The sequence below is a fragment of the Oratosquilla oratoria genome, chromosome 27 (genome assembly GCF_046742065.1).
Source record: "Oratosquilla oratoria isolate Oo_2021 chromosome 27, ASM4674206v1, whole genome shotgun sequence".
NCBI lineage: Eukaryota > Metazoa > Arthropoda > Malacostraca > Stomatopoda > Squillidae > Oratosquilla > Oratosquilla oratoria.
The window spans coordinates 1,163,435-1,224,477 of record NC_134803.1 but is presented as its reverse complement, the minus strand read 5'-3'; the positions used below and the strand labels follow the sequence as shown (position 1 = coordinate 1,224,477).

The 61,043-nt window shown below is 38.7% G+C and overlaps 1 protein-coding gene across 1 annotated transcript; it reads left to right on the top strand.

Moving 5' to 3' along the window:
* The first annotated feature begins 3,459 nt into the window (after window positions 1-3,459).
* Window positions 3,460-31,041, top strand: LOC143039846 (adenosine 3'-phospho 5'-phosphosulfate transporter 1-like). The gene is made up of 4 exons (XM_076210102.1): window positions 3,460-3,607; window positions 9,832-10,082; window positions 20,151-20,240; window positions 28,467-31,041. The coding sequence occupies exons 1-4, from the start codon at window positions 3,490-3,492 to the stop codon at window positions 28,632-28,634; spliced, it is 627 nt and encodes a 208-aa protein (XP_076066217.1). The 5' UTR covers window positions 3,460-3,489; the 3' UTR covers window positions 28,635-31,041.
* Window positions 31,042-61,043: the final 30,002 nt, after the last annotated feature.

Here is a 61,043-nt window from a genome sequence, read left to right as displayed (position 1 = left end):
TATGAAGGAGTGATTGTGCCAACTGCACTGTATGGAGCAGAAACATGGATCATTAGAGAGGAAGAGTTTAAATGTGTTTGAAATGAAATGCCTGAGAAGTATGATAGGGCTTTCTAGGCTGGATACAATGAGAATTGAGGAGGTGAAGAGGAGAGTAGGGGTGGAAAGGGAGTTGGGAGATAGGGTTGATGAGAGGGTATTAGGATGGTTTGGGGACATGGCAAGAATGAGTGAAGAAAGATTAGTAAAAGAGGTGTGGAAGGCAGAGATGGAGGGAGTGAACATGAGGGGGCAACCAAGGATGAAATGGATGGATAGGGTAAAAGGGGCATTGGGAAAGAGGGGAATGTCTGTTGAGGAAGGATGGGAGAAGATAGAAGATAGGGTTCAGTGGAGAATAGTTCTGTATGGATGATGCTATGATGTATGGAAGTGGTCAGGAGATGGGGGGGTGAGGGAGTATGTGTGAATGCTATTTTGATGCAGCCCAAAGGTATTTCTCCCTCTCTTCTCTATTTTCTTCATGAGAGGACAGAAGGGGGGGGATGATTAAATGAAATGACTCTGCTGTGTCTTGCTACATTGTTTATGACTCAGGGCAGTGAGCAAGTTGCAGGGATGACCCATTATCCAGGAGGATCCAAAAAAGAGGGAAGTAGGGGTGGTGAATGGGAGTGGAGTCTGTGGGGATAAAATGGGTTGGAGTGGATTTATGCCTTTGACTTTGGCTACCTCCCATGTAAGGGGAAAAATTCCATGGTATATGTATATATGTACTTTCTTATTGATTTTCACTGTCAGGTCTTTTATGTGTGGGAATATCAAAAGTGAGGCCTAGATTTTCATGGTTCTTTTCTAATGGAAAGATTTGGCCATGTAATTTCACTGTTGGATGTTTTCACATGATTGTCAAGAATGAGTTCAATTTCTGGGGGAGTGAGGCTTCCATTCTATTATTTCTAAGCCATTGTTCAAGTTTGTGTAAGGAGGCTTTGGTGTTCTAAACTATATTGAGAGGGATGGAGAAAGAGAGAGAGGAGGAGAGGAAGTGGGAAAGATTGGGGAGAGAGAGAGAGGGAGAAAGAGAGGGGTAGGGAGAGGGTGAGAGGGAGTTGGAGAGAGAGAGAGAGAGATGGGGGATTGGAGAGAGAGAGAGAGAGAGACAGGGTGGGAGAAAGAGAAAGTGTATTTGCCTAGTTGTATTTTATGGGACGAGAGCTATACTCATAGTGACCCGTTTTTGTATCTCCGCAAACAGTTTGTTCGTAAAATCTTGTATAGTTTTGACACTCACTGTTTCCCAATTTAGTTTGTTCCTGACATCAATCACTTTAAGTGGGAAACTATTCTTTTTCAAATCTCTTCTGTATTGGTCCTTCTTTAGCTTCTTCTCATATCCTCTTGTTTCTCTTCTGTCCCATTTTAATAAGTCATCTCTATCAAGAAGTTCCATCCCTTTCATAATTCTGTAGTCAGTAAATCACCTCTTTCTCTTCTCTATTCCAGTGTTGATAGATGTAATTTATCCAATCTTTGTTCGTATGTCAAATTTGAGAGTGTAGGTACTACTTTTGTCGCTGCTCTTTGAATTCTAATTTCCTTTTTTTTTTTTTATATATATATATATATATATATATAAATAGGTGCCCATAGTGTCACAGCATACTCTAATTTTGGTCTTATCTGTGTAATTACTATTTTCTTAATGATTTCTTAATCCATGTAGTCGAAGGCCACTTTCATTGATCTTAATAAGTTAAAAGTCTCTCCAATTAGATTATTGACATTTTATCAGGTGTTAAGTCATTTGAGATAATCACTCACAGGTCCCTTTCTGAGTCAAATTTTGTGACTTGATGCCAATTTTATATTGACCCAATATTCTATTTTTGCTTTTTCAAAATTCCATTATACTGCATTTCTTAATGTTAAAGTTAATTCACACTTCTAACTCCATTCCCTTATTTTGTCTAGGTCTTCTTGTAATGATATGCAGTCTTCTGTGCTTACTCTCTTAAGTAATTTGGCATCATCAGCAAGAAAGTTCACGTAACACTTCACTCCCTCATCCATATCATTTATATATATGGCAAACATTAAAGGAGCCAATACAGAGCCCTGTGGGATGCCACTTATCATATCTTCCCAGTTCAAGTTTTTGTCTCTGAGTACCACTCATTTTTCTCCCACTTACAAAATCTTTCATCCATTCCAGTAGCTTACCTTGTATTCCTCCTATTATTTCAATTTTTCTTATTAGCTTTTTATGTGGAACTTTGTCAAAAGCCTTCTGCAAGTCCAAGAAGGCGCAATCTGCCTATCTATCTCTTTCTTGTATTATCTCTATTAATCTTGAGTAAAATCATATTAAGTTTGTTGTACACGATCTTCCACTTCTAAAGCCAAATTGTTTAGGGTTTAGTATTTCATTTTCTTCCAAGTGTTTGATCCATTTGTTCCTGATAACCTTTTTGCATACTTTTACTGCTGTGCATGTAAGGGATACTAGTCTGAAGTTTGTAGGATCTTCTTTGTTTGCTCCTTTATATATTGATACGATGTTTGCATTTTCCAATCTTGTGGTACCTTTCCTTCTTTGAGTGAGACATCTATTACCTTGTATAATTTGTCTGTTAGTTCATCTATACACTCTTTCAGTATCCAATTTGCAATTCCATCCAGTCCATGTGATTTCCTAACATCTAGTTGTTGTTGTTGTTTTTTTGTCTCTTATTTCTTTCTGTGTTACCTTTATTTCTTTAATTTTGAGTGATCTTTCTCATTGGCCATTTTAACCAAATTTGTGTGCTCGCATTTGTAAAAACAGACCTGAAATGTCTGATCATAACTTCAGCCATTTCTATGTCATCCATATATTCTTTATCTCCTTCACGCAGTTTTACAATTTCATGTTTGCCTTTTAATTTATCATTTACATATCTGTAAAAGAGTTAAGGTTGATCCTTACATTTGTCTATAATATCTTTTTCATAGTTTCTTTTTTCTTTCCTGCGTATATTCACATATTCATTCCTAAGTTTTATATATGTTTGGATGTTATTTTGTCTTTTTCCATTTTTTCCAGGCTTTGTCTCTTTTGTCTTTAGCCTCACTGCACCTTGTTATACCAACACTTTATATAAATCTCTTTTTGCTTCTTTGGTACACATTTATCAATTCCTTCCTTGTACTTTTCTTTAAATATGTTCCATTTATCTTCCATCTTTGTTTCTCTTTGGAGAATTTATCCCAGTTTGTTTTGGAATTTTTTTCTAAGTTTTACAAAATCTGTTTTGTTGTACATTAACCCTCCTCTATGTTTTTCATTCCTTCTCATGCCATTTTGTTCTTTTAGTTCAAACTCTATTAGTATGTGGTCATTCTTCCCAATTGGTGAGAAAGAGAGGGGAGAAATAGAGAGAGAGAGATAATTTGACTATTTGTTTACTCCTGCAGGTATTAGCAAAGGCATCTAAAATCATTCCAACAATGATTATGGGTAAGGTGGTCAGTGGGAAGAAATATGAATACTTTGAGTACTTGACTGCCATACTCATATCTGCAGGCATGACCATGTTTCTCCTTGGTTCTACAGAAGACAAAGGAAGTAAGTATAAGTTTCTTATTGTATGTTTTGTGTTTTACATATAATTTTGTATGAAATACATGTCTGTCAGGGACCAATGAGGGTCTGAAAGAGAGATGGCAGAGAGAATCATCTCCCTGTTACCTGTTTTCAAAACTTGTCAACCTCCTCACCTCCATATGGAGGCTGACACTGTATCTGGGCTAGACCCAAGATGACTCTCTATCAACCTCATTTATTTTTCTTCCACCTTTTTACATAAGGAGAGCTAACAGTGGGCAATCGCTCCCCTCTTCCTACCACTTTCAGCTGGTGACATAGAAGCTGTCCTACATTCATATATGAAATCTATGGGAGGACTCTAGGACTGTTACCAGTAGCCATAGGGGTGCAATTTTGTATTCTATGAAACTTAAGGGAGTTGTTAGTATTATTACTATCAGATTTCTGTGATTGTGTATTTAGATGTAAATATATTTTTTTGCATTCATCTGTTCTAAGACCAACAGTTGGCATTTGCAAGTGGTGGTCCTGCAAGATGTGTATCAAAGAATATCATATCCCTGTTGCCTGTCTTCAAAATGTCAATGTCCACCACTCTATCTGGAGGTGCAGCCTCAAGAGGCTGCCACTTTGTCTACAGACTGAACTCAGGATAACTTCATTGACTTAGAATGCATTTCTTCCACCTTTTCACATAAAGACAGAATTGACAATTGATGAATGTTCCCTCCCACTACTATAAGCCATTGATGTAGAAACAATCCTACACTAATTTGTCACAGACAATGTTTATTTCCAAAGAGGTTGGGAGATTTGTGGAAGGATCTGGGGACTGTTGCTAGCAACTGAGGGGCCATAGGTTTCCAGTCTGTGAAACAGGAGTTAACAATTATTATTGCCTGTTTTATGCATAAGGGTGAACTTTTCTTAATGTTTATTTCTCTGGAATGGCTGCTGGCCAAGCAGATTAGAATGTTGCTACTTGTAATATAAGTCATGGGCGAAGGCAATTCGAATCCTGCCCAGTGAGTGATAACGACATTTTACATTAAATTCCCCGATTCAAAAAGTCCCCTTTAAAGAGGCATTATCCTAGCCCTCTCTGAGAGGGGGGAGTTAGTGATATTAAGCTCAACTGAATCAAATTCTTTCTTCATGCAAAATGTATGGCAATCACTGGTATTCAAGTATAAATTAGGGATGTGAAATTTTACATTATTAGAGCTTGCATGAGGGTAGGTAATAGAGATAGTAGTTAAGAGGTGAAGGTGGGGCTGTGGTTGGGATGTGTAATGTCACTATGGTTGTTCAAAGTGTATATGGATGGGATGGTGTGGGAAGGAAGTATAAAGGTGCTGGTTAGGAGAAGTGGGAGTAAGTCAGTCGTTGTTTATGGATGACACTGCACCTTTAGTCAGTGAATAGACTGAAGCAATTACCGTATTTTCCGGCGTATAGTGCGCGACTTTTTTCTGTTGGAAGGGCCTAAAAATGGGGGATGCACGTTATCCGGTGGTGCGCATTATCTACGGCCTACGATAAAAATTCTGCGGCTGTGTGTGTGATTGTTTTCACAACAATGTGACGATGTTGGCCGTCACAAAGTCGGGACGGCACACTTCTCCGTGACGTTCCGTGAGAACAAGAAGAACAGCCATGGTGACATGAAAGAATACGCCAGCATGGGCTACTGTATATAAATATTTGGTATAGGTAGGTATCTATCGAATCTTATTTTTCATGTTTAAATAGGCCTAAACACCATGTAACATGATCAATATTCATGATATTTGCCCATGTTCACAGCATCCTAGTTTGAATTTTTATGTTGGCTTTGTTGCTTCACTTTAGGTATGGTACAAATTCCATTGCGGACGTTCATAAACTCGTGTCAAACACCTGACTACAACACCCTCTTTCGGGAGTTATATTAACTAAACGTCACCTTGATGAGAGACTCCTATTTCACCACTGTCATTGCAGGTTCAAAGCTAAAACGAAACAGTCTGTAGTTTGTTTCAGTATTAAATAAAAAATGGTAAAGACGAATTATTTCCTCAAGATATAAAATGAACATTTTCTGTAAAAATCCTGAAATTTTTCTGTATATTTTACTTTCAATAAACTTTTTTTAGATCATATTTCCTACAAACTATTTAATCTACAAAGTAATAAGGGACATGAGTCATATACCGGTACATGTAGTTCCGACTTTTTCTTAGTTGTGTCCTGATTGATGCCTAAACTGGCACTTAATTTAGTGACAAATCAACAGATTTCCCAACGGTGGCTCTAGCCAATGAAAAATACTTCTCCATGTAACCTCGTTCACATGATATAAATACAGAGGTAAAACTGCTTTATAGACAAATGCGATCGGGCATGCGTGTTATACGTCGGTGCGCGCTATCTGTGTACTGAGATAACGAAGTGCATGGGTGCGCATTATAACCCGATGCGCATTTTAAGCCGGAAAATACGGTAGTGGCAGACTTTAGAACAGTATATTAGAAGAGGAAACTGAAAGTATATGTGGGCACAAGTAATATGAAGAGATGTACAAGGGGTAAGGGTGGCATTGAGTTGGAGGTGAGTTTAAAGTGGAGGTAAAGGTGAATTATAGTGTATGGAAAGCAACTAAATGTCTGAGGGAAATAAGTGTCATGAGAAATCGATATTTGGGGATGAACACAAAAAGAAAACTGTATGAAGGAGTGATTGTACCCTTGGTATAAAGCAGAGACTTGGGATTTGAAGGAAGCAGAAAATAAAACCCCAAACATGAGGTGCTTAACAAGTATGATGGGGCTTATGAGGATGGATAGAGAATGAAAAATGTGGAGATGGTACAGGGAGCAGAGATGGAAAGTGAGCTGGAAGGTAGGGTTGATCAAGTAATACTGAGATGGTATGGACTAGTAGAGAGAATGTGTAGAGAAAGGTTAGCAAAAAGTTAGGAAAGCAGAAGTGAATGGGGGAAACTTAAGAACAATACCAGGATGAATAATGTAAAGAGGATGATTGATGCAAGAGGAATGTCTGTTGAGCAAGGAACATTCCCGTAGCTGAATAAAATCGTCTGGCGAATAGCCAGAATAAAATCTATAAGATGATTTTGCGGCGCCAAAGTGCTCCGCGTATCGAGGTAGATTCAACACCGTCAACAAGGGTTTCAGTCAGACCTTCAGGAAAGAATGAGGGAGGGGGGGGTCAATCCCGTAGCTGAATAAAATCGTCTGGCGAATAGCCAGAATAAAATCTATAAGATGATTTTGCGTCGCCAAAGTGCTCCGCGTATCGAGGTAGATTCAACACCGTCAACCAGGGTTTCAGTTGGACCTTCGGGAAAGAATGAGGGAGGGGGGGGCATTCCCGTAGCTGAATAAAATCGTCTGGCAAATAGCCAGAATAAAATCTATAAGATGATTTTGTGGCGCCAAAGTGCTCCGCGTATCGAGGTAGATTCAACACCGTCAACAACGGTTTCAGTTGGACCTTCGGGAAAGAATGAGGGAGGGGGGGGCATTCCTGTAGCTGAAAAAAATTGTCTGGCGAATAGCCAGAATAAAATCTATAAGATGATTTTGTGGTGCCAAAGTGCTCTGCATATCGAGGTAGATTCAACACCGTCAACAAGGGTTTCAGTCGGACCTTCGGGAAAGAATGAGGGAGGGGGGGGGGCATTCCCGTAGCTGAATAAAATCGTCTGGCGAATAACCAGAATAAGATCTATAAGATGATTTTGCGGCGCCAAAGTGCTCCGCGCGCCGAGGTAGATTCAACCCTGAAAAAATGTTATGAAACCTTTGACTTGATTTTGGACTTTCCATATTACAAGACTTCTTAGGTATGACCCCCAATGGTGATTCCACCCTGCCTACATCCAGTCTTTTCTTCGTTGGTTCACTATATTTCTGTCTCCATCATTCTCCATTTTGTGTATTGATCACTAATGTGAAATTACTCTATCTTATCATTTCGGTCACTTGATAAACACAGTTTCCTATCCCAAATATAAATACAAAGCTAGGTGTTTCCTTCGAACTTATTGAAAAGGTGCTGCACATCAGAGCTCATTTCTAGCCATCCATTCCAGCCTGTGGTTCATATGCTTGCACTTTGTATGTCTTGCAGGGGGATGAGAGGGGGTGGTCATCATATAATGAAGTAGTGGGAGTAAACCAGCTCCAGATGGCTGGCCCTGCAGTGAAAGTGTTGTGTCATACTGCATTGCCACTAACCTCAGCAATATAGTGGGGATAAGAATGACCTGTCATCCATGAGGTGTTAAGATGAGAAGGACAACTGATGTGTTTTTGGGTGGGTGTGGGATGGGTGTAGGATGTGTTTATGCTTTCATTTTGTTATCCACCCTATACCTGGAAAAATGTAATGTATGCATCAGATGTAGTGTAGTACATTTACATACAGGGATAAGTGTAAAATGGATGTTTGCTTATTACCAATCACCCATCACATCACACAACCACAGCTCACCAAACACAACATCAAAACAACTCCAATGTTACTCTACAATGGTGATAGGCAGATGATTGGGGATGGTCAGCAAAACTGGAAGGAAATGGGAAGTGAGACAGTTGTTGTTAGTGGAGAGTTTTGCATATTTAGGGTCACATAAAAAGGAATTGAAAAGTTGGGGTGGAAGTAAACTTTAGAGTAAGGGAAACAAGTAAATATCTTGGGAGAATAAAAAGTGTTATGAAAAATAGGTATCTGGAGATAGCTGTGAAGAGAAGATTATATGAAGGGAGATTGTCCCTACAACAGTATGGGGAAGAATTGGAATTTAAAGGAGGGAGAAAGGAGAAATTTAAAAGTGTTTGAGATTAAGTGTTTCAGAAGTATGGTCGGTGGTATGAGGATGGATAGAGTAAGAAATGAGGAGGTGAGGAGGAGAGCAAGGATGGAAAGGGAAGTGGCATATAGGGTTGATGAAATAATAGTGGAATGCTTTGGGCTAGGAAAGAATAAATGAGGAAAAAATAGCAAAAAGAGTGTGGAAGGTAGAGGTGGATGGAGTGAACTTGAGTGGAAGACCAAAAATGAGATGGATAGATAGGGTGAAAGGAGCTGTGAGTAAAAGGAATGTCTTGAAAAGGAAAGGGAGAAGGCAAGAGATAGGTGAGTGGAAAGTGGATGTGGATGGAATATAAATTGATGTGGCCCAAAAGGACTTCTCATCATCTAGTTTTGCATGAGGGGATAAGAATATAAGAATGAAGGAGACTGCAGGAGACCATAAAGCCTACACAAGGCAGTCCATATCTATCACCACCTGTCATCCCCATCCATAAAGTTGTCTAATAATTTCTTAAAACAACTGATAGTTTCAGCGCTTACTACATGGTTACTAAGTTTATTCCATTCATCAGCCACCCTATTAGTAAACCAATTGTTGCCTTTTGAGGGAGGCTCATCATGTAAATGAAGTGGTTGGGGCTGCCATGGGTGCACTGTGTCTTGCTGCATTGCTTCTGATATGGGCAATGGGTATGGGACATTGATGAATCTTCATCCACTAGGAACCAAGATATAAAGGAAATGTGTGATGGAAGGGTGGGAAGAAACCCTTTATAGATAGATAAAATATCCACAAAAACCTACCTTCAGTATCTTACAATATGCCCTTACTGAAACTTGTACACATTCATACTATTAAAAAAAAAAATCTCAGCAACAGACTGTCAATTTCCATACATCAGTAATCCCCAGAAATCAATGCATTACAAAAATTGCTCCCAAGACAAGCAAGAATTGCACTGGCACACATACATTCAGGTCACTACCCTGCATTAAAACCATACCAACACAAAATTGGCTAAGGTAACAGACACCAGTTGTCCCAGAAGACACAGAGGATATATTACACTGTCCCAAACTTAATCTCTCCAAATTGCAACACAAAATCTCTCTACTAAATAACTTATGGGATGAATTGGTGGCCACGACTAGTTTTATAATGCCACAATCCTCTTTCAAGAGAAAACTAGTGCTATAGATTGACTGTCATATGAACAAATTGAAGAGACAAAGTCAACAATTGATGTCAAGTAGAATTGTGCAGAATAATTAGGGGTGAATATCATAGAAGGCTATGTGTATATATTTGTTTTAGCTTTGTATGCAAGGAAGAACTAATTCTTTATCACAGTTTCATGAATTTGTTTGCCTGTATTTTTTTTCTTCTTTTTTTCAAAGTAGAAAATTTATCTTTTTCACAGGTGCAGGTGCCACAACCTTTTCAGGAGTTATCATCTTGGTTGGATACATGACCTTTGATGCCTTCACATCCAACTGGCAGGGCGAGCTTTTCCAAGTGTACAAAATGTCCTCCATCCAGATGATGTGTGGTGTTAACCTGTTCTCATGCTTGCTGACATCTGTGTCCCTCCTGCAGCAGGGGGCCTTTGGTGCCTCATTCAACTTCATGCTGACTCATCCCAACTTCATGATAGACTGTGTCATCCTTTCGGTGAGTATAAATTATTACTAATGCCTTGTGCCAGTTGTGCCAGCTATTATGTATAAGAGCGAGACCTCCTTGATGAATGTGAGAGAGAAGTTGTGTGGAGGCAGTGGGAATGAAGTGCTTGAGGGTTATGAATGAAATTACAAAGTGTAATAGAGTAGGAAACAATAGGATTTGTGAAAAGATTAGCAGAAGATGTAGAACAAGTCAGCCTGAAGTGGTTTGGTTATTTAAAGAAATACATGGAAATTGATGTACTTAGATGATCCATAAATTGGTGATACTTGGGGTGAGAGCAAGAGGCAGACCAAAGGAAAGATGAATAGAGTGAATGAAGTCATAAATACTTGTTGTTAGGAAATTCAATAAGTAAAAACCTTTATGGGTGAGAGTTGAAGAAGAATATGGGAGGGGTGCACCAGGGATGAACTTGCAATATTGATAAGAAAGTCATAAAGTACAATCTTTGTGTGTGTAAAGTGGAAACAAGTGAAAGGAATACATGTAATGGGAATGAAGTGGATGAGGATATTTCCTTCCTCATGTTGAGTCATCTCATGTTGTAGATAATGGCTGTTTTGGATGGGGAAAATGTGATAAAGAAAGGGAGAGAACAAGGGAAGCTAATGTTAAGGAGGAGGGGTTGTTAGCATCTGAAGGATGATTGCTTTATTTATCATTTTGTTATGACAAATGCCAAGTGATTCAGTTTGAAAGCAGTCACTGAATTGAGGACCATCTCAGTTTATCAAGACACTTCATGTACATAACAAACAGGAGAGTCAAATCATCTGGCAAGATATATTATTCTACTGTGTTTTATAGCTAAAATGTTGGTAAAAGTCATGCATATGTACATACATACATACATGTACCAAGGCTTTTTCCCCCTTACAAGGGAGGGAGCCAAAAAGGAAAAGGCATAAAATCATTCCCACCCATTCCATCCCTGAATACACTCCACACCCCTCCACCCTCCCTCTTATCTTAGCACCTCCTGGATGACGGGTCATCCCTGCACCCTGTCCACTGCCCTGGGTCAGAAGCAGTGTCGCAAGACACAGCACATCCACAGCAAGGCCGCTTCATTAAATCGGCGACCCCCCCTCTCTGTCCCTCCCATGCATAAAAGGAGAAGACGGGGAGAAATCCCTTCAGGCTGCGTCAAATTTTGCTCACACATACTACCTCATCCCCCACCCATTCCACCTCATGCATCACAACATCATCCATATACAACCATTCTCCATTCACCCCTGTCTTCTTTCCTCTCCTGTCCTTCCTCAACAGACATTCCCCTCTTCCCCAAAGCCCCCTTCACCCCATCCATCCACCTCATCCTAGGACGTCCCTTCATGTTCACTCCCTCCACATCTGCCTTCTATACCTCTTTTACTAGTCTTCCTTCACTCATTCTTTCCATGTGTCCAAACCATCCTAATACTCTTTCATCAACCCTATCTCCCAACTCCCTTTCCACCCCCGTTCTCCTCCTCACCTCCTCATTTCTCACTCTATCTAGCCTAGTAACCCCTATCATACTTGTCAGACACCTCATCTCAAACACATTCAAACTCCTTCTCTCTTCCTCTCTTATGTTCCATGTTTCTGCCCCATACAGTGCTGTTGGCACAATCACTCCTTCATACAGTCTCCTTTTAGCATCCATTTCCAAATGTCTATTCCTCATTACACTCTTCAATCCACCAAGGCATTTACTCGCTTCTCTCAATCTACATTCTACTTCCACCTTCACTCCACCTTTTCCTGCCACATTTGCACCCAAGTATCTAAAACTATCCACCTCCTCCAGTCGCTCACTCTTAATGCTCACTTCCAGTCTACTGCCACTTTCACCCCTTGTACATCTCATCACCTTACTTTTACCCACATTTATTTTTAGCTTTCTTCTATCACATACTCTCCCAAGCTCTGTCACCAACTTCCTCAGTCCCTCCTCCGATCCTGCCACAAGCGCAGTGTCGTCAGCCAACAACAACTGGCTCACCCCCCACTTTTCTCCATTTTCTTTAACCATCTACAGTCCCTGACCCACTACCCTTGCATTTACCTCTCGCACTACCCCATCCATCTATAAGTTGAACAGCCAGGGCGACATAATGCATCCTTGACGAAGTTCCACCTTTACCTCGAACCACTCACTCTCTCCATTTCTTATCCTGACACAAGCTCTACTACTCTCATAAAAACTCTTGACAGCTCCTAGAAGCTTTCCTCCTATCCCATATGTCTGCATAACCTCCCACAGTGCCTTTCTGTCTACCCTATTGTAAGCCTTTTCCAGATCCATAAAAGCCCAAAAAACATCCTTCCCCTTTCCTATAGCTTTCTCACATATTTGTCTTACCACAAAGATCTGATCTACACAACCTCTACCCGTCCTAAATCCACACTGTTCCTCACCAATTACTCCTTCTGTTCCTCTCCTAATCCTCTCTAATCAAGATCCTCCCATAAGCCTTCCCAACTACACTTAACAAGCTAATCCCTCTGAAAAATACTACATTCACACTTGTCCCCTTTTCCCTTGAAAAGTGGAACTATACAGGCACTCCTCCAGTCCTCCGGCACTCTACCCTCTCTCCAGCAAACATTAGATAACCTCACCAGCCAATCCACCATCACTGTACCTCCTTTTTTTTAGACATTCTGCATGGCATCCATCCAGACCAGGTGCCTTACCTGCTTTCATCATCTTAACAACTGCCTTCACTTCATCCTTCCTTATTTCTCCTCCATTTTCCTCACTCATCACGGTCATTTTCTTAGCATTTCCCACTGCAACTATCTTTCCCTCCCTATCCTCCTTCACATTTAGCAACTCCCTAAAATATTCTGCCCATCTTCCCCTTACTGCCTTCTCTTCCATTATCATCTCTCCATCTGCACCTTTTACCTTTTCTTCTCTACTTAATTCACCTCCTCTTCCTCTCTTAATTTCTTTCCAAAACATCTTTTTATTACTTTCAAAATTTTCTGTCATACTCTTACCCCACTTCACATCTGCTCTCCTCTTTGCCTCGTTTACCTTTTGCTTTACTTCTCTTTTCTTTTCTTTGTACCTCTAATATGACTCCCTTGTCCTATTTTGTAACCAATCTGTGAAAGCTCGCTTCTTCTCTTCTACATATGTACTAACCTAAATCTATGTACCTACTTGTAATTCATAGGAAAATAAGTGTATGGTTTCCTGTATCTTTTTTTCTCCAAATATGAATATTCATAGGAAGAGAAGAGAGAGGAAGTTTGAATGTATTTTATTTATCTAGTTGTATTTTATGGGACAAGAACTATGCTCGTGGTGACCCATTTTCGTATCTCTATGCATCCAGTTTATTCTTAAAATCATGTATAGTTTTGGCACTCACTGTTTCTCCATTTAGTTTGTTCCAGACATCAATCATTCTATGTGGGAAGCTATTCTTTTTTAAATCTTGTCTGTAACTGTCCTTAGCTTCTTTTTGTGTCCCCTTGTTTCTCTTTTGTCCCATTTTAACCACTTCCATACGGTGCCGCACACGTAGGCGTAATGAGGAGCAAGTGGGTACGTGATGATGCCGATGTTGGCCTTTTGATTATATTTATTGTAGTCATACCTACGTAACCTTCATTCTCTCTAAACTGGCTTCATCATATTTTCTATGGTTATCAAAATTCACGGGTGAAAGAGAACAAACGATTGAGCACTGACTTTATTTTTTATAATGCGATTATTATGGCGCAACATTGCACATCGGGCAGCTAATGCTGCCAGACGTGCGATGTGCCCTGGAGTGAAGAGGTTAATAAGTCATCTCTATCAAGAATTTCCATCCCTTCCATAATTCTGTAAATGGTCAACAAATCACCTCTTTCTCTTCTCTGTTCCAGTGTTGATAGATGTAATTTCTCCAATCTTTGTTTGTATGTCAAATTTGATGGTGTAGGTGCCATCTTATCGCTGCTCTTTGAATTCTTTCTTATTTTCTTATGTTTTTTTTTTTTTTTTTTTTTTTTTTTTTTTTTTTCTAGGTGCCTATTGTCACACCATACTCTGATTTATGTCTTATCAGTGCAACCACTATTTTCTTTTGTACACGAAAAATTACTGAAATGGATGGAAGGCTTGCATGGGGAAATATGAGGGTGGTACTTAGAAATCAAAATTTGATCTGGGAAAAAATAATAAGTGGAGTCCCAGAGGGCTCAGTACTGGCCTCCAATAATGTTTGCTACTTATGTAAATGAAATGGATGAAGGTGTAGAATGTTACATGAACTTCTTTGCAGATGACGCAAAACTACTAAATAAAATAAGTACAGAAAAATACTGTGAATCACTACAGAGAGACCTGAACAAAGTCTGGGAGTAGAGTCAAAAGTTGGAAAAGAACTTCAACATTAAGAAATGTAGTGTAATGGAATTTGGAAAAAGTAAAAAAAAGAATATCAGGACAATATGAAATCAGCACAAAGGAAGTAAAGAAAGTTACAAAAAGGATCTAGGAGTACTACATTGCACAGGTAGTGCAATGTAGTACAGTTCGAAGCTTTAAGAATCATTTAGATAAATACCTAAGTAAGATGCTGTAATGATTATAATTTATGTTATATTATTTGTTTTTGTTTTGTTATAATTTGTCTGTCTGATTTTCATTTATTATTAGTTATATGTCAATTTATCATCATTTACTATTTACCTGTTTGTTTGTTATTCAACTATACCAATGCATTTATTTATGTATTTTAATTGTTATTTACATTGTTATAGTTTTAATTTATTATTAATATGATTTTTTTTTTTTTTTTTTTTTTTTTTTTTTTTTTTTTTTTTTTTTTTTTTTTTTTTTTTTTTTTTTTTTTTTTTTTTTTTTTTTTTTTTGCATCCGACCTAGATATGGATCAAAAGGTCTCCTGTCGGCATGCTTTGCCTTTGTAATCCTTTGTAATCACCAAAGACATGTTATCAGACAAGCATATCAACAAAATAGTTAGAGAAACCTACAATTTACTTAGATCAATAAAGGTGGCTTTTAATTACTTGGATGAGGAAATGGTAAAAAAATACTAGTCACACTGATATGACCAAGATTGGAGTATGCTGCGACACTATGGACACCCAGCACAAAAATGAATATAAGGAAAACAGAAAGAATCCTAGGAGTATCAACAAATATGGTATACAAGTGAAAACTGTCTAAACTGGATCTACCAACCCTGGAACAAAAAGAAATTAAGTTTGTGGATCATGATCTTCCCTGCCTAAAACCAAATTGTTTTGGATTTGGTATATTGTTTTCCTCCAGATGTTTAGTCCATCTACTTTTGATAACTTTTTCACAAATTTTAGCTATTGTACTTGTAAGGGAGACCAGTCTATAGTTTGTTGGGTCTTCCTTGTCTCCCCCCCTTATAATTTGGCACAACATTGGCATTTTTCCAATCTTGCAATGCCTCTCCATCTTTGAGTGAGCAATCTCCTATCTTATATATTTTGTCCATTAATTCATCTATACATTCTTTTAGTATCCAGTTTGCAGTTCCGTCCAAGCCATGTGCTTTTCTGACATCAAGGTTCATTATTTAGTCCTTTCTCTGTCACAATTATTTCTTTCGTGAGGGGGGGATCTTTCTCCCCTTCCTTCATCCCAATTGTGTATATTTTCTTTTGTGAATACAGATTTGAAATGTTTGTTCATAATTTCAGCCATTTCTATATCTTCTATATATTCCATATTTCCTTGATGTAGTTTTACCATTTCCTGTTTATTTTTTAGATTACCATTTACATATCTGTAGAATAATTTAGGTTGATCCTTATATTTGTCTATTATGTCTTTTTCATAGTTTCTTTTTTCTTCCCTGCATATCTTTACATATTAACCACTTCCATATGGTGCCGCACACGTAGGCGTCATGAGGAGCAAGTGGGTACGCGATGATGCCGACATCGGCCTTTTGATTATATTTATTGCAGTTGCTACGTAATTTTCATTCTCTCTAAACTGGCTTCATCATATTTTCTATGGTTATCAAAATTCATGGGTGAAAGAGAACGAACGATTGAGCACTGACTTTATTTATTATAATGCGATTATTATGACGCAACATCGCACATCGGGCAGCTAATGTTGCCAGACATGCAATGTGCCCCGGAGTGAAGAGGTTAATTACTTTGATATGTATTTGCCACTTACCTGTTTTTTTCTTAATTTTTCTGTCTTTTCCAAGCTTTGTCTCTTCTATCTTTTGCCTCACTAAATTTTTTGTTGTACCAGCACTTAATGTACACCTTTTCCTGATTTTGTTTTGGTACATATTTATCCACTCCTTCATTATAGATTTCTTTTAAAATCATCCATTTCTCTTCCACCTATTCACTAAAGAAGTTTTCCCAACTTGCTTTTTGAAGGAACTTACTGAGTTTCCCAAAATCTGTTTTATTATACATCAGTCTTCCTTTTTTTATGCTTCTCATTTCTACCCAGATATATCTCCTCTTTTAGTACAAGTTGTATCTGGTCACTCTTCCCAATTGGTGTCTTTTATTCTATTTTATCCACAATTTCAGGCTCTGACTGGAAGATGGTTGTGTATAGATAATGCTGTGATGCATGGAAAGGAGTGGGTAGGGGATGGGGGTGGTAATGTGTGATTGATATTTTGACACAGCCTGGAGGGATTTCTCCCCATCTTCTCTTTTTCTGTATGAGAGGAGGGATCACTGATTAAATGAACCAGCCTTGCTGTGGATGTGCTGTGTCTTGCTGCATTACTTCTGATACTGGGCAGTGGGAGAGATGCAGGGATGACTCATCATCCAGGAGCCAAAAAAAGAGGGAGAGGTGGGTGAATGGGAGTGGATTAGGTTGAAATGAAATGGATGAGAATGGAATTATGAATTTTTACTTTGGATACCCACCTTATAAGGGGAAAAATGCCATTGGTATATGTATGTATATATATATATATATACAGTACTGATAAAAAGTATGTAGTGCCTACACCTTATAGCTGCATATTTATGACGAAAATAGGAAGGCATTTTCTGAGAAGATATGTAGATAAAATGTATCTAGCAACCCCCTATTGTCATGCTGAGCCAACAGGGTGGAATATGAGGGAGAACCCAGCCAGTTACCTACACACTGTCATAGGAAGAGCATTTATAGGTAATCCCTCTCTTTGGGACCATGCCTTGTTTCTCTCTCTCTCTCTCTCTCTCTTTTTTTTTTTCCCTCTCTCTCTCCAATTTCCCTAGTGGCTTTATTGTTACTATGGCCCTTACAAAGGAATTTATTAAATATATAATTGCCCAAATCATTGGACTGAAGAAGGTAGGCCATGGAACTAAAGAAATTAATGAAATTTTTAAGGTGGCCAAGTCCAGAGTCAAGAGATACAGGGTGCAATTTCAGGAGGGAAGAGGGCTAGAGATACCATTCCAGTAACATAATGCAGGGGTTCCTAAGAAGACTTCTCCTTCAGAGATTTTGTTTTTGTCAATGGATTTGACTCTAAAGTACCCTTTATGATGTTCAAAACCCTATGAGAAGTCTTCTTAGGATGCCCTATTGTTTCTGGGATGGTATCTCCAGCCATCCTCTGTCCTGAAATCACACCATGTATCTCTTGACTTTGGACTTAGCCACCTTCAACATTTCACTGATTTTTATAATTCCATGGCCTGCCTTCTTTAGTCCAATGATTCAGGCAATTATGTTTTTAGCAAATTCCCTTGTGGGGGGGCATGGTAATGATACAGACCCTAGGGAAATGAAGAAAACCAATGTGAAAAAAGGCAAACTCCCAAAGAGAAGAGTTACCTGTAAATGCTATTCCCACATCAGTGTGGGAGCAAGTGGCTGGATTCTCCCTCATATTACACTCTGTTGGCTCAGTGTGACAGCAGGTGGTTGCCAAATACATTCTATCTACATAATTTCACCTCAGAAAATGCCTTCCTATTTTCTTCATAAATATGCAACCAATACAAGGGGTTAGACTGCATAGTTTTCATAAGTACTGTGTGTGTATATATATAAATATATATATATATATATATATATATATATATATATATATATATATATATATATATATATATATATATATATATATATATATAAGGAAGGATGAAGTGAAGGCAGTTGTTAAGATAATGAGAGCAGGTAAGGCACCTGGTCTGGATGGATGCCATGCAGAATGTCTGAAAAAAGGAGGTACAGTGATGGTGGACTGGCTGGTGAGGTTATTTAATGTTTGTTTAAGAGAGGGTAGAGTGCTGGAGGACTGGAGGAGTGCCTGTATAGTTCCACTTTACAAAGGGCACAAGTGTGAGTGTAGTAGTTTCAGAGGGATTAGCTTGTTAAATGTAGTTGGGAAGGCTTATGGAAGGATCTTGATTGAGAGGATTAGGAGAGGAACAGAGGGAGTAATTGGTGAGGAACAGTGTGGTTTTAGGACAGGTAGAGGTTGTGTAGATTAGATTTTTGTGGTAAGACATATGTGAGAAAGCTATAGGAAAAGGTAAGGATGTTTTATGGGCTTTTATGGATCTGGAAAAGGCTTACGACAGGGTAGACAGGAAGGAACTGTGGGAGGTTATGCAGATATATGGGATAGGAGGAAAGCTTCTAGGGGCTGTCAAGAGTTATTATGAGAGTAGTAGAGCTTGTGTCAGGATTAGAAATGGAGAGAGTGAGTGGTTCAAGGTAAAGGTGGGACTTCGTCAGGGATGCATTATGTCACCCTGGCTGTTCAACTTATACATGGATGGGGTGGTACAAGAGGTAAATGTAAGGGTGGTGGGTCAGGGACTGGAGATGGTTAAAGAAAATGGAGAAAAGTGGGAGATAAGCCAGCTATTGTTTGTGGATGACACTATGCTTGTAGCAGGATCAGAGGAGGGATTGAGGAAGTTACTGAGAGAGTTTGGGGAAGTGTGTGAAGGAGGAAAGTTGAAGATAAATGTGGGTAAAAGTAAGGTGATGAGATGTACAAGGTGAGAAAGTGGTAGCAGACTGGAAGTGAGCATTAAGGGAGAGAGACTGGAGGAAGTGGGTAGTTTTGGATACTTGGATGCAAATGTGGCAGGAAAGGAGTGGAGTTGGAGGTACAATGTAGATTGAGAGAAGCGAGTAAATGCCTCGGTGGATTAAAAAGTGTAATGTGAACTAGATATTTGGGAATGGATGCTTAGAGGAGATTATATGAAGGAGTGATTGTGCTGACAGCACTGTATGGGGCAGAAGTATGGAACATAAGAGAGGAAGAGAGAAGGAGTTTGAATATGTTTGAGATGGGGTGTCTGAGAAGTATGATAGGGGTTATTAGGCTGGATAGAGTGAGAAATGAGGAGGTGAGGAGGAGAACAGGGGTTGTAAGGGAGTTGGGAGATAGGGATGATGAAAGAGTGTTGGGATGGTTTGGATACATGGAAAGAATGAGTAAAGAAAGACTAGTAAAAGAGGTGTGGAAGACAGAAATGGAGGGAGTGAACATGAGGGGGCGACCTAGGATGAGATGGATGGATGGATGGGGTAAAAGGGGCCTTGGGGAAGAGGGGAATGTCTGTTGAGGAAGGATGGGAGAGGACAGAAGGCAGGGGTGAATGGAGAATGGTTCTATATGGATGATGTTGTAATGCATGAGGTGGAACGGGTGGGGGGATGGGGGGTGAGGTAGTATGTGTGAGAAAAATTTGACACAGCCCAAAGGGATTTCTCCCCATCTCCTTTTCTACATGGGAGGATGGAGAGGGGGGGTCGCTGATTTAATGAAGTGGCCTTGCTGTGGATGTGCTGTGTCTTGTGACACTGCTTTCTGACCGAGGGCAGTGGACAAGATGCAGGGATGACCCGTCATCTAAGAGGTGCCAAGATAATAGGGAGGGTGGAGGGGAGTGGAGTGTATTAGGGATGGAATGGGAGGGAATGGTTTTTATGCCTTTGTTTTTTGGCTACCTCCCATGTAAGGAGGAAAAAGCCTATGGTATATGTATGTATATATATATATATGTATATATATATATATATATATACACACGTATACATACATTTTTTTTTTTCAGATTTGCTCGGCATCAGGACAGTTGTTCATCTTCTACACCATAGCATGCTTTGGACCTGTTGTTTTCATCATCATCATGACTATCAGACAGGTTAGTTCCTGAGCAAGATTTTTTTGTTTTCATTTATTATTATTGCAGTGAGTCCTCCTTATATGGTAATTCTTTATCTGGTAAATTCACAGTTACGGTATTTGGTAATTACTACCCTCGATTCTATTTATGGTAAGAAAAATTCACAGATATGGTACCCACTCATGTTTTGTTTACACTGTACTGAAGCTCCACCACGCCGTGCAGCCACCACAACAATCAGTCTCTTCCCACGTTTCCCATTGAACACAAGTTAAATCCTTAAGGTGTATTTTTTGTGGATATTATTATCACGACACAGTGACACACCCATAACTTCGATGGATTAATTTCAGGACTGAACAAACTCAATGATTACCTGCTAGAAGAAAAACTAGACATAATGGGAATTGTAGAGACTAAACTAAGAGGTGAAATACCATCCATCGATATTGGACAGGGACTATATAATTACTGGATAAAAAACAGGGACAAGAAACAGGGAGGTGGAATCATGTTCTTGGCCAAGAAAGACTTGAATGTGATAAAAATTGCGGAGGGCAAAGATAATGTTGAAATGATCATGATAAAAGCTGAAGACAGGAATATGAAAAGTAGAATGTTTGTGGTGACCTATGTGCCCCCAAAAATGAACGCTTGGAAGGAGAACGAACATACAAAAATGCTAAAAGATACAAGGAAATCATTAAATGAGATACTAATGGGCAGTGGTAATCTGGTAATTATGGGGGACTTCAATTGCAAAGAAATTTGTTGGGAAAACATGACAGTGCGAGGAGGAGATGACTTGTGGGGCAATGTACTGCTGGACATGACCATGGAATACACAATGACCCTATGAGTCGGTGAAAGCACCAGATACAGAAACAATGAAGAGCCATCGAAACTAGATTTAATATTTACAACAGAACCTGAAATTGTAGATGAAATCCATTACATGAAGCCAATTGGAAAGAGTGACCACATACTCATTGAAACTGAACTAAAGGAAGAAATAGACATGGAGAGAAATGAGAAGCATAGGAAAGGAAGATTGATGTACAACAAAATGGACTTTGCAAAACTAAAGAAATTCTTCCAGAATGCAAACTGGGAAAAATTCTACATTGACGAGAGAAAAATGGAAGAGAAATGGAATATATTGATGGAAAATTACAATGAAGGGGTAAACAGGCATGTATCAAGACAAAAGCGAGAAAGAGTGTACATTAAATGTTGGTTCAACAAAAGATGCAGTGAGGCAAAAGACAGAAGGGACAGAGCTTGGAAAAGGTGGAGAAAAGATAAAAAACCTAAATGACATATTTATATAAACAATAGAAATGAATATGTCAAAGTGAGAAGAGAGGAGAAAAGGAACCATGAAAAGGATATAGATAAATGCAAAGAGCAACCCAAACTATTCTATCGATATGTGAATGGTAAACTTAAAAACAAACTGAAAATTGTGAAACTATGCCAAGGGAATAAAGAATACACAGAAGAATTAGAAATGGCTGAAATCGTGAACAATCACTTTAAATCTGTCTTCACCAGAAAGTACATAATTGGGATGAAGATAATAAAAAGCGATCTCCCCCCATGAGTGAGTTTACAACAACACAAAAAGAAATATCAGAACACCTATCAAATCTTGATGTCAGAAAATCACATGGCCTGGATGGAATTGCAAATTGGATCCCAAAAGAATGCAAAGAAGAACTAACGGACAAAATGCACAGCATAAATTGTTTACTCAAAGAAGGAAAGATACCTAAAGACTGGAAAAATGCTAACATTGTACCAATATATAAAGGAGGAAACAAGGAAGAACCTACCAACTATAGGCCAGTATCACTAACAAGCACTATAGCCAAAATTTGTGAGAAAACCATAAAGAATAGATTGGTAAAACATCTGGAAGACAACAACATAATAAACCCGAGACAATTTGGGTTCAGACAAGGAAGATCATGCACCACAAACTTAATGTGCTACTCAAGACTAATAGACATAGTGCAAGAAAGGAATGGATGGGCTGATTGTGCCTTCCTGGACTTGCAAAAAGCTTTTGACAAAGTACCTCACAGAAAATTACTTAAAAAAACTGGAACAAATAGGAATACAAGGGAACCTACTAAAATGGATGGAGGACTTCCTGACTGGTAGAAAGATGAGAATAGTGCTCAGAGAAAAATATTCAGATTGGAAAGAAGTGATTAGTGGAGTACTGCAAGGATCTGTATTGGCACCAATAATGTTTGCTATTTATGTGAAAGACATGGATGAGGATGTGAAATGTTACATGAGCTTCTTTGCAGATGATGCCAAACTGTTAAGGAAAGTAGGAACTGATAAGGACTGTGAAGCACTGCAGGAAGACCTAAATAAGGTATGGAACTGGAGTCAGAAATGGAAAGTGGACTTCAATATTAACTAGTGTAGCATAATGGAGTTTGGAAAAAGCAAAAACAGAATATCAGGACAATATAAAATTGGAACCAAGGAGGTAAAGATGGAAGGATCCGAAAAAGATTTGGGTGTAATTATCACAAGCGACTTGTCCTATGACAAACAGATTAACAAAATTGTCGGGGAGTCTTACAACTTGCTAAGATCAATAAAAGTGGCATTTGCATACTTGGACGAGGGCATGATAAAAAAAATATTGGTTACATTGATAAGGCCTAGACTAGAATATGCGGCAACATTGTGGTCACCCAGTACCAAAAAGAATATAAAGAAAATAGAAAGAATCCAGAGAGCAGCAACAAAAATGGCACCTGCACTTGCAAACTTATCATATGAAGAGATATTGGCTAAACTGGAGTTACCAACTCTGGAGCAAAGAAGAGAGTGAGGTGACCTACTGACCATCTACAGAATCATGAAAGGCACAGAGATACTCGATAGAGAGGACTTATTAAACTGGGACAAGAGAAGCACAAGAGGGCATGGAAAGAAAATCAAGAAACATAGCTACAGAAGAGAACTGAAGAAAAACAGTTTTCCACATATAGTAGTGGACACTTGAAACAAACTGGACAATGAAATAATATGTGCAAAAACCATTCATGAGTTTAAAAGCAAACTAGACACTGCGAGATACAAGGGCGGGACACCACGAGCATAGCTCCTCTTCCCGCAAAATACAACTAGGTAAATAATGGCCACAAAACATTCTGCAGACACTGCTGGAGTTGAAAAGGCAAAGCAAAAGAGTAGTAGTCTGACATTGGAGGTAAAATTAGATATTTTGAAGAGGAAAGAGCAGGGAGAAGGTACGTCTGCCATAAGTCGAAACTGATAGAATACGTGGTGAGTGAAAGGTAAATAAAAACATTTCCTGTTTATTTCTTTTGCACAGTACTTTACATTTTCTTATGTGACTATTTTCATGTATTTTCATGTCTGTAGGGGTGACTTTTGATGTGTTGGAACACATATCCTATTATTACATGTTATAATGGGTTCGGTATACGGTAATTTCAATTTGTGGTAAGGTTTTCAAGAACACATATGTACCGTATAATGAGGACTTACTGTATTATTATTATTATTATTGTGCTGTGTCTTGTGACACTGCCTCTGACCTAGGGCAGTGGACAAGATGCAGGGATGACCCGTCATCCAGGTGGTGCCAAGATAAGAGGGAGGGTGGAGGGGAATGGAGTGTATTAGTGATGGAGTGGGTGGGAATGTTTTTTATGCCTTTTTCTTTTTGGCTACCTCCCTTGTAAGGGGGGAAAAGCCTTTGGTATATGTATGTTTTTTATTATTGTTATTATTACTATTATTATTATGAAGGAGTGAACATGAGGGGGCAACCTAAAATGAGATGGATGGATAGGGTAAAAGGGTCATTGCGGAAGAGGGGAATGTCTGTTAAGGAAGGACGGGAGAAAACAGAAGACAAGGGTGAATGGAGAATGGTTGTATATGGATGAGGTGGAATGGATGGGGGACAGGGGGTGAGGGAGTATGTGTAAGAAAAATTTGACGCAGCCTGAAGGGATTTCTCTCCGTCTTCTCCTTTTCTGCATGCAGGGACAGAGAGGGGGGTCACCGATTTAATGAAGTGGCCTTGCTGTGGATGTGGTTGTCTTGCAACACTGCTTCTGACCCAGGGCAGTGGACAAGATGCAGGGATGACCTGTCATCCAAAAGGTGCCAAGATAAGAGGGAAGGAAGAGGGTGGAGGGGAGTGGAGTTTGATAGGGATGGAATGGGTGGGAGTGGTTTTTAATGCCTTTATTTTTTGGCTACCTCCCTTATAAAGGGGGGAAAAAGCCTTTGGTATATGTATGTATTATCATTATTATTATTATTATTGTTGATTATTATCATTATTAACCACACAGTAATTGGTAAGGAACAGTGTGGTTTTAGGACAGGTAGGGGTTGTGTAGATCAGATTTTTGTGATGAGACATATGTGAGAAAGCTATAGAAAAAGGTAAGGATGTTTTTTGGGCTCTTATGGACTTGGAAAAGGCTTACAACAGGGTAGACAGGAAGGCACTGTGGGAGGTATTGCAGATATATGGGATAGGAGGAAAGCTGTTAACCCCTTCCATACGGTGCCGCACACGTAGGCGTCATGGGGAGCGAGTGTATTCGCGAGGCTGCCATATCGGCGTTTTGATTATATTTATTGTAGTCGCCCCTCCATAATGACATTCTTTCTAATTCTTTTGTAATCGCATTTTCTATGGTTATCAAAATTCACGGGTGAAGAGAGAACGATCGATATAAGCGGTGACTATATTTTATGATGCGAGTATTATTACGACACGTCGTACGGCTGGCATTGGTTGCTGCCACCGAGATCTAAGTCCATGACGCCTACGTGTGCGGCACCGTATGGAAGGGGTTAAGAGCAGTCAAGAGTTTTTACGAGAGTAGTAGAGCTTGTGTTAGGATTAGAAATGGAGAGAGTGAATGGTTTGAGGTAAAGGTGGGACTTCATCAGGTATGTGTTATGTCATCCTGGCTGTTCAATCTATATAGGGATGGGGTGGTGCGAGAAATGAATGCAAGGGTGGTAGGTCAGGGGTTGGAGATGGTTAAGTAGAATGGAGAAAAGTGGGAAATAAGCCAGTTGTTGTTTGCTGATGACACTGCATTTGTAGCATGTCAGAGGAGGGATTGAGGAAGTTAGTGACAGAGTTTGAGAAGGTGTGTGAAAGGAGCTGAAGATTAATGTGGACAAAAGTAAAGTGATGAGATGTACAAGGGGAGAGAGTGGCAGCAGGCTGGAAGTGAGTATTAAGGGTGAGAGACTGGAGGAGGTAGATAGTTGGGTGCGAATGTGGCAGGAAAGGGAGGAGTTGGGGTGGAGGTAGAATGTAGATTGAGAGAAGTGAGTAAATGTTTTGGTGGATTAAAAAGTGTAATGAGAAATAGACATTTGGGAATGGGTGCTTAGAGGTTATATGAAGGAGTGATTGTGCCACCAGCACTGTACAGGGCATAAACATGGAACATAAGAGAGGAAGAGAGGAGTTTGAATGTGTTTGAGATGAAATGTCTTGAGAAGTATGAGAAGGGTCACTAGGCTGGATAGAGTGGGAAATGAGGAGGTGATGTGGAGAACTGGGATAGAAAGGGAGTTGGGAGATAGGGTTGAGGAAAGAGTATTAGGATGGTTTGGACACATAGAAAGAATGAGTGAAGAAAGATTAGTGAAAGAGGTGTGGAAGGGAGAGGTGGAAGGAGTGAATATGAGGGGGTATCCTAGGATGAGATGGATGGATTGGGTTAAAGGGGCGAAAGAGGGGAATGTCTGTTGAGGAAGGACGGGAGAGGACAGAAGATAGGGGTGAATGGAGAAGTTATGTATGGATGATGCTGTCATGCATGCAGGGATGGGGGGGGGGGGGTGAGGGAGTGTGTATGAGAAATAATTTGATGCAGCCCGAAGGGATTTCTCCCCGTCTTCTCCTTTTCTGCATAAGGGCACGAAGAGGGAGGGTCACCAAATTAATGAAGCAGCCTTGCTGTGGATGTGCTGTGTCTTGCGACACTGCTTCTGACCCAAGGGCAGTGGACAGGATGCAGGGATGACCTGTCATCCAGGAGGTGCCAAGATGTGAGGGAGGGAAGAAAATGGAGGGGAGTGGAGTGTCTAGGGGATGGAATGGGTGGGAGTGGTTTCTATGCCTTCTTCATTTTGGCTACCTCCCATGTGAGGGGGAAAAAAGCTTTCATCATTTTAACAGCTGCCTTCACTTCACAATAATAATAGTAATATTATTATTATTGTGAAGTGAAGGCAGCTGTTAAGATGATGAAAGCAGTTAAGGCACCTGGGTTGGGTGGATGCCATGCAGAATGTCTGAAAAAATGAGGTACAGTGATGGTGGACTGGCCGGTGAGGTTATTTGTTTAAGAGAGGGTAGAGTGTCGGAGGACTGGAGGAGTGCCTGTATAGTTTCACTTTACAAGGGAAAGGGGGAGAGGTGTGGGTGTAGTAGTTTCAGAGGGTCAACTTGTTAAGTGTAGTTGAGAAGGCTTATGGGAGGATCTTGATTGAGAGGATTAGAGAGGAACAGAGGGTTAGGACAGGTAGGGGTTGTGTAGATCAGATTTTTGTGGTAAGACAGATATGTTTGAAAGCTATAGGAAAAAGTAAGGATGTTTTTTGGTCTTTTATGGATTTGGAAAAGGCTTATGACAGGGTATATAGGAAGGCACTGTGGGAGGTATTGCAGATATATGGGATAGGAGGAAAGCTGTTAAGAGCAGTCAAGAGTTTTTATGAGAGTAGTAGAACTTGTGTTAGAATTAGAAATGGAGAGAGTGAGTGGTTTGAGGTAAAGGTGGGACTTCATCAGGTATGTGTTATGTCACCCTGGCTGTTCATTTTATACATGGATGGGGTGGTGCAAGAGGTGAATGCAAGGGTAGTGGGTTTGGAGATGGTTAAAGAAAATGTAAAAAAGTGGGAGATAAGCCAGTTGTTGTTTTTTGCTGACGACACTGTCTTTGTAGTAGTATCAGAGGAGGGATTGAAGAAGTTAGTGACAGTTTGGTAAGATGTGCAAAAGAAGGAAGTTGAATATAAATGTGGGTAAAAGTAAGGTGATGAGATGTACAAGGTGAGAAAGTGGCATCAGACTGGAAGTGAGTATTAAGGGAGAGAGACTGGAGGAAGTGGATAGTTTTAAATACTTGGGTGCGAATGAGAGAAAGAGAGAAGTGGGGCTGGAGGTAGAATGTAGATTGAGAGAAGTAAGTGCTTTGGGGGATTAAAAATTGTAATGAGATAGACATTTGGGAATGGATGCTAAGAAAAGATTGTATGAAGGAGTGATTGTGCTCATAGGACTGTACAGGGCAGAAACATTGGAACATAAGAGAGGAGTTTGAATGTGTTTGAGATGAGATGTCTGAGAAGTATGATAGGGGTTACTAGGCTAGATAGAGTGAGAAATGAGGAGGTGAGGAGAAGGGGGGTGGGAAGGGAGTTGGGAGATAGGGTGGATGAAAGAGTATTGGGATGGTTTGGACACATGGAATGAAGGAGTGAATAAAGATTAGTAAAAGAGGTGTGGAAGGTAAAGGTGGAAGGAGTGAATATGAGGGGTTGACCTAGGATGAGGTGGATGGATGGGGTAAAAGGGGCCTTGGGAAAGAGGGGAATATCTGTTGAGGAAGGACAGGAGAGGAGAGAAGATAGGGGTGAATGCAGAATGGTTGTGTATGGATGATGCTGTGATGCATGAGGGGGAGTGGGTGGGAGATGGTGGGTGAGGGAGCATGTATGAGAAATGAATTGATGTAGCCTAAAGGGATTTCTCCCGTCTTCTCATTTTCTACATGAGGGGATGGAGAGGGGAGGGGGGGTCGCTGATTTAATGAAGCGGCCTTGCTGTGGATGTGCTGTGTCTTGCAACACTGCTTCTGACCCAGGGCAATGGACAAGATGCAGGGATGACCTGTCATCCAGGAGATGCCAAGATAAGAGGGAGGGAAGAAGGTAGAGGGGAGTGGAGTACGTAGGGGATGAAATAGGTGGGAGTGGTTATGCCTTTGTTTTTTGGTACCTACTTTGTAAGGGGGAAGAAAGCCTTTGGTATATGTATGTATTATTATTAATTTTTTTATTTTTTCATTTTTTTATTTTTATTTTTTTTTTATTTTCTATTTATTTATTTATATTTTTTTTTTAGTTATAATTGTTGCCAGCTGGTAAAAAGAGATAATGTATTCAGTATGTGATATTGTCATTAATATGCTTTTTCAGGGCCTGGCCATTTTGCTCTCCTGTATGATCTACTCCCATCCCATTACCATCATTGGCATGATGGGCATTACCATTGTATTCTTGGCCATCTTCCTTCGCATTTATTGCAACCATCGGCTCAAGCAGATCAAGCAGAGGAGGGCCACAGCAGAAGTTGGCAAAGTGTAAAATATGTCTTCAAGGTGTTGCTGAGACTTGCTTGAAATGTGCATTCATGTGCTTTGGGAAAGAAAGAAGTAAGCCAAGGCTATGGAAACATTAGAACTTAGTTGAAAGTTTTAAGAATGTTAACATTTTTTAATGTTTTCCCAGAAATATTTATTTTTGCTAAGATGAAAGTCATTTAGTATTACAAGTGAATTTATAGTTTTAGTCCTACAGTATGTACTAAAATAGACTGGCCTTGAAAACATGGAATGCCTTCTCGTTACTGCCTGAAACTAGAGTTGTGTTTTATTCAAAACTTCAATGTTTTGCATCAAGGACAATAATGGTTTATGAAGAGGACTTGGGTGCAAAATAATTTGGACAGATAAAAATATTTTAATTTTGATGAGGGGATAGAGATGGGGGTCGCTGATTAAATGAAGCAGCCTTCCTGTGGATGTGCTGTGTCTTGCTACATTGCTTCTGACCCAGGGCAGTGGGCAAGATGCAGGGATGACCCATCATCCAGAAGGAGCCAAGAAAAGAGGGAGGGAGGGGTGGTGAATGGGAGTGGAGTATGTGGGGATGAAATGGGTGGGAGTGGATTTATGCCTTTGACTTTAGCTACCTCCCTTGTAAGGTGGAAAAAGCCATTGGTATATGTATGTAAAAATTATGAGTCTCATAGGTTATTCTAAACACATTGTTGTATAAGTATGTCTTGATTTAGAAAACTGGGGCCGTATACACAAAACTTTTTTGTTAGCCTTAACAATCTCTGCTAGCTAACAGAAAACCACTAAAAGTTATACACCAATGCTTAACTAACAACTGTTAGCTAGCAAACAGTTGTTTGTCAAGTACCGCTAAACAGCGCTGAAGTTAGCAGCTTATGAACATGTAAATGGACGTATTATAAAAAATTGCACACATAAAACAGTGTTATTAATGCAGTTGTTCAGAATTTATTAATAAAGTATCATGATAGCACATAGATATCGTATGTATGGGTTTTTAGAAGTACTTATTAACCAACGACAGATATTTTTGGACGATGGCGCATTGTACAGGCGGCCGTGCCACAGACAAATCTTCCGACAGAAGACTCAACAATAATTTCAGAGGACATAGACATGGCAGAAGAAACACAGAAAAAGAAAAGGAAGCCAAACTGGTCACAAGAGGAAACACTCCTCTTGATCAACGTGATTATGGAGAAAAAATAATAATAAATGGGCGATTCAAGCCAAGTTTAAACCACAAGGATAAGAGGGAGGCATGACAAAGCACGTTGATGCTATGGTATTGTTTTCTGTTTACATATAAATGTTCATCGACACTTGGAGCCCCAATTCTAATGTTTGTGCCATCTATGGTACCCACAACACCGGGAAACCTACAGTTTTCCATGAACTCTGCTTGTTTTACTTGCATTTCTTGGCGAGTCAATAGGAATTTTACAAACTGAGTTACAATATCTGGTTCTGATAGTGCATCAATTGTTTGAGTAATGACACGGCTGATTGATCCTTGCGAGGTCCCAAATTCGTCACTGCTGCATTTTACCTGTGGCTAAATATCATAGGGTAATTGCCACCTTCGTCTCAGGACTCAGTGGTCGATTCCGTTCTGTTCGGGATTGAAGTTTGTCCCTCACTAAATCAGCCATTTTTATTATACCAGCACGGTTCATTCTGAAGCGTTTGATGAGTTCGTCGTCATTGTACTCGTTAAATATGTCCCGTCGCTGTCGATAAACTCGCAGTCATCTTTTTAGTTGTTGTTGCTCCGCCATCTTTTCTACTAACAGGAATTTGTTAAGAGCTTAATAGTCCTCCACACCACTTTTACCTTAACAGTACTTTTAAGGCCCTAACAAGTTTTCTGTATCACTGTTAGTGCTTAACAGCTAAATGTTAGCCTTAACAGGAATTTGTTACCCTTAACAGCTATTTGTTAGTGCTAACAAGTTTTGTGTATACGGCCCCTGGTATGGTGATGGCAGACTTAATTTGTAAGTTTTTTTTTTTTTTTTTTTTTTTTTTTTTTTTCCTGTCCTTCATTCTGTCTTGTTGTTTTTGTGTAGTGTCTTCTTGCTTTTATGTCACAAACTTCAGTCATGGAAACACATGAATGCATGAGAATTAGTAGATGATACAATAGCAAAGATTTTTAAGCTATGCACATAATACAGCTAATGTAGCTTATTGTATTATATACAATAGACAACCATATCACTGTTGTGGCATTTAGTTTTTATTGATGTTTAATTCACAGAAGGAACCTCTTATATATTTATTAATATATTTATTTATTAATATTAGGCTGTAAGATTTATTATAATGTATTGACTTTGTGATACATTTTAATTTTGTTGATATGACTATTATTTATGTGTGATTAAACAACCAGAGGTTTATCAAAGTTATTCTCAGTGCTTTATATACCTGCTGTAGTGAAATGAATAAAAGTTGTACTGAAGATAGAGGATATAAGGTGTGGTTGAAAACTATATTTTGTGCCAGTTGCTTTAAGAATTTATCAGTTGGGTCTATAATTTTGTAGTGCTGGGAAAGGAATTTTGATGTTTGGTAAAAACCTATATCCTCAGTTTAGCACCATTCTCTCTTTGTGTGTATTTACCAAGTTGTATTTTACAGGTCAAGACCTATGCTTGTTTAGTGACCCATTTTCGTATCTCTCCACATCCAGTTTATTCTTCAAATCATGTATAGTTTTGGCATTCACTGTTTCTCCATTCAGTTTGTTCCACACATCAATCACTATATGTGGGAAGCTATTCTTTTTCAGGTCTCTTCTGTAGCTGTCTTTCTTTAGTTTCTTTTCGTGTCCTCTTGTTTCTCTTCTATCCCACTTTGATAAGTCGTCTCTGTCGAGAATTTCCATCCTTTTCATAATTCTGAAAATGGTCAACAAATCGCCTCTTTCTCTTCTCTGTTCCAGTGATGACAGATGTAATTTTTCCAATCTTTGTTCGTATGTCAGGTTTGTCAGTGTAGGTGCCAACTTTGTCACTACTCTTTGTATTCTTTCTAACTTTCTTATGTTCTTTGTGCTGGGTGCCCATAGTGTTGCAGCATATTCTAGTTTAGGTCTTATCAGTGTAACAACTATTTTTTTAACCATCTCCTCATCTATGTAATCAAAGGCCACTTTCATTGACCTCAATAAGTTATAAGTCTCTTCAAATAATTTATTGACATGTTTATCAGGTGTCAAGTCACTCGAGATGATTACTCCCAGGTCCCTTTCTGAATGGACTTTTTTAACTTCTTTGTTTCCAATTTTGTACTGTCCCAATACTCTATTTTTACTTTTTCCAAATTCCATTATGCTACATTTTTTTATGTTGAAATTCATCTCACTTTTCCGACTCCATTCCCATATTTTGTGTAGGTCTTCTTATAGCGATATGCAATCTTCTTCTGTTCTTACTCTCTTGAGTAATTTGGCACCATCAGCAAAGAAGTTCATATAACAGTTTACTCCCTCATCCCAATAATTTATATATATGGAAAACATTTATATATGTGGCAAACATTAAAGAAGCCAGTACAGAGCATTGTGGGATGTCACTTTTCACATCTTTCTAGTTCAAATTTGTGTCTCTAAGTACCACTCTCATTTTTCTCCCAGTTGAAAAATCCTTCATCCATTCCAGCAGTTTACCTTGTATTCCTCATACTATTTCAATTTTTCTTATTAATTTTTTGTGTGGTACTTTGTCGAATGCCTTCCGCAAATAAAAAAATATGCAATCTGCCCAGCCATCTCTTTCTTGTTTTATCTCAATTAATCTCGAGTAAAAGCAGATTAGATTTGTGGTGCATGATCATCCACTTCTAAAGCCAAATTCTTTGGGGTTTATTATTTTATTTTCTTCCAAGTGTTTGGTCCATTTGTTTCTGATGACCTTTTCGCATATTTTTGCTAACATGCCTGTAAGGGGTACCGGTCTGAAGTTTGTAGGATCTTCCCTATTTCCTCCTTTATATATTGGTACTATGTTTGCATCTTTCCAATCTTGCAGCACCTTTCCCTCTTTGAGTGAGAAGTCAATTATTGTGTATAGTTTATCAGTCATTTCGTCTATACTCTCTTTCAGTATCCAATTTGTGATAACATCTGGTCCATGCAATTTCCTGACATCTAGGTGTTTTATCTGGTCTCTTATTTTTTTTTTGTATTTCCTTTATTTCTTTCATCGTGGATGATCTTTCTTGTCCATCTTCCCAAGATTGTGAGCTCTTGATTGTAAAAACAGATCTAAAATGTCTGATCATAACTTCTGCCATCTCTGTGTCATCTATATATTCTTTATCTCCTTCACACAATTTCACTATTTCATGTTTATCCTTTAGTTTTTCATTTATATATCTGTAAAAGAGTTTAGGTTGGTCCTTACATTTGTCTATAATATCTTTTTCATAATTTCTTTTTTCTTTCCTGCGTATATTCACATATTCGTTCCTAAGTTTTTTATATGTTTGTCATTTGGATTTTTTTCTTTCTTTTTTTTTCATTTTTTGCAGGCTTTGTCTCTTCTGTCTCTAGCCTCACTACACCTTTTGTTGAACCAACACTTTATGTAAATCTCTTTTTGTTTCTTTTTTGGTACATATTTGTAAATTCCTTCCTTGTACTTTTCTTTGAATATGTTTCATTTGTTGTCCATCTCTGTTTCCTCTTTAGAGAATTTATCCCTATTTTTGTTTTGGAAAAATGTTCTTACTTTAACAAAATCCATTATATTGTACATTAATCTTCCTTCTCTGTGTTTGTCATTCTTGTCTACATTGTTCTGTTCTTTTAATTCAAACTCTATTAGTATATGGTCACTCTTTCCAATTGGTGTTTTGTACTTCATTTTGTTCTCAATATCTGGTTTCGACGGTTCTTCATTGTTTCTATATCTAGTATTTTCCTTAACCCATTGTGTTAGGGTATATTTGATGGTCATATCCAGTAGAATGTTGCTCCAAAGTTCATCTCCCCCTTTAACTATAATTTCTTCCGAGATTATGTCTTTTGCATTAAATTGCCCATGATTACTATGTTTCCACCCTCTTTCAGTAACTCGTTTAGCACAATCATTGTCTTTTCCAATAATTTGGAATGTTTGCTGTCTGACCATATATGTGTTTTTGGTGGTACGTACACTGCTACAAATTTTCTGCTTTTCATCTTTTTGTTAGCAATTTTGATCATAAGTAATTCTACATTGCCTTGGCCTTCAATAATCTTTGTCACATTTAGACCCTTTTTGGCCAATATCATAACACCTCCCTGCTTTTCTGTTCTATTTTTTCCACAGTGATTGTATAGACCATGTCCCACTATGCTTGTTGATAGAGGTCCTTTCAGTTTTGTCTCTACTATTCCCATGATGTCAGGTTTTTCTGTTTCTAGATAGTTTCTTTTGTTGTCGGTGACGAAACCGCTAGATAGACGTGCTCAGCGCAGCACTTCCTTTCGCTTTGGTGTGTGTCTGTATCTGCCTGTCTCTTTCTGTCTGTCTCTCTCTTTCTCACTCATTTTCTTTCTCTTTCTTTGTGTCTGTCTCTTTTCTCTCCCACTATCCTTTCAAGATTTTGCTCAGGGCAATGCCACAAGATTTTTATCTTTATTGTGTTTAGGGCAGGACTGTAAGCTGAATGAGCTAATACTGTCTCAGTTAACCACTTTGTTGTAAAGACCTGCCCAAAGCAGAGTAGAATCTTTTGGCATTGGCCAGAACAAAGTCTTTTGAAGCATTGCTGTAGTGAAGGAATATACCATTGTAACTATCTTCTGTCAGTCATTCCATCAATCAGTCAGTCAACCATATGTGGTCCACTGTTGAACAAAGGCTTCTCTCAACCTCCTCCTTGAGAATGTGCCAACTTCTGCCTCATCACTCATGCAAACTTTTTTTCTTATCTCAACTTGGCACCATTTGTCTGGATTTCCTCTTCTGTGCTTTCCATTTTGTATCATCCATACAGTAACATATTATCTGCCATCCTCCTTTTTTTTACATTTCCCTCTCAATTCTATTTCTATTCCTATATGATCTCTATGATATATTTTACTCTAGTCTGCTCTCTTACCAAGCATGGCCCTTTTCTGTACCTCAGTATTATTACCAGCATTGATATTTCCATTTCTATCTGTGCACTCCTTAGTTTTGTCTCTATCACCTTTGTCACCTTCCAAGTTTCACATCCATAGATCATGGATGGAATTGTACACAGATAAAAAAAGGTAGATCAATCAAACCATTGCCCCTGGTTTCTCTTGCAGAAGACCCTCAGAAAATAATTTGCATTTTAAACCTACAGATAGAGACCTTATCATAATATTCCTATATTTACAAAGTGTTTTCTAGCCAACCATGATACAGCATTTTATTTAATATTCATAGTCAATAGTCAATTTTAATTTTTACATACATGCACATACCAAAGGCTTTTTCCCCCTTACAAAGGAGGTAGCCTAAAAACAAAAGCATAAAAACACTCCCACCCATTCCATCCCCACATACTCCACTTCCATCCACCCCCTTCCCTCCCTTGACTCCTCCTGGATGATGGGTCATCCCTGCATCTTGCCCACTGCCCTGGGTCAGAAGCAGCATCACAAGACAGCAATCCATAGCAAGGCTGCTTCATTAAATCGGCAACACCCTCGCTCTGTCCCCTTGTGTAGAAAAGGAGAAGACAGGGAGAAATCCCTTAGGGCTGCGTCAATTTATTTTTCACACCTACTTCCTCATCCCCCATCCCCTGCCCACTCCCCCTCATGCATCATAGCATCATCCATACACAACCATTCTCCATTCACCCCTACCCTCTGTTCTCTCCCATCCTTCCTCAACAGACATTCCCCTCTTCAATGCCCCTTTTACCCCAATCCATCCATCTCATCCTTGGTCACCCCCTCATGTTCACTCATTCCACCTCTACCTTCTACACCTCTTTTACTAATCTTTATTCACTCCTTTCCATATGTCCAAACCATCCCAATACTCTTTCATCCACCCTATCTCCCAACTCCCATTCCACCCCCCTTCTCCTCCTCACCTCATTTCTCACTCTAGCCTAGTAACCCCTATCATACTTCTCAGGCATTTCATCTCAAATACATTCAAACTTTCCTCTCTTCCTCTCTTATGTTCCATGTTTCTGCCCCATACAGTGCTGTCGGCATAATCACTCCTTCATACAATCTCCTCTTGGCATCCATTCCCAAATGTCTATTTTTCATTACACTTATTGATCCTCCAAGGCATTTACTTGCTTCTCTCAATCTATATTCTACCTCCACTCCTCCCTTTCCTGCCACATTTGCACCCAAGTATCTAAAACTATCCACTTCCACCAGTCTCTCTTAACCCCTTCCATACGGTGCCGCATATAGTAGGCATCATGAGGAGCAAGTGGATTCGCGAGGCCATATCAGCGTCTTGATTATATTTATTGTAGTTGTCCCTGCATAACTGACATACTCTGTAAACTGGCTTCATCACATTATCTATGGTTATCAAAATTCACGGGTGAAAGAGAGAACGATCGATATAAGCGGTGACTATTTTTTATGATGCGAGTATTATGACGCAACATCGTACGTCTGGCAGCTAATGCTGCCCGCGAGATTTTGAACCGTAGTGAAGAGGTTAATACTCATGTCCAGTCTGCTGCGACTTTCTCCCCTTGTATAACTCATCACCTTACATTTACCCACATTTATGTTCAACTTCCTTCTTTCATACACCTTCCCAAGCTCTGTCACTAACTTTCTCAATCCCTCCTCTGATTCTACGACAAGTGCAGTGTCATCAGCAAACAGCAACTGGCTTATCTCCCACTTTTCTCCATTTTCCATAACCATCCCCAATCCTCAACCCACTACCCTTGCACTTACCTCTCACACCACCCCATCCATGGATAAAACGAACAGCCAAGGTGATGTAACATATCCCTGATGAAGTCCCACCTTTACCTCAAACCACTCACTCTCTCCATTTCTGATTCTAACACAAGGTCTACTACTCATAAAAACTCTTGACTGCTCTTAACAGCTTTCCTTCTATCCCATATATCTGCAATACCTCCCAAAGTGCCTTCTTGTCTACCCTGTCATAAGCCCTTTCCATACATACATACATATACCAAGGCTTTTTCCCCCTTCCAAGGGAGGTAGCCAAAAAGGGAAAGGCATAAAAACACTCCCACCCATTTCATCCCTAAATACACTCCACACCCCTCCCACCCTTCCTCTCATCTGAGCACCTCCTGGATGACGGGTCATCCCTGCACCCTGCCCACCGCCCTGGGTCAGAAGCAGTGTCGCAAGACACAGTACATCCACAGCAAGGCCGCTTCATTTAATCGGCGACCCCCCCTCTCCGTCCCCCTTTGCATATAAGGAGAGGACGGGGAGAAATCCCTTCGGGCTGCGTCAAAAATTACTCACACATACTACCCCACCCCCTCATATAAGCCCTTTCCAAATCCATAAAAGCCCAAAAACATCCTTACCTAAAGCTTTCTCACATATCTGTCTTACCACAAAAATCTGATCCACGCAACCCCTACCTATCCTAAACCCACACTGTTCCCCACCAATTACTTCCGCTCTTCCTCTCCTAACCCTCTCAATCAAGACCGTCCCATAAGCCTTCCCTACTACACTTAACAAACTGATCCCTCTGAAACTACTACACTCACACTTGTCCCCTTTTCCCTTGTAAAGTGGAACTATACAGGCACTCCTCCAGTCATCTGGCACTCTACCCTTTCTTAAACAAACATTAAATAACCTCACCAGCCATTCCACCATCACTGTACCTTCTTTTTTTTTTTTTTTAGACATTCTGCTTGACATCCATCCAACCCAGGTGCCTTACCTGCTCTCATCATCTTTCCAACTGCCTTCACCTCATCTTTCCTTATTTCTCCTCCATTTTCCTCACTCATCAATGTCATTTTCTTAGCGCTTCCCACTGCAACTACCTTTCCCTCCCTATCCTTCTTCACATTTAGCAACTCCGTAAAATACTCTTCCCAACTTTCTCTCACTGCCTTCTCTTCCATTATCATCTCTCCATCTGTACCCTTTACCTTTTCTACTTGATTCACCTCCTTGTACATCTCCTTTTCTTTCTCATTTAAGCAGTTCACTTTAACCTCTTCAGTACGGTTCAAAATCTCGCGGGCAGCATTAGCTGTCAGACGTACGATGTGTCATAATAATACTCGCATCATAAGATATAGTCACCGCTTATATCGATCGTTCTCTCTTTCACCCGTGAATTTTGATAACCATAGAAAATGTGATGAAGACAGTTTAGAGAGTATGTCATTACGCAGAGGCAACTACAATAAATATAATCAAGAAGCTGATATGGCAGCCTCGCATATCCACTTGCTCCTCGTGCCGCCTACGTATGCGGCACCGTATGGAAGGGGTTAAGCACCTCCCTACTTTCTGTCCTTTCTCTCTTTCTCCATCTATCCTCCATTCTCAACTTACCATCCACCAAAAAATTATCTGATATTCCCCCACTCTCTCCCCATAGAAGATGTACATCTGTAACTCTTCCTTAGTTTATGGTCTAAATAATTATAATCTTCAAGATTCTTGCCCTTGATTGTAATTATTTTACCTTTAAGCTTGGATATCACTTTTGACCTTGGCAATGAATGTATAATTCATATAGATTTTATTTATTTATTTATTTATTTTATTTATTTATTTATTATTTTTTTTTTTTTTGTATGCTGGATATGAGAGCCTTTTGTGTCTGTGAAATGGAACTCCATTATTTCTTTTTTTCAATGTGTACACTGTTATTTGCAAAGTGAGGTGGCTAAGCATGGGAGAGGGATATCCTCACTTCATTTCACTTATATCACATTTGTGGTTTGTCACATTTTACTGCATAAATCATTGGAAGATTGCACTTAGTTTTTTCCCTGTAACACTGCCAGTTCATTTTTGGTGCATTCCCCTCTCATATAACAGGTCATTAACTAAATCTGCACATTCCCTTTTTGTGATTCACAGTGTTTGTCACCCATGCACAATTTCACTGGCTAGACCTCTTGACTGCATTACATTCCATCCACTCACTCTCCCTTAGTTTTTGGTTTAAATAATTATAATCTTTAAGATTCTTGCCATTGATTATAATTGTTTTACCTTTAAACTTGAACATCACTTTTGGCCTCAGCAATGAATGTATAATTCATATAGATTTTTTGTCTGTATGCTGGATACAAGAGGCTTTTGTGTCTCTCTGAAATGGAATTCCATTGGGCCTATTTCTTTTTTTCAAAGTGTACACTGTTATTCAAGAAGTGCCAAGAAGGTAGAGAGGAGTGGAGTATGTAGGGGATGAAATGGCTGGGAGTGGTTTCTATGCCTTTGTTTTTTTGACTACCTCCCTTGTAAGGGGGAGAAAGCCATTAGTATATGTATGTATGTATGTACACTGTTATTTGTAAAGTGAGGTGGCATCCTCACTTCATTTCACTTATATCACATTTGTGGTTTATCACATTTTACTGCATAGATCATTTGAAGATTGCACTTGATGATTTTTTTTCCCCTGCAACACTGCCAGTTTATCTTTGGTGCACTCTCCTCTCATGGAACAGGTCATTAGCTAAATTTACACACTTCATTCAGGAGTTTTTACGAGAGTAGTAGAGCTTGTGTGATTAGAAATGGAGAGAGTGAATGGTTTGAGGTAAAGGTGGGACTTCGTCAGGGATGTGTTATGTCGTTCTGGCTGTTCAATCTATATATGGATGGGGTGGTGTGAGAGGTGAATGCAAGGGTAGTGGGTCAGGGGTTGGAGATGGTTAAAAAAAATGGAGAAAAGTGGGAAATAAGCCAGTTGCTGTTTGCTGATGACACTGCACTGTAGCAGGATCAGAGGAGGGGTTGTGGAAGTTATTGACAGTTTGAGAAGGTGTGTGAAAGAAGGAAGCTGAAGATAAATATGGACAAAAGTAAGGTGATGAGATGTACAAGGGAAGAGAGTGACAGCAGGCTGAAAGTGAGCATTAAGGGAGAGAGACTGGAGGAAGTGGATAGTTTTAGATACTTGGGTGCGAATGTGGCAGGAAAGGGAGTGGGAGTGGAGGTAGAATGTAGATTGAGAGAAGCGAGTAAATGCCTTGGTGGATTAAAAAGTGTAATGAGAAATAGACCTCTGGGAATGGATGTTAAAAGGAGGTTATATGAAGGAGTTATTGTGCCAACAGTAATGAACATGGCAGAAACATGGAACATAAGAGAGGAAGAGAGAAGGAGTTTGAATGTGTTTGAGATGAAATGTCTGAGAAGTATGATAGGGGTAACTAGGCTAGATAGAGTAAGAAATGAGGAGGTGAGGAGGAGAACAGGGGTGGAAAGGGAGCTAGGAGATAGGGTTGATGAAAGAGTATTAGGATGGTTTGGAAACATGGAAAGAATGAGTAAAGAAAGATTAGTAAAAGAGGTGTGGAAGGAGTAAATATGATGGGGCATCCTAGGATTGGATGGATGGGGTGAAAGGGGCATAAAAAAGAGAGGAATATCTGTTGAGGAAGGACAGGAGAGGGCAGAAGATAGGGGTGAATGGAGAAGGCTTGTGTATGGTTGATACTGTGATGCATGAGGGGAAGTGGGTGGGGGATGGGGGATGAGAAAGTATGTATGAGAAATTTTTTTACACAGCCCGAAGGGATTTCTTCCCGTCTTCTCCTTTTCTGCAGGAGGGGACGGAGAGGGGGGGTCACCGAATTTATGAAGCAGCCTTGCTGTGGATGTGCTGTGTCTTGCAACACTGCTTCTGACCCAGGGCAGTGGACAGGATGCAGGGATGACCCATCATCCAGGAGGTGCCAAGATAAGAGGGAGGGAGAAGGGTGGAGGGGAGTGGAATATGTAGGGAATGGAATGGGTTGGAGTGGTTTCTATGCCTTTTTCTTTTTGGCTACCCCCCAAGTATGGGGGAAAAGGCTTTGGTATATGTATGTATTTACCTAGTTGTATTTTGCGGGAAGGGGAGCTATGCTTGTGGTGTCCCGCATTTGTATCTCGCAGTGTCTAGTTTGCTTTTAAACTCATGTATGTATGTATGATCTTCCTCTCACTAATGTCTCTTCCTTTAACATCTCTTTATTTGCACCTTCTACCTTTTCTTCTCTACATGATTTGCCTTCTCTTCCTCACCTAATTTCTTTCCAAAACCTCTTTTTATTACTTTCAAAAATTTTCTGTCATACTCATACCCCATTTCACATGTACTCTCTACTTTGCCTACTTTATCTCATGCTTTACTTTTCTTTGTACCTCTCATATGACTCATCGTATTTTGTAACTAATCTGTGAATGCTCGCTTCTTCTCTTCTACAACCTTCTCTGCTTCCTCATGCCACCACTCACTGCCCTTCCTTCTATTTCCTCCCATCCTCCTGGCTCCTCACACCAGCTTTGCACACTTGTGACTCTCTCCTTGAACTATTCTTATTCCTCCTCCACTCCTAGTTCTACTCTATCCTTCCCTCCCTCTCACTCCTCTCTCAGCTTCCTTTTATACTCCTCCTTTTCTTTCTCATTTAAGCAGTTCACTCTAAGCCCCTCCCTACCTTCTGTCCTCTTCCTCTTTCTCCATCTATCCTCCACTCTCAACTTACCTTCCACCAAAAAATGATCTGATATTCCCCCACTCTCTCCCCTTAGAACATGTACATCCTTAACTCTTCCTACTCCTCTCCTGGTTACCATTATGTAGTCCATTAAAGCCCTGTCTACCACCCTACTATCCACCACCCTCGTCCATGCTTGACTTTCTTCCTAAACAATGTATTTGCTGTCTTCAACTCTCTTTCTAGACACATCTCCACCATCAACTCTCCACTATGATTTTTTCCTGGAACTCCACACTTCCCAACCACTCCATCTATTGGTTCATTTCCTATCCTAGCATTAAGGTTTCCCAATACCACTACATTGACATTTCTCCCTAAACCCTCTATGTACATATTTAGATCTATCCAAAAAGCCTCTCTTTCCTCTACACTCTTCTCACTACCAGGCCCATATGCACTTACAAAAACCCACATCTCCTTTCCCAGCTTCACCTTCATCCACATTAATTTTGAGAAACCTCCTTCCACTCCACCACACATTTACCTGTCTCTTTACTTAGTACAACCACCCCTTCTCTCCAACTACACTTCCAAACTCAAACTCACCCCTCCCTTTCAACTTAGTTTCATTCACTGCTAACACATCCATCTTTCTTCTCATAAACATTCTGCCTATCTCTTCCCTTTTATTCTCATCTGTGCCTCATCCTTTCACATTGTAATCATATACTCTTTATACCTCCTACCATCAGAAGACATTATTTCTGAAACAACATCAGACCTCCTTAACCCCCAACCCAATATATCTATTAGGAGATTTCAATGCAAGACATCTTTTTGGGAAACTCCATCACAACCCAATGAGCCATGAGTACAAATCAAATAGATAATGTACAAAGCATGTCAAAACTCATGGTAAATGTATTTTTCAACAATCACTTCCCAAACCCTCATATCTTCCATTCTTCAGATCAATAGTCATATATATTTTCACCTCCCTAGGTAGCTGAAACAATAGCAAATATGGTATCCTAAACATCTATTCATAAAAAATCATGAATCCAAATTTGTACCCCAAAAGACTGCCCTTGAATCACAGCCACCCCCAGACTTTATACTAGACTCTCCTAAAGACTGCAACCTTCTATTCACAGAAACAGAATATCACACTTCCCTCACTAAATGTAGAAAAACTACCCAGGTATAGTATGATAACATACAGCCAGCTGCAACATCCTTCACATTAAACCTCTTGAATATGGACAAAAGTACCCCTCCCAGCTACCTGGAGAGAAGCCATCATCCCCTTCCCCAAACCAGGAAAAGACAATACTTCTTCAAATAACCACAGTCCAGTTGTATTTACAAGATGCCTTAACAAACTCCTAGGAAGAATGATATCATTCCATCTCTCACTGCAGTTGAAATGGGATTCCCTCATATCACCCCTTCAAACAGGATTCCAAATTGGCTGCAGTACTATAGACATCCTAGTGGAGTCAGAAACAGAAATCCACACTGTATTTGCTAACAAACAATATCTTTATGCCATAAGTTTTTATTTGGAAAAAGTATATAACATGGCCAGGAAATGATGAATCCTCCATAAACTATATCTCCTAGGATTTTAAGGAACTAAGCCCACCTTCGCATCCCAATTCTTAACCCATAAAACATTCAGAGTATTCATAGGAAGACCTCTATCATCACTGCATATCAAAACAAAGAGTTCCCTAAGAAAGCATCTGCAGCATTCTTCTTTTTGTCTTAGCTGTAGATGACATATCAAAACAAATCCCCCAGAAAATAACTGCTAGTCTGTATGTCAGTGACCTAGCCTGGAACCCTCCTTGCTCATACCAACTTCCTTCTCCAAAGTGCCATATATCAGTGAGGAGAGTATCATGTATTTTGTTTCTCCACCTCAAAATCAATCACCTTGCACATCTGTAGACGATGTTGCCACAAAGACACCATCAATACAAGTGGGAAACATTACTCTCCCATAGATAGAAAAACCTGATACCCTGTGCCTAAATTTTTACAACAGACTCACTTGGTCTTCCCACTTCAAACTACTATGAAATCCTGCCTCTGAGCTTGTGATCTCTTGAAACTACTATCCTACACAAGATGGGGAGCAGGTAGACAATCAGTTTGGAACTTATACCAAGCTCTCGTGCAGAGCAAACTTGATTGTAGATATCAAGCCTACTCTCCTATTACACCTATGGCCCTCAGAATGCTAGAACTTATATGTTTTCTTGGCCTATGCCTAAGCACAGGTGCCTTTCTTAGTTCTTCATGAAAAACCTTGCTTGCAGAAAGTAGACACCTTACCCCAGATATCCACTGCACTGTGACATCACTAAAATATCTGTACCACATCAAGAGCTCCTGTACCAACCCAATCTCTCACACCATTGCAACCTCAACTAGTCATCAAGAATTCAACAAGTACTGTATTCATATGGTGCATATCCATTTTATTCAGGTGGATGAGTGACATAATTGTTCAAATTGAGTTAAGATTTTGAAATTTGGCAGGATGTTAGACTAGACCCTTCTGAAGATTTTCAGATATGGGGCCATCTGAAATCCTGCCCAGGAAGTGTATGGCAGCCATTTTTCAAAATAGCCATCAGTAAATACTATAAATTTGATAAATCTGGACATTACCTTCAGCATTATATGATTCAAGTGGTTCAAAAACTCTTGTATTTATAAATCATTTATTGTAGTAATGAAATGTATCTAAAAGAGTTGCTCAGTAACACATAGGCAGATCTAGATAGCTATTCTGGGGGGAGGGCATCGCCCTAATACCCCCTCCCCAATCCACCGCTGCAGTAACATACATACATGATTTAGGTCAGGGTAATTTATTCAACCATGCATTCAACATGTGCAAGTGTCACTGGTTAGGCAGTGGAATCACCCCCGCATTGACAGAGAGCAGTACACTTCAAGACTGTATTGTTGCATTTGCAGTTATCTCTGCACCCTTTTTTACAACCACAGCATAGTAGCTCTCGAGAGGAAATGCTGTCTTCAGGAAGTAGTCCATAGTGGTTTCCATTCTGGTGGATCTGTCCAACTCCACTCTCCAGGAGATCGTAGGGCAGGAGTGGCACTAAAGGCTTGTCCCCAGATGTGGCCACCCTGATATTCTGCCCTCTTGGCATGCTGCACCAGTGCAGCTTTTGTTGGTGGTAGAGATTCCATTGACATGCCCCACTTAGTGAAAAGATGCTGGCACACTTCACCAATGTTGTCCATGTTACTAGTTAGGTCATACAATAAGATGATGAAGTGCTCCAATATGGCCATAGCTTCATTATTTATCTCTCTAGGAGCATGGGGTACTCCACTTATCATGTCTACCCATTTTGAGTTCTTTTCTCTAAGTATCTCTTTCATTTTTCTTCTTTTCAAGAAGTCTCCCATCCATTCCAATAATTTTCCTTGTATTCCATCTATTAGTTCAATTTTTCTTAGTAGTTTTTTGTGTGGTACTTTGTCGAAAGCCATTTGTAGGTCCAGGAAGGCACAATCTGCCCAGCCATCTCTTTCTTGTATTGTCTACCAAGCTTGAGTAAAAGCATATTAAGTTTGTAGTACATGATCTTCCAGTTCTAAATCCAAATTGGTTGGGGTTTAATATTTTGTTCTTTTCCAAGTGTTCCATTTGTTTTTAATAACTCTTTCGCATGTTTTAGTAATTGTGCTTGTCAGGAATACTGGTCTATAATTTGTTGGATTTTCTTTGTCTCCTCCCTTATATATTGGTACAACATTAGCATTCTTCCAGTCTTGTGGTACTTTTCCTTCTTTGAGTGAGAAGTCAATTATCTTGTGTATTTTGTCCATGAGTTTGTCAATGCATTCTTTTAGTATCCAATTCGCTATTCCGTCTGGGTCATGTGACTTTCTGACATCGAGTTTCTTTATTTGGTCCCTTATTTCTTTCTGTGTCACCATTATTTCTTCCATTTTGGGGATCCTTCTGGTGACTATCATCCCACAATTGTGAGCTTTCAATTGTAAAAACAGACTAAAGTGTCTGGTCGTTACTTCGGCCATTTCTACATCTGTGTATTCTTGATTTCCATCACACAGTTTTATTATTTTGTGTTTGTCTTTTAGTTTGTCATTTACATATCTGTAGAACAGTTTAGGTTGATCTTTGCATTTTGCTGTTATATCTTTTTCATAGTTCCTTTTTTCCTCTCTTCTTATGTCTACATATTCATTTCCCAGTTTAATGTATATTTGCTATTTGGTCTCTCTCTTTTTTTTTTTTTTTTTTTTTCCTTTTCCATCTTTTCCAAGTTTTGTCTCTTCTATCTTTAGCATCGCTACACTTTTTATTATGCCAGCACTTTATGTATTCCCTTTTCTGTTTCCACTTAAGCACATATTTGTCTGTTCCCTCCTTTGGAAAAGTTTTACAAAATCAGTTTTGTTGTACATCAGTCTTTCTTCTTACCACATTTTGTTCCTTAATTTCAATCTCTGTTAGTATGTGGTCACTCTTCCCAATTGGTGTTTTATAATTTATTTCCTCTACTATTTTTGGTTCATAGGTGAATAACAAATCTAGTCTCGATGGTTTTTCATTTTGTCTAAATCTAGTATTTTCATTAACACATTGTGTTAATGTGTAATCTATGCTCATATTCAGTAGGACATTTCTCCAGAGTTTGTCTCCACCTCCCATACTCAATTCTTCCCAATTTATTTCCTTTGCGTTAAAGTCACCCATAATTTCTATATTTTCTCTATATTTCAGTGTCTCGATTAATTAATTCTTTGCATCTTCTAGTAATCTTGAGTGTTCGCTGTCAGTCCAGGTCTTAGTTTTTGGTGGCACATAAACAACTGTAAACCTTCTACTTTTCATATTGCTGTTTTCAACCTTAACTGTGATTAATTCCACATTATCTTTTCCTTCTGTTGCCTTTATTACATTTACGTTCTTTCTAGTCAATATCGTGACTCCTCCCCCCTGTTTGTACTATTTTTCGACCCAATTTTGTATAATCCTTGTCCCACCATACTTGATTGTATTGGACCTTTCAGTTTTGTTTCTGCAATTCCCAAATATGTCAGGTTTCTCTATTGATAGGTAGACATTCAATTCGTTTCATCCTGATGTCATACCGTCCATATTTGTATATGCCAATTTTAATTTTTTCTTCTCTTCTCTTTTTTGGTTTAAGTTTCCATTTTTCTGATGTACCATTTTCTCAGTCTCAGATCTAGCACTCTCCAAAAAACTTGTTTTTTTCCGTCTTTTTTCTCGTTTTTTTCTTTTAGCCTCACTTCTCAGTTCCCTATCCTTCTCTAATTCCTTGGGATTCATTTCCTTTTTTATCCAAACATTTTTTTTTTTCACTGTTTGCTAGTCTGTGATTCTTTTCTTGTGAGTGTACCCATTCTGTGTACGTCGTCAATTTCTGTATCTAGACTTTGACCCTCTTGGACCGCTTTTAGAATTTCCTTTGCAATTTCTTTCTCTTCCTTTTCCCAGTGGTATTTGTGTACATTGTGTTTTTCATTTATACCATAAACCACAATACATTTCTTTTTGTCTACTGTGTCTCTCACCAAATTTTCCTTCTCTTTGATTACCTTGATCACTGTTTCCTTTGCATTCTCTTTTACCTGCTGCTGTACTATTTCTGTGAATGTTTTTTACTTTTGCGTTCCTTTTTCCACTGGTTTTTTATTTCGTTTAGGTCAGTCTCTTTGATTGATTCTTCCATTTTTTCCGTTACTGCTTTCAATTGTTCTTTTACCTCTTTTTTCAGATCATCATTTGCAGTCTTAACCTCATTTTCCTTTCTTTCATTTTCTCTTTTTATTGCACTTAGTTTACTTTTTAGTCCATTTAATTCCCTTAGTATTACCTCATTCGTTGTTTGTAGGTTGGTTACTTCTAGTTGCAGAGCTTTATAGTCTAATCTTAAATCGATCACTTTGTCTGCTAAGTTATTAATTTCTCTGTTTCGTATTGCTCTGCTAATTCTAAAATCTCTCTCAGTGTCCAAGGTTTTCTCCAATGTTTCCCCTTGCCTCCTAAATCCCTCACTTTGGGGGTGTTGTTCAGGCATGTTTTTTTTCTTCGCATTACCCCCCATGGGGACTCAATCCTGGATTTGTCTAGTCCTCTTTTTGTTGGCTCATTGATTCTTCCTTCTTCTTTGTTATTTTCCATTTTTATATTAACTATTCACTTATTTAAGAACTGCATCGGATACAAACCCAGGCGGTCCCATGAATACATATTGATACTCTCTGTAATACCAACAAGACATTTTTTCCTGGTGATCCGTTAAAGCACTAATGTCTTGAGATGACCCATGAACGTGGTGTACTGCTATCTTGTGCTTCTTACTGGCCATCTTCCCATCACACAAAGAACAAAGAAAAGGAAGAGGAGATCTACTGACCATTTACAGAATTATGAAAGGGATGGAAGTCATAGACAGAGATGATTTATTAAAGTGGGATAAGAGAAAAACAAGAGGACATGAAAAGAAACTCAAAAAGATAGTTATAGAGGAGATCTGAAAAAGAATAGCTTCCCACACTGAGTGGTAGATATCTGGAATGAATTGGATGAGGCAACAGTGTGTTAAAATACTATACGTATATATATATATATATATATATATATATATATATATATATGTATATATATGCATATACATATATATATATATATATATATATATATATATATATATATAATATATATATACCGTATTTTCCGGCGTACAGTGCGCAACTTTTTTCCGTTGGAAGGGCCTAGAAATGGGGGGTGCGTGTTATCCGGTGGTGCGCATTATCTACGGCCTACGATAAAAATTCTGCGGCTGTGTGTGTAATTTTTTTCACAACAACGTGACGATGTTGGCCGTCACAAAGTCGGGACGGCACACTTCTCCGTGACGTTCCGTGAGAACAAGAAGAACAGCCATGGTGACATGAAAGAATACACCAGCATGGGCTACCGTATATAAATATTTGGTATAGGTAGGTATCTATCGAATCTTATTTTTCATGTTTAATTAGGCCTAAACACCATGAAACATGATCAGTATTCATGATATTTGCCCATGTTCACAGCATCCTAGTTTGAATTTTTATATTGGCTTTGTTGCTTCACTTTAGGTATGGTACAAATTCCTTTGCGGCCGTTCATAAACTCGTGTCAAACACGTGACTACAACACCCTCTTTCGGGAGTTATATTAACTAAACGTCACCTCGATGAGAGACTGTCCTATTTCACCACTGTCATTGCTGGTTCAAAGCTAAAACGAAACAGTTTGTAGTTTGTTTCAGTATTAAATAAAAATGGTAAAGACGAATTATTTCCTCAAGATATAAAATGAACATTTTCTGTAAAAATCCCGAAATTTTTCTGTATATTTTACTTTCAATAAAAATATTTTAGATCATATTTCCTACAAACTATTTAAGCTACAAAGTAATAAGGGACCAACGCACAACATGAGTCATATACCGGTACATGTAGTTCCGACTTTTTCTTAGTTGTCCTGATTGATGCCTAAACTGACACTTAATTTAGTGACAAATCAACAGATTTCCCAGCGGTGGCTCTAGCCAATGAAAAATACTTCTCCATGTAACCTCGTTCACATGATATAAATACCGATGTAAAACTGCGTTATAGACAAATGCGATCGGGCATGCGCGATATACGTCGGTGCTCGCTATCTGTGTACTGAGATAATGAAGTGCATGGGTGCGCATTATAACTCGATGCGCATAATACGCCGGAAAATACGGTATATATATATATATATATATATATATATATATATATATATATATATATATATATATATAATATTACTACTAATGACCCACTTTCTGAGAAGAATAGGCAAAAGTATATATATATATATATATATATATACATATATATATATATATATATATATATATATATTATATCTATTTACCTAGTTGTATTATACAGGAAGGGAGCTATGCTCATGGTGACCCATCTTTGTATCTTTCAGTATCAAGTTTTTTCTTAAAATCTTGAATAGTATTTGCACAATGTTTCTTTATCTAAATTATTCCAGGTATCCATTAGTCTGTGTGGGAAGCTATTTTTTTTCCAGATCTCATATACATATATATATATATATATATATATATATATATATATATATATATATATATATATATGTAAGTGGTAGGGATAAGTCAGCCTTGGCTGTTAGGTCCTACTGTGGAGATGCTGTGTATTACTGCATTGCTTGAGACCCTGGCAGTGGGTGGGGGACAAGGATGACACTTTGTCCATAGGGAGCAAAGATGAAAGGGGCAACAAATGGGTTTTGAATAGGTGCAAGATGGGCAAAGGTGAGTGTATGCCTTGAGTTGACTACTCTCCTTATAAAGGGGAAAGATTAAAGTGGCTTTCCACTATATAAATGTAGAGATTATGAAAAACTATTAGAAACCTTGATCCATCTAAGACTAGAATATGTGTTGGTGGTATGGTCCCCACACAGAGTGAAGGATATAAGCAAGATTGAGAGAATACATCGGCAACAACCAAACTGGTTCCCAGCCAGTCAGGTAAATCACATGAGAGACTATAAGCATTGGCTCTGCCAACTTTGAAAGATAGAAGAGAAAGAAGTAATGTGTTTATAGTATTCAGTTCTCTAAAAGAGACTACATTGGCAGAAAAGATCTCTTGAATAGGGATGAAGGCTTTAAGAGGTCATGAGAACAAATTAAAAATACTACATGTTTAAAGGATGTGAAGAAATGCAGTTTTCATTATAGATGCATAAATAATGAGTGGCATTTCATTCCATGGATGAGGATATGATGGAGAAAATAATTGAAATCTTGATTCAACCCAGACTGGAATGCACAGTAGTGATGTCATCACCATACAGTACTTAAAAGACATAAAGAAAAATTGGGACTATTAAAGGCAGCAACCAAGATAATCCCTGGTCTAAACGACATGTTATATGAGGAAAAATTGAAGAAACTGAGACCCATCTTGGAAGAGTGGAGAGAGGTGACATGATAATGATTTTTAAACTGGAAGCAGGTTTGGAGAAAGTGGACAGAAAAGAATTACTGGCATGAGGAGAAAGGCTGATAAAAGGTCATAGTAAAAAAAAAAAAAAAAAAAAAAAAAGTTTAAGATATGTTGAGAAGTGTAGCTCTCCACATAGAAGTGTAGGCTTGAAAAATAAGTTAAATGAGAATATAACCCAAGTCAACACTATAAAAGAATTCAAGGCAAGATGTGACAAATGGAAGAAGGGATAGGATCCCATGAGTATTGCCCCGACACCATATACTACAACTAAGTACAGGTACTCCTCGTTTAACGACAACTCGGAGTAACGACGGGCTTTATGACATTCGTTTAACGTAAATCTCCCGAAGTTACGACGTCGTGTACGATAATTAAGTTGGCTGAGGCAAATTTGTATGATGTTATAAATGAACGTGTACGGTGGATATTAGCTGTGAGGTAAAATGTTCTGAAGCTTAGGTCTACATTACCATCCTGCAAGCTGGAAAAACTACCTGGGGTACAATATATACCGGTAGTGGTATATTTTTAGTTTCGACCAAGGGCGCAATATAGCAATAGAAAATTAATTATTAATTTTGTAAATTATAATGTATCAACGTAATATGCAATTTTGTGAGCGGAAAAAAAAAAGGTGCTAAAACAAATTTCGTAAGTAACGAAGTCATGTCGGACGAATGGTACACCATGTTTGTTATGATAGATGCCGATGTCGAGGAAATGAAAGTATGATAAATTCGCTTAACCTAAACTAAACTAACCTAACCTGTGTTTGATAAATCATTACCTGCAAATTAAATGTCATCCGGCTCGTCCTCGTTGTCGTCGTCGTGAGAGACGTTGGCAGACGACAAGATGGCGTCCCAATCCTATGCTACCGACTTCGTTCATTTGCATATTTTCTTGTAGCATGGTATTTTTTTACTTTCATTTCCGCCCACAAAATTGCATATTACGTTGATACATTTTAATTTACAAAATTAATAATTAATTTTCTATTGCTATATTGCGCCCATGGTCGAAACTAAAAAAATACCCCGGTATTCAATATGGAATGTCAGCATACGCGGATTTGGTCATATACGGTAATTTCGGGAACATAACCACCGTAAATAAACAGTAAATAAAGCTTTAATGTACTGTATAAAAGAGGGAAATACACGAAAATAAAGATACATGTATTGCTGGACATTGTACATACAGTACATGTACGTATATGTATACACTTTCGCTTAACGACCAATTCGGTTAACGACGGCGCGCTGGTCCCAATTGTCGTCGTTAAACGAGGAGTGGTTGTAAATATAACTAGGTAAAATACACACACACACAGCAAAGAAGAGAGAGAGGAGCAAAGAAGAGAGAGAGGAGATTTGATAGCTATTTACAGAATCGTGAAAGGCATAGAAATTACTGATAGAGAGAATCTGATAAAATGGGATGATAGAAATACAAGAGGACACGGAAAGAAAATTAAAAAAGACAGCTATAGAAGAAATCTGAAAAAGAACAGCTTTCCTCACAGAGTAATAGACAGTTGGAACAAGTTAGATGAGAAAGTGGTGTGTGCAAAAACAATACATGAATTTAAAAATAGTTTAGATAAAATGAGATATGAAGACGGGACACCACAAGCATAGCTCCCCTTCCCATAAAATACAACTAGGTAAATACACACACACACACACACAAAAACTAGATGGGGAAAGCATTTGGAAAAAAACAACTAAATCCAAGACAATTTGGATTTAGACAAGGATGATCATGCGTCACAAACTTAATGTGTTTCTATTCAAGGCTAATAGATGTAATACAAGAAAGAGATGGATGGGCTGATTGTGCATTTCTAGACCTGAAAAAAGCTTTTGATAAGGTGCCACATAAGAAGTTGCTAAAGAAATTAGAAACTGCAGGAGGAATGCAGGACAAACTACTGAAGTAGATGGAAGACTTCTTGCATGAAAGAAAAATGAGTGGTGATAAGAGACAAACACTGTAATTGGGATGAAGTGATAAGTGGTGTTCCACAAGGAACAGTTTTGGCGCCAATAATGTTTGCTATATATATTAATGATATGGATGAAGGAATTGAAAGTTATATGGGCTTTTTTGCATATGATCCAAAACTGTTGAAAAAAGTGAACACTGAAGAGGATTGTGAGTTGCTACATAGTGATCTCAATAAAGTATGGGAATGGAATAGGAAGTGGGATCATATAAATTGGGAGAAGAAGAAATAAAAAAAAGTAGAAAATGAGAAGGACCTGGAAGTCATTATTATGAATAATATGTCCCCTGAGAAGCATATAAACAAAATTTTTGGAGAAACTTATAATTTAATAAGAAGAATCAAAGTGACTTTTTCATACTTGGATGAAGAAATGGTGAAGAAAATACTAGTTACCTTGATAAGACCAAGATTGGAATAAGCAGCGACAATGTAGTCACCAAGTGCAAAAAAATATTTATAACAAAACTTGAAAGAATACAAAGAGCAATTACAAACCTAGCACCAACACTCTCAGAACTATCATATGAAGAGAGACTAACAAAACTTGAACTACAGACATTAGAACAAAGAGAGAGAGGAGACTTGATAACTACTGTATTTATAGAATCATGAAAGGCATAGAGACTATTGATAGAGAGGATCTAATAAAATGGGATAGTAGAAATACAAGAGGACACGGAAAGAAAATCAAGACAGTTATAGAAGGGACCTGAAAAAGAACAGCTTTCCCCACAGAGTAATAGACATCTGGAACAAGTTGGACGAAAAAGTTGTGTGTGCAAAAACAATTCATGAATTTAAAAACAGTTTAGATAAAATGAGATATGAAGATGGGACACCAAGAGCATAGCTCCCCTTCCCGTAAAATACAGCTAGGTAAAACTAGGTAAATACACACACACACACACACACACACACACACACACACACTCACAAACATAAATATATATATATATATATATATATATATGTATATATAGCAAAGGCTCTTTCCCTTTTACAAGGAGGGTGGCCATGTCAAAACACACACCCACATCATATAGAAATAAAACTCATCCACCTTTCCCATCTCAGCACCGTAGGGATGAAGGACCTTGTTTCATGTCATGCTACTTAGGTCAAAGACAGTAATGCAAGGCATGGTTCCTCCTCACCAGGGCCTGAGAGCAATAATTGATTACCCCCGCAGAAAATCTTCCAGAACACATTCCTTGTATATTATATAGAGGGACAAGTGTATATCTTTCTATAAGGTAATTACATCATGTATATTCTGATTTACAAAAACCAACAATAAGTACCTGAGTGGTGGATGTTGGAGGGAACCATCATTACTTCCCCATCATCAAAACTTCATTATATTAAACCTATCTCTTGATCTAATGGGCAAAAGGGGAGAACAGACCCAAGAAATATAAATTCAACATATTTACTCTAATTTAATATCCAATTTACCAAGGATTGTGAAGATGGGTTCTTGATATGTTGATCTTATAGTTGGGGGGACTCTGAAATCTATCATAAGTAACAGAATTTTGTCTGTTGCCATTATCCATTGAATTGATCCATTAAATAAGGGTCTGTTAAATCTAGGGCTAAGCACAGCTATGAGGTACCCTATTTCTTATTTCCTCGTGTAGGAGAATAGAATAATACATAAGATATGTTTTCATTCATTGTATATATATATGTGTATAATTTTTTTTCTATCATTTCATGATCTGTAGTTTATGAGTCACCTATGTATTTGTAGGAAATACAAAGGGTGCAAGATATAAAATTTTGTAGTTTGTTATATATACAACATATTGAATGCCCTTTGGCTGAGTAAGCATACCCCACATCAAAAACAAAACCCATTCAACCACCCCTCCTCTCTCAGCACTATGGGAATGATTGGTCACCCTGTCTCCTTGCACATTGCTTGGATTGAAAGCAGTGTAGTTGGCAGTGAGGAATTTTAAGTTACTTGCAAAAAAGAGCAACTATGAGAGTTGCAAACAGGGTTTTGATTACTACTAATTCTTGGAAATTGAAGTCAGTTGCGTATCAAATGTAATGATTTGCTGTTGTTTATTATCACTTGTTAGTATTTAACATGTCTAGTTTTAGGTATATCTTAAATGTTTGTTTAAAGTATTCATCAAGTATCCCTAATTTTCTAAAGGGCCTAGTACACATGGATGGTAGCCACAAAGGTGTTCAAGCTTATAGGTTTGAATTCTAATCACAGCACAGAGGTTAGGAAGGGCATCCACTCTGGAGTAATGATCCCCAACTGTCAAATCCAAAGTCCCTTCATAAGGCATCCTTGTCCTAAACAAGGCAGTTCATGATGTAATACTAAATCATCTTGTATTCTGTAAGATTAGGATGGAAAGGATCAGTGCAGTGAGTGTAAATGAATGCTCTGCTTAGTTTGCACCATAACACTTAACTTGTATGTCATGGAAAGTACATATACAGGTAGTTCTCGTTATATGCGGGGGTTCCGTTCCGCGGACCCCCCCGCATATAACGAATTCGCATATATCGAAAAAGGGGGATACGTTCTCAACTCGGATTGATTTTTTTTTTTTTTTTTTTTTTTTTTTTAAATATTTTATTTTGGCAAAGGGCTTACATACTGCATCTCATATATGTTTACATACATTTTAGCATGTAAGTATTAACCTCGGGAAAAGACGCTACCGTAAACATCACTTATTTCGCCAAGCGTATTTTCTTCAGCTGTTTGAAAAATCAGTCTGTTTACAATTCACATTTCAGACTGCTTGCTACGCTTAAAGGTCAGATATCAACAGATATACCATTCGCTAAAAATCATCGTATTGTTCGAAAAAGTACTTTTTAAAAGCATACAAATAAAGTTTTTACCTATTACATAAGAATTTATTCAGAAAATTCACTTTTAATTGCGCCTCGCATACCACTTTTCCGAAGTCTAGATATTCAGAATAACAATATTGTTTGTTTGGCAACTGTGACGTCACGAACGCGGAATTCCCCGAACCTTTCACGAAGCGCACGGGCGGAATGTTTCGAATAGCAGACGACGCAATGAAATGAAGACAAAACTGTTTTTTGCCAAATGTGATAAGATGTAGATGGTGGAATTATATAGAATACTGTCAGTATGTTTTTTGATGTACATTAAACTGTAAATACAAAAAGTTATGGAAGTCTTTAAAAAGTACTTTTTCGATTATTTTTAGTGAATGGTATATCTGTTGATATCTGACCTTTAAACTGACTGTTGATGTGCTCTGGAGATACACAGGCAGGCTTACTGCTTAGAGTTTATCCAGTGCGGAGAATAAACGATAATTCTTGCAGAGAGTGAAAATTGACGAAATTAATTGGGGCAGTAATAAGTATAAAAAATTAATTTGTTTGTGAAAAAAATAATTAATTTGTGTATCAAAAAAGCTTAATTACCTGCAGAAAGACAATGGTTTGGCCTATGAAACAGGAAGGATGCCTAAGACGATGCCGTCTGTACAGCTGCCGGTGTTGTTGTTGTGATAACGCCGCAGTGATGCCAGCTCTACCTAGCTGATGCAGCCAGTGTTACCACACGGCTTTATGCGCACCAACTTCAAATATATAATAGGTATTTTGAAAAAAATAATCGGCCGCGACTATTTTTTTTTTTTTAGGTCAAATCGCATATCTTCGAATATATCCCCGCACATATCGAAAAGTGGTGCAAATTCTTGAATCGCATATACGCGAATTCGCATATATCGAAGTCGCATATATCGAGAACTACCTGTACATACATACCAAAGGGCTTTTTCTCCTTTGTAAGGGTGTGGCTGAATTGAATCACACATCTACCCCACACCCATCTAAACCCATTCATAACCCATTCATCACCCCTTCCAATTTAGCTAACTTTCTCTGTCCCCCACGACATTGTGCAGGTCCAAAGCAATAGAGCAAGATACAATACTTCCACAGCAAGACCCAACAGCTGGAGCTGGTTTGCCCCTACTACGTTATATGATGATTCTTCCCCCTTTCATCCACTCTAAAATATCTATAGAGCAGAGAAGAACACCCATTTTGGCCATGTTAATGCTTCATTCATTCACAATTTCTCACTATTCACTCCTATCATTTGCGCTCTAACCCTGATCAACAAATATTCCTTGTAAATCTAGTGCCCCCTTTACCCCATCCATCAACCTCAGTTTTGATCATCCTCTCAAGTTCACTTCATGTATTTCTGTTTTCCACACTTTTTAAAATGCTTTCCTCATTGTCCACACTCTTTGATCCACTCTATCCAATAGCTCTTTCCATATCTGTTTTCAGCCTCACCTCATGTTTCTGTATCTATCCTTTGTAACACCTACCATACCTCTCAAACACTTCATCTCAAACCCATTCAGGCTCTTCCTTTCAGCCTTCCTAAAATTTCAAGTCTCTGCTTCATACAGTTCTGTGGGTACAATCACTACATAATACAACCTTCCCTTTACATTCATTCCTAGATATTTCTTTCTCATAACACTTTTATTTCCACCCAGACAATTTGCCTCTATTACTCTATAATTCTTGAGATACAACTTGAAATGGTTTGGTTATATGAAGAGAATGGAGGAAAGTAGATATTCAAGGAAGTATTTGGAATGGCAGCCTAGAGGAAGGAGGCTGGTTGGAAGACCAAGAAAAAGGTGGATGGATTGTGTGAAAAAAAAAACTTGGAAGGAAGAAATTTAATGTTGGAAGAATAAACGAACAAGAAATTTACGAGGATCGAGATGAGTGGAGGTGTCTGATGATGAAGCCGACAACTGACAGTTGAAATCAACTACCTGGTGTCTGGTGAGAAAGAGAACTCTATAATTTATAACCATCTCCACTCCATACCCTGCCACATGTGACTCCAAATAGCTCTCTACTTCTCCCAGCCTCTCACCCTTCAAACTTATGTCTAACCTACTACCATCTTGAACATCTTATCACCTTACTTTTTCCTACATTTACTCTAAATTTTCCTCTCTCACACACCCTTTTAAATTCATTCACCAAGTGTTTCAATCTCTCCACAGAATTAGCCACTAGTGCAGTGTCATACAGAAACAACAACTAATTCACCTCCCATTTCACCCAATTCACACTCACCAATTCCAAATCTCTGTCTAGTACTCCTGTGTTTACCTCCCTTGCTGCTTCATCCATATATGTCAAACAATCATGGCAACTTTACATAGCCCTGATGTAGCCCCACCTCTTCAAACCACTCACTCTTGCCATTTCTGACCCTCACACACACTAATACTCATGTAAAAACATTTTTCCAACTTCAGCAGACATCTAAACCCATACATTTACAACACACTCCACTTCTCATTGTTGACCCTGTCATGTACCTTCTTTAAGCCCATGAAATATCAAAAGACATCCTAACCTTTACAAAAATTTTTTTTTGCTGCATATCTGTTGCATTGAAAATACTTGATCTAAGCACCCTCTTCTTGTAAACCCACACTACCCTTCATTCCATTTCCTTATCCTCTTAATACCTTCCAATACATCATACCAGCTATATTTAACAGACCAATACCTGTAATTTACAACAATCATACTTGTCCCTCTTGTATAATGGAATTATACATGCACCCTCCAAATAGTACACTTCCATCTCACAGATACACATTTAACAATCTTGCCAGCCATTCCACTATAACTACGGTACTCCCTTTGTTAGACATTCCACAGAACACCATACCTGATCTCCATATGGAAAATGATAGCTGTACATTATGAAAAATTAATGGGTAGTGGATAAGTGCTCTTGAATGTTTAAATGAGAACGAGTTTTCAAGGTGGGGGTGGAATGTAGTTCAGACATCCTAACTTTTCAACCATTACCTGCTCTGTAAAGCAGCTAGGCATTGCTGTCTTTTGTTGGAGTTTAGGTATTTAAAGACTGTATGCCCATACTGCCATTATGTATTGGCTGTAGTGGGACTCCAACTGCCATCCATGTAGTTTCTTGCTTTGAAATGGCAGCACTCTAGTTTACCACCATACTCCCTCAATTCAGAACTTGTTTATGAAATATACTTGGGTTTTTGATAAACCCAAATATATTGATTATATTGATCAGGAAACTAATAACATTTCTCTCTTATAAATAATTTTTGTGCAGGTAAGTACAACTTTATATAGGTTAGATGTACCGTACTGTACTAATGAATACTGTAATTATAATAGTAATAATTGTTGCCTGGAGTTTCATTGACAGAAAGCTTACAGCCCCACTATGACTGGCAATACCTTGTGCCCTCCCGTAGATCTTTCAGGGGAAAAAATTGGACTGTTGTTTGTGTTGTATTGTAGGATTGTTTCTGCATCACTGGCTGAAAGTAGGAGGTTGGGAAACAGTTGCCATTTATCAGCTTTCTATGTGGAAAGGTGGAAGTTCACTTTAAGTTGATAGTGAAGTCTTGGCGAGGGTTGGTGACCAATTGTCAGCCCCTTGGAGCTGCACCTCTGGATGGAAGTAAGGGGGATGACAGGTTTTGAAAATTGCAGCAGGGTGGTGATTCTCCTATCCATCTTGCAGGAACACCAAAAGCAGATACCCTTTATTGGTTCCTACTGTCCCAAATTTTTATAGCATGTGTAATTGGTCTTTTGGCACTGAACAGTACAGAGATAATATTTGGCAGATAATCAGTCGATATGTTTGGTATTGGGTATTGTTTGGACTATGGAAAAAGCCTCCCAAGACTGTTGGTGTTGGGGGTGTGAGGTATTGGCCTCCTCCCAGAAGGATGATTCACACCTCCCCATGGTATACCCTGGGGTTGACTCCCACCAGGAAAGTTGACACAAAATGTGATATAGTGAGTGAGTCATTCATTGCCAAAAGTTTCCTAATGCTATCAAACTTCATTCTTCCTATTACAAACCCAGTCCCTGGTTGATGGTGGGGACAGGAGATATGATCTCTAGAAACCCCTTGTCACAACCCACATGGTAGGGAGTACAGGCCCAGTGGTCACCCTGTACTGGAACAAAGGGAGCTGTATAGCTCACCAGCAGCCTGCATGGCTAAGTAACCCTTTTCATAATCTGCTTTGTTCGTGCCACATAGGGAAGGGGATAGAAAAGATGCTCTAAATATTCTTCAGTCTCACCTAGTTGAGGAGCCACACTCAGAAGTCTCCCAACCTGGAATAGGACAACACAATGCAAACAACAAAAGAAGGGAGGGAGCAACAGCTTATCCAGATTCAAGACTTCACTACTACAAACTACAACCCCACCCTGCTCTGTGATATCTCCCCACCAACAAGATGATGAGCCCCCCTCCTTCAACACACACCCTGAATCAGTTCAACCCAATGACACAATGTAGTTACACAAACATGCCAACCTTGAAAGATCAAAGAGAAAGAGGTGATATGATTACAGTATTCAGGTCGCTAAAGGGGATACATTGCACTGACAGAAGAGATATCTTGATTAAAGATGTGAGAGGGCTTTAAGAGGTCATAGGAGTGAATTAAGGAAGACCACATGTCTAAAGGATGTGAAGAAATACAGTTTTCCATATAAATACATAAATACTTGGAGTAGCTTAGAAGATGATATAGCTCAAACTCAAACAATATACAAGCTCAGATCTAAATATGATACAGTAATTATAAAACAAGGATATAGATTAAGTTGGAACTGTACATGAATTTGAGACTAGGTATGATAAAAAATTAGTGATTAGGAGATGGGACTCAACAAGCATTGCTTCTTTTCTATATACTACAATTAGGTAAGTACACACACACGCTCATAGTTGGATTGACGGCGAAGATTGGAACTCTGAAGAAAAGCAACTTTTGTGGATTTCAGCGACGAGGGAGTACCTGTGTTGTATTAGTAGGGAAGGGGAAAGCTCGTGTTGTAGTGGGCAGGTAAAAAAAAAAGTGAAGGGTAGGCATTATTGAAGAAAATGGAAGTAAATGAGGAAGGGGATTAACATGCCTCAAACACCAGAAGGAATGTAAACAATAAATGATATGCAGACGACACAGCTGATGTCGAACAAGTAAGGGAATTAAAAGTAGGAATATACATAAGAGCAGCTCAATGGAAAGTGGAGATAATTACTTCTATGGATTTAATGAGGGAGGAGATGACAACCTCCCCCGATCAGCAAGTCTAGAACAAAAACTAACAAAAATGAACGAACATGGGAGGTTAGGGATAGCCAACTCACAATAAATACACTAAGAGTTGATAAATTGAAAGAACTAAAGAAGGAGAAACAAAACCTAAATAAAGAAATAGAAGAATTAAAAAGACAGTTAAAAGAAGTAAAGGAAGAGAATAATGAATGAAAGAGGAATAATAAAGAAAATAAGGAGTCCATAGCAAAAGAGGTGAGTGGTTGAAAAAAAAAGTCCAGGAGAATAACAAAATTGAATTTAGAGATATAGTGAAACAACAAATGAAGGAACACAATCAGGACACAGTTATTAAAGTGATGAGAGAGAAGGAGAATATAGTAAGAGACTTAGCAGATAAAAAGAGATGTATAATTATATTAGGAATGGAAAAGCAGAATCCAAATAGGACTACTGTTGGAAGGTTGGTTTGATACTTCCAAACACGTTGGTGAGTCTTTTCTTCTTTATTGGTCTGCCTAGT

What these genes read in the sequence shown, in the direction of transcription:
- LOC143039846 (XM_076210102.1), top strand. Translation starts at nt 3,490, where the DNA reads ATGATTATGGGTAAGGTGGTCAGTGGGAAGAAATATGAATACTTTGAG. An exon ending in TTCTACAGAAGACAAAGGAA is followed by an intron (nt 3,608 to 9,831) that starts GTAAGTATAAGT and finishes TCTTTTTCACAG; the next exon opens with GTGCAGGTGCCACAACCTTT. An exon ending in TAGACTGTGTCATCCTTTCG is followed by an intron (nt 10,083 to 20,150) that starts GTGAGTATAAAT and finishes TTTTTTTTTCAG; the next exon opens with ATTTGCTCGGCATCAGGACA.